Source organism: Oreochromis aureus, linkage group 7 (genome assembly GCF_013358895.1).
Source record: "Oreochromis aureus strain Israel breed Guangdong linkage group 7, ZZ_aureus, whole genome shotgun sequence".
In the NCBI taxonomy this organism is placed as follows: Eukaryota; Metazoa; Chordata; class Actinopteri; order Cichliformes; family Cichlidae; genus Oreochromis; species Oreochromis aureus.
The window spans coordinates 13,749,894-13,814,479 of record NC_052948.1 but is presented as its reverse complement, the minus strand read 5'-3'; the positions used below and the strand labels follow the sequence as shown (position 1 = coordinate 13,814,479).

Below are 64,586 nucleotides of genomic sequence, written 5' to 3'. Positions count from 1 at the left end.
AACTCATTTACTTATACAGTATTCCATAAACACAATTTACATGTTTATTGTGAACAATGGCCCATAACAGCATTAGGTTGTTTCAGAGGCTTTGCAAAATATCTCCTCATCCTACATATGAAAAGAATGCAGCACTTGGCCATGATTCATTAACTTCACCTTCAGGCAAAATGGCTTTTGGTTTGGCCTGAATCTCAAGCTCTATGCCCTATATTTATAAAGGGCCTCTCACTTCATGGCAAAAACAACACTTTCATAAATATTACATTGCGTGACAAAGCTAGATAATTAATACTGTTATTTTGTTTGTCCTTTTTTGCATTTGCAACGGAAAATTTCCTCTAACCAACAACTCCAGTGTCACTGTTGTCTCCGAACAGCTTAGAGCTTCTTGTAGCTCAGGCTTTCATCTTTATAGATTCCTACACAAAGCTTGTGGAAATTGTCATTTTCCAAAATCTAGTAAATACACTCTGTCACTCACAGCACCACCAAAACTAATGATTGTGAAATTAGTTTCAGAGCAATCAGGAGCTCCCCTGCTAAGACCCACTGTATCCATATGCATGAAATTGCTTGTGTTAATACATGCTATGAATCGTGGGTAATGCAGTGAATAATTCTGACTGCATGCAATAATGCCATCTTCTATTAGACTGGGGACTGTTGTGAAGCTGGAGCCCTGTGGCAATATGCTTGTAAATGGCCATGTATGGATAATTAAGCATTACTCTTGAACATTAAAACTTGCTTATTTCAGAGAGCTGCAGGCAGTGAAGATCTCTTATTGGACTCATCACTATTTTTGGTGTTTCCTTGTAATGTGTTCTCATTAGTATTAGTATGCGAGCAAATGTGAACTTTTGGATCCCTTTTTACTGTATCCTGAAAATGGCTTTCATTAGTGTCGGTATATGACCAAATGTTAGCTTTGTAAAACATTTTTAAAATCGCACTTTCTAGTTGTAGTTCTGGGAAACCTGCCTGTTTATGAAGTGATATGTAAGTCTGTGTGAAAAATGCTTTGATGTGTAAGAGTTATGGCTTAATATATTGTCTTTAAAAAAATCTATTTTATCTTACAGTGAGTAAAAAAAATATTTAAACATACATGTCTTTTTAAAGGGGAGCTGTTATGCTCATTTCTGAATCCGTAGTTGTATTCATGGACCCTGATAGAGTAGCTTTGCATGATGTTTTAATGTTTTTTAATGTCATGTTTTAATGATAAATTAATCCTTAGAAAGGTTATGCTGGGCCTCGGTGTAGCGCCTCACTTTGTCCACTTTTTTAAATGAGCCGTTTTAGTTTCTCTCCCTTTAATTCAGTTTTCTTTTGATTGGCTCCCCCTGGCAAGCAAAGATTTAAACAGCAGTGTGCTTGACATGACCATTCTAGGAATTTCTGGTCTCACTGACATCAGTGTGAAACTCAGTTGAAGTTTGAGATTTTGGTTCGCAGGGGTAACTTGTACATGTAGTGGCCTTTTATTTGAAACTTTAGCATGTTTATGAGCATTCTCCCCCAATGTAACAGTATATATACTCACGGACCACTTTGTTAGGTACACCTGTGGAGAAGAAAAGTGATTTATGTGATTTTGAATGTGGCATGGTCATTTGTACCAGATAGTCTCGTCTCAATATTTCAAAAACTGCTGATCTACAGGGAATCCAGTAAGCATCACATCTCTGGGTGAAAATACTTTCTTGATGTCAGGGGTCAGAGGAGAATGGCCAGACTCCGTTGAGCTGATAGGAAGGCAACACTGACTCAAATAATAACTTATTAGAATCAAGCGCATGTAGAAAAGCATGTCTGAATTCATAACACGTCATACCTTGAAGCAGATGGGCTAGAGCAGCAGAAGACCACACCGGGCACCATTTCTGTCAGTTTAAAACAAGAAGTGGTACCTGGTACTAGCTACTATTGATATGAACTCACTAAAATTAGACAACAGATGATTGGAAAATGTTGCCTGGTCTGACGTTTCTCAATTTCTGCTGCAACATTGGGGTGATAGGGTCAGAATTTGGTGTAAACAACATGAAAGCACTTATCCATCCTGCCTTGCATTAAAAATTCAGGCAGCTGCTGCTGATATAATGATGTGGGGGATGTTTTCTCTTTAATATTTGCACTCCTTAGTACTAACTGAGCATTATTTGAATGCCACAGCCTACCTGAGTGTTGCTGCTGACCATGTCCAGCCCTGAGTTCATCATTCTTGAATGGCCTCCACAGTAACCAGATCTCTTTCTGATAGAACACTTTTGGGTTGTAGTGCTGAAGGCGAAAAGGGAGTTTATTCTGAGATACAAGATAAAATATTTGGGAAATCATTTTGTACATTTCAAACAACAACAACAACAACAGCACTGCCCTTGTTCTGGGAGGACTGGGTGTATTTGGGTTTCTTCCCCACTGTCAGTATTTTTCATCTACAGATTCTGCATTTGTTTCCTATATCAGATAAGAATTTTTGTGCATCATACCAGGAAGCGTGGCCTCATGTTCAGTTGGTATTTCCCTTTCTCCAGTATGGTGATGTTGGTCTACTGATATGTTGGCTGTTTTCCCAGTGGAAAGCCTTGTGTTGCTTCCTGATCCAGAGAGCTTTCCCAAGGTTAATTGTTTTCATCTAGAGAAATCCATTTCCCCCCCTCTATATGAGACAAGACTTTTTCAGTGGCTTTTTGCTCAGTTTGGGAAGCCTGAATTTCTTTCAGATCAGTGTTTGTCATTTCTTTCTGTTTTAACTAGGGACTGACAACAGGCTGGTGTAGTGCAAATCTTGGGGCAGTTTTATTTTAAAACTTAACATTAAGGGACAGTGTTTTCATGAGTGGAAAGGGCCACAGCGTTGTCTTTTAGCATTATATGTGGTGACACACTCTAACTAAATAAACACAGCTTTTACTGAATATGTGATAGGGTTTGAAAGCTGCAGCTAAGTCAGTGTTTAAATGTTTTAACCTTTTCTTTTTTTGTTTCTTTGTTAGATCTGTGTGTGAACCGCTTCTTCCATTTCAAAGTAGATTCTTAATGAAGGTCACAGATGTTGGGATGAAAGGAGATTAAATCTGAAGTTAATTTTTCCTTAATTTTATGTCACATAAAAATAAGTTTAACATCACCTTTTGCTGTTTTAATTTAGAGCACACAGTGAAGATGTCTACAAACCTGAGAGGCAGCATTATTTGCAACACCAGGAGATGAAGCTGTTTTGCGGCCCATTTTCTCTGTCAGTTTCTTTTGTTTTAAATCTTTTAATTACAATAATATTTGTATCTATTGTTATTATAGTAGTACTTTGACTTCCATAGAAATACTGTTTTTCCTAATCTTCCTCTATTTTACATGTAGATGAAGCAGCTGAATGAACCTGAAAAGTCCTCTTTCAGGAACTACCCATCACTCATTAAAATGACAGTCCTATTAGGTTTGTAATGGGAATGGAGTTTAATGTGGCTTAGAAGATGATTTAATGTGACTTAAGGAAAAGAAAGCAATCAGGCATGTTGTAGTGTTCAGCAACAGTCTGCATTTATCTATTATGCATTATCATTATGCATAGCCTGTGGCCAGCTCATGTGTTTGTTGAACTTGAGGAGAGCGACCGAGTAGATTTCAAATAATTGGTTTTAGTGCTGGTAGCAGAGAAGTGAGATGTTAGACCACAGTTAAACATAAGAGGGTTAAAAAAAGAGAAAATATCAATAAAACATCAAATAGAAAGAATAGTGTTACTTTTGTACTTCTTTTTTAAAGTGTATTTTCATACTGTAAAATGCACAATAGATGAATGTTGTTTGTGTAAATAACATGCTAGATAAAACTGACATGAGTTTGAAAGGAGGAGGAGGAGCTGTAGAGCAGCAGGGGAGAGATGTGTGCACCAGGATTACTTTGCTTCATTGAATACACAACATAGCTGTGATGCCTGTGCTCTTTCAAATCCATATGTAAACCATTTCCCTCCTCCTTTCCTCCCTCTTAAAACCTCCGGCTCATTAGTGTTGCCTTTATGACATGGCTTTACCTAAATGCCGTGGATTTTTCCAGTCTTTTTCTCACCCGTTCTCATGCTCACACTCAGGTCGGTGGCCGTTTCAGCAGCATTTCTCTGCAGAGATAGCTTCTTCATTAGCACAAACCACACACACACACACACACACACACACACACACACACACACACACACACACACACACACAGCAGAGTGATTTAGTTATGGTAGACGCCATAGACCTTTGATCTTTGTTGTAAATGAGCCTCAAAGTTCACACACAATCAGTTATCATGGAAACGCCAGAATACAAGTACTGTAGATACATGTTCAATTTGAAATACCTTAACAGCAAAGTTGTTGAAAGATTATGAAAACAGTGAAGAGACAAATAGCTTCCAGTATTCCTGTTACACCACAGACCTACTTTTCCCTCCCATCAAGAACATTCTTAAGTGACAGAAAATTCATTTACTTAAGTACCCTGTTGAAGTACAACTTTAGTAAGTATTTCAAGATGCCTAATACGTTCTCTTCTTCCAATTTCCTCAACAGTGGAGGTAATTGTTATACTAAAGACAACATAAAACTACTGCTTATGCACACTAATGCATCCCCATGAGCAATCTAATACGAAAATATGTGATTCTAGTCATTACAGACACCATTTTTCATTTACTCTGATGCACTTTGCTAATAACACATCTGTGTTTTATGTAGGATTTTCACTGTGAGGCATGCTACCCCCAAGTCCACACATGTATAAAGAAGACACACAAAGGCCGTACACACACAGAGCACTCTTGCCTTTCACTGTATGTTTGCTTGTTCCAAAGTTTTAGCGTTATAAATGTTTTATTTTGAAAGTGCAATCTAATGCCTTCTAAACAATAAAAAGAGAGTCCACAAGGGGGCAATGTAGCTACTGATAAAGTGCCTGTCCAAACAGGACATTTAAAGTAATAATGTCATCAGTACATGCCTTCACCTGTGTCACATATAAACACTGATATGATGGGCCAAGTTCAAGTTGTTGCGTTTCATTTTATGCATTTGTATGTATCTGCAATTATCCCCGATCATCTAAAATAAATATATACAATTTAATAAATTGAATTAATGTCATGTTTCTCATTGTATAATATGCCAAACACATACGGGATGCGTCATTTAGCCCGAGAAGGCAGGAGAATCACACATAGACTAAAATCTTGAAGAGTAATGGCTGAACGCTGTGATGGGGTGGGGTGGTGGGGGGTGATGCTTTCAGTCTTCCAACTGGCTCCTGCATTTTACAGAGAGTGCTTTAGGGTGGGAAGTTTTTCCTGTTTATCCGTTCAGTGGAAAATAATATCCTGCAAAAAAACCCAATAAGATTCTGTCTTTGAACTCACTAAGAGTTTTTCTTCCTCACTGGCTCGGGCTCTTTGGGAGGAATGAGGGTGAGCAGCTTGACGAAGGACTTCCCATCAGCCGCCTCCAAACCTCCACACATGTTTCTGATAGACCTCCACAAACCCCAGTAATCTGAGGGCAGCTCATTCAGAGAAAGAGGGAGTGATAAAAGGGGGGAGAGAGAAGGAGATATAAGAGGGAAAGATGGACCTAAAAGCAAAGTGGGAGCAGGCCAAAGGGGAGGGAGGATGAAAGGAAACGTTTGAGTATGTAGTGGTTATTTCTCTAGAGGCGGCATTGTAGGCTTCTCAATTTAAAATGGCAGGCTTGTTTTTTTTCCTTCTGAGCCAAATCCTTTGAGTTAACTTCATCCAGTCTACGCAGTATTTTGTGTATCTAATATTGACGTTATTAGACTCCTGTGTTGCTTCATGTATTATCCCCAGCTGTTTTTGCTTTAAGGAAAATGAAGGATAAGGGATGGGTAGCCCAAAAAAATCAAAATGAGTTTGACAAATCCGGACCACTCAATTAAACGCAGCCCTTTTTTTCAGCGTGTGAATCTTGATATTAAAAATCAACAAAACGTGCTGGTAAAAGTATATCTCTTCGTTTTTATGAATGCCTCTCTGTGTTCATACATCTGTGAAAAATGGTTCATAGTTGTTAAAGCTGTCTATCAGAGACACCACATTTGCAGACCTACAGTCTCTTGGGAGGAACACCACACAGGCAGGTCTTGCCGGTGTCTTAAACACAATGTAATCCTTCACACCTATTTTCTTCTTGTCCCTCATAAATCAACCTGAAACCTGTGGAGACAGACAGGCAAGTGTAAACACCTGTTGTGGTGCTTGTTGCTGTTTTCCCGTGAGATGAGTGAGTAGCAGTGTATAGTATAGGGGTGGCAATAGGGGTAGGAGGAGGTGTTTTGAGATTCTCGCTGGGAGAGAGGAGCAGGAACAGACTGTGAAATCAAAAGCAGCGGGCTACCAAGGAAGCCTCAGCTGGAATGAGTCACTCACAAAAAGTTACTCTCCTGAGCGTAGACAGGTTGGTGCATCCCCAACGCAGGAGACCGGAGTCGCTCACCAGGCCTCCTCTAACCTCTGTCTATCCCTTCACAAAGGAGACTAAGACTGCCATAAAATAGCTGCAACAGATTTGCCTTTTTTTCCCTTTTAACTGACACTGACAAAAACTCAGCTTGCATAAATGCCACAAACACACACAACGTTTTTTTTCAGCAAAGTGAAGACAGAATACCCAAGAATTTCAGAACGTGAATGTTAAAATTCTTGTCTAAAGCACGTAGATTGTGTCAGTTTGATAAAATCCGATAAAAATTGTGGAGTCCTGTGTTCAAATATTTGCCTCTAAATGAAATCACTGTATAATGTCAAAAAAGAGCTGCAGAAAACTAATTAAAAGTAACAGTTACAGGTCAAGGAAACAAAGGAACGTAACTATGTTAGGAAATATGACAGTAGGATAAAACATAAAGGATTAGTAGCTGACGTTTTAATATTTCAGTGTGCATTGAGCAACTTGTGGCTCTGAATAGGGTTACCTAATGGAAACAGCTGATTTCTTTGTGGTTGAATATATTTTTGCGTCAGTCTTTTAAAGGCTCTTCATAATGCCAGCTATTTAATTTACATGATTAGACACACATTCCTAAAACACAAATCTGGTTACTTTATTCAAATTCATCCTAACTGATCTTCCAGAAAAAGAAATATTTCAAGATACACTCTGTTCCTCATAAACTCACATTCGGCACATGAGGTTAAGAACAGGAGACAGAGGATGAAATTTGCACAGGCATTTTAGAGAGGTGAGTTTCTATCATTGTATATAATATTCTATACACGGTGGAGAATTATTACAGATGCATTCCTCTGTACAGGTTTAGTTAAACTGCAGTATCACACCATCACATCACATCATCACAGATTAACTGGTAAATATTCCAACTTTCTGGTGACACAGTGTTAACTACACAAGAGTAATAATGTATAGTCATGCTGTTGTTAAAGAGTTATGGCATCCAAAGTATGCTAAAGTTGGCACGGAGCGCAGGTCAGCTGGCTACCCGTCTTCTGAGTTTGAGAAGGAAAGTGAGGTCAACTAGCTGCAGGACAGAGTGACACTGCAAACACAGACACAGACAACATAAACAGGAGACTGACAGTTTTGCCTAAGGTAGGGGGAAAAAGTAAGTCTGAGTGTGTTCAGATGCGCTTTGTTTCTGAGGATGGAGGAATATGTGTGCACATGGCTGTGTTTAGGGCCTTGAGGCTTGTTTAGCTGACCTCAGTGAAAGCAAACCTCATGACAGAAGGTCTGGCATTGTCTGTGTGCCCGGGCTGCGCTGGAGCCAGACGGTCTGCCGGCCGCCAGCTTTGCTTGCTTATAACGGCTGAGAACATCCGATCCCCTTGGGGAGGACAGGAGGGGAGGAGGGAGAGGAGGAGGAGGAGGTGGTGGTGGTGGTGGAGGTGGGGGGGTCTACTGCACCACTCGCCACTTCCCTCTCTGTCTTTATCTTTGCTCTTTAGACAAGGAACAAGCATTAGCCAGGTCCTCAACTAGTATGTTTATTATGCATGTGCGTGAGTGTGTGTGCGTGCGTGCGCGCATGTGTGTGCGAGAAAAAGAAAACAGCTAGGGATGTAGAGTGAAAGGAGGAGAAGTTGGGATACATGGAATGGAAAATTGTGTCCATGAGAACAGCACGCATCGACAGAAAAACAGGCTGAATTTTCTTAAACTTGATTTGGCCTTTCGTAGAAAAAACTTTCCAACACAGGCAATCACATAAAGTCTCAGTGTCAAAGTATTTAACTGATGAGAGTGTGTGTATGTGTGTGTCCCCTTTTATCCTGTCCAATTCACTTCCATTAATTCATCAATCACACACAGAGAAGGCTGGAGCCTTGTTCCCTGACAGAAACAAATGGTCTCTAATCACCTCCAGACGCCCATGTCCAACCATGACAGAACACTTCCACTCCTCCTGAGCTGCGTATTCGCAGTGCCCATCCAGCAAACCTTTTTAACGGACTCCCCACGTGGACCTTGAGGAGCGCTGGCTGTTCTTGAAAAGCCCATGAAATAAATATGGAACATTTTTAATGTTTATAGATTGCATAACTTCTGGGTGGAGTATTTTCCCCTCTTAAGTGTCTCAAAATAGTAAGATGTCATTCTCCGTGTGCGCGGCACGGTCAAAAGCAAACATTTTGGTGGAAGGGTAGACGAATGTTACCTCTGCTGCTTCAACTTTCTGTTCATAAGTCAGCGTGGGAACAGGCAGCCAGCTCAGTGACTCCATGGAAAACTGAGGCAAGAGGAGGACATACTCTTCCAGAGCACAGATCCGTGTGGTGGGAAACGCCAACCTGAAAATAATGAAGGAGGAGATGTATAAAGCAGAAAGGCTTTGGCTCAGTGTAATAGATATATATATCACCTATACACCCACAATCACAGTTGATGCAGTGAGGATTTTTATAATAATGTGTTCTTAATGAGTTGGGTGGATATACAAAAAAAGAACAAGCATAACAATGACTACAAACGTATTACACAATTAGAGATTAATTTCTTTTTGATGAGAACAGAATGTGAAAGGTCTACAGTCTGTTGGTTATTTGGAAAACTGCAGACAAGCATATCAGTGTTGGTTGCATACTCAAAATCCTTTACTCTGAAAAGACCTACGCAAACTGATACAAACACAATATCAGGAAATATGCTTTGCAAAGTAGTGCATACTTTTTTTAAGTCGCTGGATTTACTTTCACTTGGTTATGTTTTCAAATGGGAAATATTTCCTCATTCCTCTGGTTCTTTTGTTGTAACAAACATTTTTTTAAACCCCTGAAACCTTTAGAGCATTTCCCCATTGCCCTAAATCGTTGCAGCATGGTGGAACATATCCAATAATATTACAGTGTCTGTGCCCACATAAAAAGAGGAAAGTTGTTACATTGTTGAGCTATTGTTTTTTCAGGGTGATAATAAATGTCTGTGAGCTCTACTTCAGCTGTTAAGCAAACACCTGCGAGATAAGCGCGGCAAGCTCCACCACACTGAGGCCCATCGAGGAGGAGAATGACCTTGATGCTGCAGCTCTGAAGCAGCAGTCATCGGCTTTTTGCTAAAGCTATCACTCCAAAAGAATAACTAGCTTGTTGCTGGTTATTTCTGGAGGAAATTCTACTAGTATCTACATATTTTACAATTAGGTAATGTAAGCATATTTAAATGTAAATGCAGATGAGGCAGATCCAAATATTGCTAACCAAATAATGCTGGTACTGCTATCAAATCAATACTAATATACGCGATAGGACTGATACTTTGTTTTTATCCTTAAAGGTCAATATGTAGCTCACTGAATTATGTTATAAATATTTCTTGTTTGTTCTTGTATGAACCTTTTTGTGTTCTCTGTTGCGTCTATTTTATTTAAAGCCTATAGCATGTTTAAACAACAGAAGCTGACCCCAAAGTGCTTTAGAGACAGACACATTTACCTTCCAGGTCTCCAGAAACACCAGTGCTTTCCTGTCTTAACTAATCACAGTAATTCAGCTGTCATTAAAATGGGTCCAGATCTTGCAAATTGATGATGATTCATCTCGTAAATCAAAACACACTGCTCTCCCATAGATAAGCTACCTTTATAAGTTAAAAGTATGGATGTCAGTATTGACATTGGCAGTACTGACCCTGTAGTTACTTGGTATGGGATTGATACCAAAATTTGCAGTATTGACTGTCACAAATTTCTCCAACTCTTGTTGTTGTGTTACTTCTTTCCGTGTCACTAACTGAAGATTTCTCTTTCATATTGTTTTTGTTCTAAACCCTAAATACCCTACAGCTTATCTGCACTGGAAACAGCGAGCAGTCATCTGCTGCCCAGATCTCAGTGTGTGTGTGTCCGGTAGCCGGCTCCTCACTACACAATTACACCACAGAACAAGGCCCAAACAACTGCACATCTGGGGCCCAACCTGGCTCCCAGCCACGAGTTCTCTTTTCTCCCTCTCCCCCATGTGTACATTACAGCTCGCTGTAAACGAACATTTTCATACTAGCAGCCTGAAATGCTGCTTATAAGGACATTCTTTGTAGACAGAGGTCAAACAAAGTTTAGCATGTTGGAGCATTTTTCTCCGGGGCAAATGCTGGGTTTTTTGTTTGTCTTTTTTTGGGGGGAGTGTGCTTTAAGCAAGAAAAGCAAGAATATCCAGCACATCTCTACTGTCACAGCTACCGTGTTGCTTACATGAACACGTCCCTCACAGAAAGTCAACTCAGGGCATTTCTGGTGTGGCGTTACTGACATCGTTGACCTGGCATTTTCCAGGTCAGTGATGCATAAATGCATCACAGATATTTTTCTTAAAGTTCCAGATCTAATGCTTGCCCTTTCATCTGTGACTGCCATTTAAAACTGTTGAAACAAACTGAATATTGTGTCTCCAATCAGCATGACAATCTTTGTGATCTCTGATCTCACATCAACGGTACAATTGTAAGCAGACAAGTACTGTGGTTTGTCACGAGAGATGAGGGCATGACGTCTTTTCTTTTTTCCAGTGACGTTTTCAAGTGAATTCCTAACATTTATGATGATAGTGGCTGACTTTATCACTCCAACATTACATCTGTAGGGATGCGGTGAAGATGACTATTTTGTGATTATATCGGACTGTAGTAGAGTAGCTTTGCATGATTTAAAATTACTTATTAATTAATTATTTTACCTTTTACTTATATTAAACTTAATATCATTTACTGGGCCCACTGTTCAGCCTGTATATGAAAATAAGTCGTTCTAGCTCACTACCCCCTTCCTTAAAGCCAGCTTTTTTCTGATTAGCTGTCCTTTGCAAACAGATAGTTTGAACAGTCAGATTTAGCTTTTGTGCTATACACTGTGCACCTGAAATGATAATATTTGCATACCAGCTCCCACTGACATCACAAAGATTCAAGAGCAGAAAAACACTGACCTCATTGTCTTACATTTTAGCCATGTTTAATATGTGCAACTATCATTGTAACAGTATGTATTTAATGGAATGAGTGTAGATAAAAGGCAAACTGTACGTGTGTTATTTTTTTCCCTGGCTGTGGTCGTGTTTCTATTTTCTGGCAAAGTCATAACAGTCTTCCCATTCTCCCACAGACAGAAACAGAGACACTGTTGTCCCTGTTATATGATGATATTAAATATACGGGGAATCTGAAAAATGAATAGTGTTTTCATATCTACACTATGTCTGTGCCTTCATAAACTGAAATTAAGTTATTTAGTTTCATACCCACTGCCAGACACCTAAATAATCTCTTTTGTATGTTGCAGAAGAGCCAATTCTGTCCCGGCCCCTTTCCCCCCGTCTCTTCATCTTCCTTTCGTACTGAACAAGGGTTGACAAGTTGTTGTCGTTCCTGGCCGGTTGGAGGGAGCCCCCAACAAAAGAGCCCTTGTTTGAGACTTACCCCTGTCAGACTGCACACTTTGATATTAAAAACTCTGCTGGGGGGGGGGGCAGTGAAGGGAAGATGAAAAGGATGAAAACAAACTCCTACTGCCTCCTCAGCCCGTGTCTGTAGGTGTAACCTCATAATGGACTCACAAATATTTGTCCAGTCAAAACAAAATAAAACGGCTCTTTGACTTTTCGTGTAGTAAGCCTGATCACCCTCCACCAGCGTGTCTCTAGCTGTAACAACCGACTGCCTATTCTGGTCTATTCTCACACAGTGATCACACTGACACAGGGGGCCTCTCTTTAGATCTGAACAGGCCTCTTAGGCTGGAGTGGAGCCATCGCCAGAGGGAAGAAATCCCCTGATACTGTACCTCACTGACTGAGGCTGTGCCAGGGACCTGAAGTGCAGGACCAGCAGTTGCCTGGTTGTGCCCAAAAATGAGCACGTGCCAGCAAAAATAAACCAACGCCGTGGACCAAAGTTACCTTGCTCTCAGTTTAAACCTACACTCTGGACTGAACGCTTGGCAGAAGAGCTCATGACTGAAGCTTGGATTCCTGGAGAAGAACTGAACTTTCACACCACAGCACCGTGGGACATTTCATTACATCAATCTCACACACATAACGTAGCCAGATTCAAGCCTCCTCTTTCGATTTAGAGCCCATTCAGGAATAAGGGGCAGTGATATAGATAAGTCTGTACACTTTGCGAGCTGAAATGGCAAGCCGCAGCATGTCGTCCGTTCAGGAAGAATGCAGGAGCAAGTGTAATGAGGATTTTCTTTTTCTTTCTGCTTGCGAGGCGCCTGCTATTATCATGATTTTGAGTAGCCCCGAGGGCAGTTATTATAGCATTTATATTAATTCCCCTGGATTGCTTCATTTCGTTCATACAGGCCAAAGAAAAAAAGACTCAAGCAATTAGAGGAATGCAGATGAGACAGGCTCAGTGATGGCGCAGGGACTGCACTGATTCTGTGCTGCCTTATGCTAAGCATTGTTATCCTCCTAGCGACAGTCCCTGGTTGTCTGTTGCATGAGATTCCAATGTACTGAAGATGACCCTGCCTGTGTAGCTGGAGGCTCATTCCTGTTAGCAATCGCTTGCTGTGTTAATAGCTGTAAGAACATCATCAGGCCCCTAGGCTCTGACAGGCTGCCGCCACTTGTACCTGCTGCCACAGGTGAGGGGATGGGCGTTCACATAAATCTGCCATGGAATCTGTGAGAACTACAACACCTTGCACAGCAACAAGCTGACAAGAGCGGCACAGATAGAGTAATTGTACCTAACTCGCTTTGCCTTAACAGGCACAAGTCAGGGAGATGACGGCACAGAGGGAAGAGTTATCAGAAAATGAGCGCATGCCATACACTCAGGTATTTGATATATACGATAAAGTGCGAAGAAAGAGAAGAAATATCCAAAAAAGGGGAGATGGAGGGGTAGCCACTGCAGCGATGACTACAGAGAAAGATGCACTGTTTGCAAAAAGGCCAAGACTTCAGTTTGTTACATTTGCTTTTAATTATTTCTTTCTTCATTTGTTTTTAGATTTAAATCTTATCTGCTATTTAGTCTAAATGTAGATGGGAGGTACTAAATAAGATGGACTGGACATATTTAATCCTAAATCTCAAAATCTCAATATGAAAAAAAAAAAACCTACTCAAGTCTTTGGATGAAAAAAAACTTCAGGGGAAAGCTAAAAAGTGGTTTAACCTGCCATACAGCCCACAATTCTCTCCCTATAAGTGCCTTATTGTTTTATTTATGTATTCATTTTTACCCAGAAATAGGAAAATCCTGAACCCTTTTACCATATAACTCAACCTACCAGACGCCAGGAACACAAATGTGTGCGGAAAAGTCTCATGGTAGTAAAACCTTGGCCTGAATAGCAAGAGGTTGAGGGTTGTGCTGATGGACATTTGGTAATTAGAAGCTTCCCTGCTCTCTGTGCTGTCACACACAAACACTCGAGGAGGCCACGTGATTGCTATACTGTATTGAAAACACATACAGAACACACAGATTTATACATACTTCATTCATAAGTTAAGATCCATTCACATAGTCATTTTAAGATCACCTCAGAAGAAAAATGCATGGGCTTACATCATTTCCTGCAAGAGCAAGTAGTAGTTATATTTCAGACTAAGATTTCATTTAATCTTATTTAATTTAATTATTTGGCATTCTTTTTAGATTCATTTTTAAACTCCTGTTTTGGAAAATAGCAGCCAAATTGCCTTCATACAACAGTATTCAGCATCTGTACTGAGACTGTAATCACAGAATTAAACTCAGAGGAAGCACATTATCGTAGAATGAGGCGCTTTTAAGAAGCGAGTAAGTAAGAAAATAGAAATTGTGTCTGAATACTTGCTCCACCACTGAGCAAATATTTTCTGCACTCCACTCTGCTTTTCTAAATCTTCCTTGTCTCTCTTCTGTCTACTCCTCTGCCTCCCTCCTCCTCTGCCCCCCTCTCTCTTACAGCAAGGTGCTGACAGAAGTTAGCATTCACAATCTTTCTGTTAAGGCTTTAACAGGAGCCAGATGAAAGACAGCAGCAGATTAAGATGTTAAACAGCCTCATATGGGATGGCACGGGACGAGTGAAGCAGTTGGGGCTGGAAATGGAGGCAAACAAAAGCCCAGGAATGTCAGATGGAGATCATGTTGCACAGCCCTGGAGGAATAAGACACGTTATTAACAGGGGCTGCTCTCGCTGGCAGGAAAGTCCTCAGGGGATGGGGACACTTATGTTCTCAAGGGACCCCACAAAGCAGAGAGCTTGAGGACTGGACACCCATCTTCTGGTTTAGGTATTTATCTTTCGGGGAAGCTTTATGCAAGCTAAAATGCGTTTACCATGAAAAGATAGATAAATCACTGCTTGGAGGCGTTGTGTTGCTAATCTATAGTATTGAGCAGCAGAGCCAACAATTCCCAGCCAGAGGCATCCCTGTCTACTCTAGCTGGATTGGCAAGGAGGAGAGTATTGAATGTAAAGTGTACTCTAGTGGGGTTGCCAAGTCTGACATAAATTTAAAGCAGTACAGTCATCATGAGTACTGCTTTTAACATCCAAGACAATGTCATAGCCCATAAAACTTTTACACAAGGAGGTAAAGTTTAGGGCACTTTAGCAGTTTTATTGTAGAAAAAAAAAGTGTCTCAGTGTTTAAAAGTCCAGGAATCCAGAAACAACATCATCCAGTGGATACTGAATTTGTCTTGCAACTATATTTGCAACAAAGAAGGCATCACTTAAATCTAATTAGTGATTTACTTCCCCCTCATGTTACTCATACTGGCCCAGTTCAAAGACAGTGAAATAAACACTATTGTTAAAATAATGAAAACCATTGTGTGCGGCTGGGCTGGTATTCATATCCCTCCTCCCATGAAAATCACAACAGAATGACTGAACAATTACAAAGACGAGTCAGTTTTGTTTAGCGAGGCTTTTACGTTAAAATAAAATGCTGCAGCGCAGCAGCCCAGTAGGCACCACGGGCAGTTAAAAGCTCCAGCGGTTTCTCCTCTCTGGATTCCCCTGTGCTTCAAGTGCACAGCTCGTCTGAAATGAGACGAGACTCCTCCTCCTTGAGCTGAGCTGATTGTGAATGGCGTGTGTGGAGTAATGAGTGCTCGGCTTTGAATGGGTGGGCCAAATCCTCTCGACATCTGTGTGTTTTTACCCCGTATGAAAGATGAGAGAGAGAATAAAGTGGCTGTGTGGTTTGATGACTTTCTGTGTTCATGTTGGATGATGTTTATTAGAATGTAATATGTCCAATTCAACGCATGTTCGAAAAACCTATCACATGTACGTACACTCACACACATACACAGATAACATGCACACACATTCCTGGGCCCTTGCTGGTACTCAAACACTCAGCAGGTATGTCAGTATGGAGACAGGAGGTGGTGTGTGCCCCAGGAATGCGAAATCTGACCTCTGGGCTGGAATTTGAACCTCCTCACTCATCTTCACTCTTCTCAGAGATACGCTCTCGGAGCTGGCCCCACACTGCCCAGCAGAGGACTTTAACAGTTACAGAAAGTCAAACAGCTAAAGGGTGCTTTAGCTGTGGCTTTAATAGAAATCTCACAATACTTTGGGGGCAAATGCAGATCAAGAAGTCTTGCCGTCTGCCGTGTTACTGCTGCTGGAAAAAAAAAGTTATTTTTACACATATATTCTGTATAAATTAAACAAAAAAGATCTAACAGGTTAAATTAATTGGCTTCAGCGTTCTTTTCCCTTGTTTGGTGAGAGCACACTGTATATGAAGGATGAAAACAAAGACTTTGAGATCCTCTAGTTGTTTTTGATCTACCATTCTGGAAACTCGGCTTTTGACATTTTGTCCAGGAAACCAGGCATCAGTAGCAAGGTGTGGATCTGACTGAAAAATTGAGGGACGCTACACGCCCATATGGGTGCAGCTTGTCAATCACAATTATAGCCACACCTTAAACCCACTTTATTGTCAGTTTTAATGTCAAGAGGACCATAATTTACAGAATAGATTTCATGCTGCATCAAGCAAGACTTGAAGCTAGCATTTGAGAGCATAAACTTATGAACAAAATCTTTACTGAGGTGTTAAATTGAGTAGCAACTGGTGTCATTTTTAAAAACATTCCTGGACAATGCTTTTTAGCAACCAGATGAGTCGTCACCTGCTAGTCATTAGAGAGACAGACAGTTTAAAGTTAAAATCATGGTAGTACATTTGCGTCTATGCAGAGTGATCTGTGGTAAGCAACCTAAGAAAATGTCCTCATGTGAAGCCCTCCAAAGTCCAACAGCCTGATGGTGATGTGTCGTTAGAATGCTAATTGGTGGAAAAGTGGGCTTAAACAGGAAAAGGAGTGACAGTGGAAGTAAGCTGCAGGAAAGCGCCGACAGAACTCTGTTAACATTCTGTTTCACTTCACTACAAAAAAATTCTTTGTCTATTATCCTGTTTTCCTTGCTTTTCCGACTTCAAATCCATTCAACGACATCCAATTTCTAAGGTTACCTGAATGCATTATAAGTTAAGGGACAAACAACAGCACACATCCAAACAAAAGTAGCCCACAGACCAGTTGTTCCACATATTTTTGACACTGGTCTCTGGTGTTGGTACACATCTGCAGAATGTAGACAAAGCACAAAATTGCTGGTCTATTAAGGTACTTCCGCAGTGGGTTTACTTTTCAGATCCAGGGTTACTTCCGTCATTACCTTACAGTTTTTAGGAGAGATATCCAAACCAGTTGTTTTTGTTGTTTCCAACTTTCAACCTATGCTTAGCTAAACAGCTGCCGACTGTAGCTTTACCTTGCAGTGATATCAGTCTTTTTTTTATAGCTAACTCTCACACGTCAAAACTATTCCTTTGAGCATTTCTGCACAATAAACTAGGATGATTAAGCTTGGAGAAAGTTGCAGCTGGTAAACAGAACGCAAGTGTTAGTCATTAGTGTTCAGTGTGTACATGAAATGGGGTTTCTCTGCAGACAGAGTAACATAACAAAACAGAATCAGCAACGTGGACATCTTGGCTCCTGAGGAGAGGAGGAAGAAAGCCCACATGGCTGAGCCTAACCACTTCGGCAGCTCCAGCCACCCAATCAGCCCTGGTCCACACAACCACCACCACTGCAGGCCAAACCTCAGACTGGAAGCTTGGAAGGTAAAGCAGTGTGACTGCATTTCCTGAGTCCACCCCATTTAAACTCACAATATGGAACATATTAGGAGGCCTGGAGAAAGAAAGAAAAGGGGGGGCTGCGTTCCTAGATCTTCTCTTTTACAGCCCCTTGGAAAAAAAACAACAACCCTCAGTCAGACTTCTAAAAGGACAAAATGGGCCTATGGAAAAAGTTGTTGAGCTCTTGGTGAGATCAATGAGCATGACATACTGTAATATATAGGATTACTCCTCCAAACAAGTGAGACTCAGAGTTAAGTGAATATATTTTGCATTTCTTAGAAAAAAAAGGTGCAAAGTGCTTTGTGACTGCTTCTCTCAAAGAGTCACATTTCCAAAAAAGCCCACAGGCAGGCACAACCACAACCATGCAGGCATAAAAATATGTATCTCAGCACTGCCTCAGCGCACTCATGTGTTATTGCCTCACAATTTAGGTAGAGGGGTCTGGAGAGATTTGATTATAGCCCATAAAGTAACTCTATTAAAGGCTGTTATTGCCTAAATTATAGAGGTTTCTGACATTATGTCACACAAAACGCAGCAAACATTTTTTTTCTCTGCTCATCAGTGAAACTTCCTGTGCAGACAGAGACAAAACTTTTGAAGAAAAGTGAAATATTAAAGAAGGTAAACCCTGTAGTTTCTGTAGTGTTAGGGGGGTTAAATGAAAGAGGAATTCTGATTTAAAGGGGGAAAGAAATAGCAGTTTGCAGTGGAGAAAGCCCAGCAGTGTCACAGCTGAGCGCAAGTAAGAAAGAAGCGCCTGTATCCAGTCAGGTTGAATGTGTTGCAGTAAAGATCCAGTGTGACATCATTCAGTTTGAATTCAAAGAAGTGACAAAAGGATTTGCAGATGTCATGAAGTTATGTGCTTAGATGTTAAACATTCTAATTCATGCTTAAAACATTAAAATATATCTTAAAAAGATATTTAATATACCTAAATGCCACAATGAGGGCCATAGCTTTTATGATCTAAGTAGGACAGGCGGTTAATAAATGCTGTCGAAATTGAGTCCAGGGTGTGTGTTCATGTGCATGTCCGTGTGTGTGTGCTCACACTGTGGCATTCTTTTAACCTCTGTGGAAACTCACTAAAATAAATCCTTTTTCGTACGTCAGAGAGGCCCCTGTGCACCCTGTAATTACCGAAGGGAGGGTGGGTTCAGCAGAATAGCATCAGGACCGAGCTGCCTTTGGCTTCTGAAAAAAACCCGCCTAAATGCTTACTCAATGGTCTATTCCAGGCTCAGCTAGGGGCCCGCAGCACAGTAGCAGAATCATGGTTTGTCTTTCGGGGGATGCAAACCATAAATGCCACTTTGGATGCGAGATTTAACAACGGCGCATATAGGAAGTATTAAAAAAATATTCTTGCGATGGTGGTGGGGCAGGAATGCAAGCACCAGCCAGATAGTGCAGATATATTCAGGTGGAAAGGTACCAAAAGAAGAAAGAAGTCTTCCTTTTGCATCTTGCTCTGCGTGCTAGCCCATAATCCCCTCTGAGAGCGTGGATCCCCTGTGCGCTTGCATGTATCAGCACGCCCAGGAAGTGGCGAGCATGGCAGCTGCGAGGAGCCGTAATTAACACCCTCAGCCAAGGTGAGAAGGCTTTCCGTGGGCCGCCGTTCATGAGAGACAGAGAGCAGGAAGTGTTTCAGGCACTCTGTGTAATCTCTCTTTGTTTCAAAAGGTGCTATTACCTCACTGAGCTTTTACTGGGGCCAGATGTGCTGAACAGGGTCATCACTAGTAGCAAGCTGCTTTACCCCCCCCCTCCCCGATCTTCCTGGCTCAAATGACCTAACTTCTTAAAACTGACTTTTATGTCTGTTCTAAGTCTCTAATCTATTTTGAGAACAGCTAGAGATTAATCCTCTTTAACTCCGACTCAGTTTTTGAAGGTTTTTGAAGGTGAGTCGATTGCAGTTACCTTGCAATTCCTTTTGCTTCCATCTGCGAACAGGGAGAAAGCAACCTTAGGAGTCTTACAGACAAAAATCTACAGTTCAAGGAATGTACTGAGGCTTTGGCAGCATAGAAGCCATAATAACAGGGTTTCAAAATTCAGGGCTTTAAAAAGCAGCTTGTGCAGAAACACGAATGCACACATATGTAGCACTTCTGCATCGAATACACAGTTCTGTGTCTTTGGGCTGACGTGAAAGGTAGCTACCAGGTTGCCTTCGTTCGAACAGCCGTTTACAATCAATGCAGAGCTGCAACTACGGCTCAGTGTATCATAACCAGTGGAACAAAATGGCTGCCCTTTTTTTGGGGGGGGGGGCAGAGCGATTGAGGGCTGCGGCCTGCTAATCAATACCATTCCTGAGCCCGTGGAGCACACAAAGCTGCTTACATGGCTTTTCCCGTTCTCTCCTCCATCTTGCCCAGAGTTACAGTCCTCCTGCCACAACTATTCAAGCTCTGGAGTAGAGTAGAGCAGGCGCCTTCCCAGAGATGCAGTCACAGTAGATGTGTATTGTCGCTTGGCCTCTCCCCAGCCCTGTCTAATTAGGCCCCCTCTCATACGCTCTGTGGCGGCTTGTGTAATCTGCTCACTATGAGTCTTAGCTCCTCGCCACCCCATATAATTGTCTGCCAGTTCCTCTCCAGTGGTGATGTGGGCCCTTTTCCCATAACAGAGACACAAAGGAGCGGGATAATGGCCCCCAGTTGTAGGGAAGAGAGCGGAGGCAGAGACAGAGGCGGAGTGGAGCCACTCCTCTCCGCTGTTTGAACTCTACACAGTCTTGGCTCCAGACAGACAGCAATCCTGGAGGAGGCTGTCTGAGCCTTTATGGAGGAGTGTGAAGGACAGAGATGCTGCACACGCAGTCGGGAAGAAGTATTTTTAAGAAAAAAATGATAACCCTTCATAAAAAATAACATCTCTGGTTGTCACTGTTTAAAGCATGTTGTTCACAAACTTCAAAAATTCGGAGGTCTGGAAAACACACATATCCTTGTAACTGCACATTTCAGTGCTCATTAAACCAGAATCAGTGTCAGTGAATGTCTCTATTGCTGAATGCTGGCAGAGACCTCTGCAGCCCCCCCACCCCCCTCGCTACCATCACCGCCAACCTGACAACCCAATACCAGCAATTATGAAGGAAGCCAGCTAAACCACATCCAGCTTGGCTGCAGTTTTTAAGATTCCAGCAGGCTTGTAAAACTTCTTGGTTTCTCTGCATACATTCCAGTATCACTGTGGTGGTTTTCAGGGTGCTCCATCCCTGGTCACTTATAACAACGGCCATTGTGAGACAAGCTGGCTGCAGAGATGTGAGACCATCAGCCAACGATGATGTGCTGCAGTAGAAACACCTCTGAAAGGACGACCTAGCGGCTACCGAGCAGTTTCCTCATTTCCTCCTACACTGTCCTCTATGAAACCATCTCCTCCCAGTTCCCATTACCGGGGCTCCTTAGGACCTCAAGGACATCTGGTTCACTTGAGCTGGCTTGTCTAAAAATCCAGTGATGTACGTGGTACTGGAGACGCTACTGAAATATAAACATCATTTATCTGCTGAGATATTTAAATAACCCACAGTCAGAATAAACAGTGAATTGACAGCTTATTTTCTGCTTCTAAAAGCTGAGCACAACAGAGATGTTTCTTCTTTTATATTAAGTGCTCCCAGACTGACTGCGAAATGTGTTTCTCAGCCTTCGGCCCATAAGGCTAATGCCAAACAAAACCTTACACTACATCTTGGTATAAGGTATAATATTATCCATTACTTTATTATGATTCCTATTTTCTAAAAAAATAAGACTGAGAAATCTCAAGTGGTAATGGTATCAGTGTGCTTTTTAAAGAGGACCTATTATTCCCATTTCCAGCTCCAGTTTCAGTCTTGAACTCTGCTAGAGTAGCTTTGCTTGATTCACAGTTCATAAAAATTCATAATTTTTCCTTATATTCATCTTTGGTCCAGTCCCTTACTTCCTCTCTCTGAAACAACCTTGTGTACATGCTGGCGTCTTTTTTTGAAATATAAGCCACGCTTAATATGAGTATCAACCAGTTTAACTATATATATATATATGTATATATATAAATATATGTGTGTGTCTGTGTGTGTGTGTCCAAAAATAAAGAAAAGCTGGATAGGTCCTCTTTAGGATACAGTAAAAAATACATTATAGAGAATTAGTGATTATAAAGATCTAACAGACCAAGCACAGAGAATCATTATGCGAATACTTTATTATCAATGTGTGAATGGTGTTAGCTTTTTGTCTGGATATTAATAGTATATGAAAACTATACACCAAATCCAGGCTGCTGATCCTAATTTTGCTGTATAATTTCTCAAGTTGGTATTGAAAGATTTTTTATATAAATATATATATATATACATATATATATAGATATACACATATATATATATATATATATGCCAAAGTGCATTTTCCGTTTTTTTCCTCTTGTCCATATACACATTGCACCATACATAAATAGTTACATTGTAAAAATGACTCCGTATTTACAAGTATAATATATATTTCATATAATATATAAAACTTTATATTAAATCTAGGTAGATGATATTTGGGATAGTTTGTGGGGTCCATCTGTGTTATCTGTGGTTGTTGAGGAGGATCTCCAGCCAGCAGGGGCAGGAGGTGATGAACTGTCTTGAGTAGCAGGGGCCCCAGCCCTTAGCAAAGCTGATGCGCACACTGTTAGGGTCATAGGGTCCATCCAGGAGGTCAGCCTCTGTCGTGTGCCTCAGAAGGAACGAGCGCTCATAGTCAAACACCTTGATGGAGTAGCCTGGCATCACCTTCCGCACCACCAGAGTTCTGCTGTTGGGCACATCCAGAGTTGGGGAGTTGACAAATATAGGGTGCTCGCTGCGGTTATACGCCCAAACGCCATCAGGCTCTTTGCTGAGGAGTATGCCGTAGCCGATTTTGCCTCTTGTACGCTGAACAGTGCTGCTGCGATGTTCCAGGTTGAGCTGGCCCAGGCAGAAGCCGGTGCCCTGAGGTAGATCATAGAAGATGCTGACGGAGTGCTCGTACACTGTGTAGAGGCGACCCACACGTGTCCGGTGCTCCCAGTATGCCACGTTACACCAGTGGCTCTGCTTAGGGGCATCAGGTGACATACTGGCATCTAGAAGAGACAGAGAAATGTCCATTACACAAAACATAAACAAATGTAAACAGGGCTAATAAAAAGGAAGGGTTGAGTTTTAAGGGATTAACTATCCCTTTTTATTGTTCAGAGCAGATGGCCACACTATAAATACTGAAGCAGGCACTGTATTGAAATTTAAGCCTTGTATAAATACCGCTGCATGGACTTCTGTCCAACACACACACACATACACACAAACACACACACACCAGCGCAACTATACATATCCTGGGGGTGGAGGGTGTAGCGAGGTCAGTGCAGCTGAAGACCTGCACTTCCACCCTGTACCTCGAGAGGGCACTGTAGGGATTAAACACTGACCATACTACAGAGCTGCTGGTCACACATGAACTTCCAAAACAAATTCTGTTTACTTAAATGAAATCCAGATTACACTCAAGTGTTCCCCTCTGAAAGCCTTAAAACTATAGTGTCTAGAGAGTGGAATAGAGGACACGGTTATAACTTAAAAAAAATGTTTTGCACATTTTAATAACTTTTTAAAATTTCTTTTTAGCAACGGAAGCAAACCTGGCATCTTAAGACTAAACATCTCCGTCCACTAAATCAGCTTCTTAATTCAGTTTTCATGGCTGCAGTCTGTGAAATCTTTTCAGTGACAGACCTCAGCACTCCAAAGTGAATTACTGCTCCCAAGGTAGACTTCGATCTTCACCATACCGAAGAGAGACACACATACTCACACACACACACACACACACACACACACACACACACACACACACACACACACACACACACACACACTGCTGACTACTTTCAGAAGCTGCTCAAAGCTGTCTTATATTTATATTACTCATAAAATCTGTGGTACAAGGAGAGGACAGGGCTCGATGGATGAGAAAGAAAAAGAATGGAAGACAAACAGTTCCAGTTTTTCACATCCTGGAGACTTACTGTTCTCTTTGTCATAGCTAAAGCGAGTCAAAGGTGACGTTATTAGTGCCATGCACTTTGGTTTCATTCTGACTGAAACTTTATTTTTTGTCGTATCCATTTTTGTCACCTGCTACAAGCTGTGGCTGAGCTTGAGGCATGAATCTGTGCAGGTCCCTCTCTACATATACACAGCCATTATGTGACGGCAGAGAGTAACACCTGGTTTATGGTTGCAGTTGTCACCCTCACAAACAACAGCGCAGATGTTGCTCTTTGGTGTTGTTTTGGCTTGTCGTGCCCATGCGATTTTTGTAACCTGGCGGACGAGGCTGGGTTGAACACCCAACTGTGCTTCACTTCCATTTCAATGATATATCAGTCGAGGAGTTCAGAGATTCCCAGATTACAGAGAACAAGATGCTGCAACAGCTTGAAAAAGATGAGACTCTGGGAAAAAAAATCTAGACTGAATCAAGTCTGGTGCACCTCAAGCCGCAGTTAAAACAGTGACAGGGTGACATCATAGTTGTCATGCAACATAATCAATGCGGTTTTAGACTGCTGCAACAGCTGGAGAAGATAGGACTTTCTGTAGAAAGCTAACCTCTCTGATCAATGTTGACATACTCATTCCTATTTTCGTAAAGCGGCAGTGCATCTGAAGTGTAGGACAAGATTATAGCGAGCCAAGTGCACCTCAAGCACAAGTATGAACGTTTCTACATCTGTCCTGACGTCACAGTACGTGCAAGCAATGACCAATGTGTCAACCATAACCGTGGTTTTAAGGAGCTTCTTTTTCCTCTTCCCTCGTCTTCCTCACATTCCACAAGAGTGGGGGTGACGGTAGAGGGCCAGGCAGGGGGTCCCCCTCCCCCTCCAGCCAGCTCTTCCCCCTGCTGTGGGCCCAGGGACAGCATTCAGCTCCCTGACAACTTAGCACAAGCCCGTGACCCGCTGACCCCCCAGCCTTCATGCTATCAGCTCCCATTAACTCACACACAGAGTGATGCCATTATTTTGCTTCAGAGAGTCTATTGGCACAGAGGATTTAAAGCCTGGGCCTGTGGCCCCATTCCTTTCAGTCTCTCTGCTCTCAGGGCTTAATGACCGCCCGCCCCATTAACAAACGCCTTTAAGGTGGAGCATCACAGATCCACACAGCAACAAAATGCCTTGTTCACCTCCCACCCAACTAAATCTTTCTGCTGAGTGACCCACACTAGTAAAGTTTATACAAAGATTAGCAAAAACGTTGACCAGACTTGCACAGAGAAAACGCCTGCTGGTTTGAGGCTCTCTGTGTTATGGAGGGGGAAGAAAAGAGCGAGTGAGTGGCGAAGTGTGGAGATGGGGGGGAAGCTGCAGACAGGCTCTCTGTGTGTTTGCGCACACACTGATGGCTGAAATGACCCCCTCTCTTCAGGGGCCCCAACATGCATGTGCCATTAGTAAATTCCACACTCCAGCTCCTCCACTCTGAGCTCAGCTTTTACTGCAGCACCGCTCGGCCACACAAAGAACTCAGCCCCAACTCGTTTACGGCCCTCCATTGTCTCAAATCAAATGGAACCCAGACATCAAGGTAAACTCACTTTGAAACTGTGCACAGAAACACGAAAGACCAAATGGCTAGTGTCTCCTTCTCTTTGGATGGAAAGAACAAAGCAAAAACAATCTGGTCAATGATATCTAGTTTTCACACATAGCGTGGCGCAAAGATAGTCAGTTGGACTATGAGGACCAGGAAGAGGAATAAGCAGGACAAAGGTTAAAAATGTATTTAATGCTAAGCTTGAGCCTGACGGAAGACAGCGAGCACAGAAAGAGCTGTGCTTTTTCCTGTTGCTCTGTTGTGTTTAGTGTCTACGTGTGCTTTTGCGCACATGCCTGTTTGGAGTGGGGGAGAAAAAACAGCATACATGCTTATGTTTTTGTCCTAAATTTGCTTGTTACGGATAAACGAGCACATCTGCCATAACCTGATTAAATTTTACGGGGCTTTTCTTGTGCAGAAACACTACTAGCCTGTTCTATCACACCCGTGCGATTTATTGAGTGTCATGACATTTTTACAAAGCTCCATTTTCCTCAAAACATGCTACAATGTCAAGACTGCATTTTCAGATTTACATGTTTGGATGTTCTGCAAATGTTTTTCTATAAAACTGATATAAGAGTAAGAAGGAGGATTTAATTAGTAGTAGCTGGTCATAAAATTATGTAGAAACACGCCAGACCAAGACTCAGACCAAACCTTAAAAGTTCAGACATCAGAGAGGCAGTTCAGAGGAGGTGAAATGAATGGTTGTGTCTCCCTCCCTTTTAGCCACAGCATGGACACCCAACTCTCTTAGGCTCCATGTTGGCCTGCATGAGGTTCTGCTCTGGGTGGAGCCATGATGGCTGGGAGCAATTACAAGTGCTCTGCATCCATTTAACCCTGCCACCTTTTAACAGCTCCGTTTACCCATTAGAATAGTAGCGCATGTTATTATTGTTATTTTATTCTCAAAAGCCTCTCCTCTTAGTGTCAGTCTCAGAGTCAATGGACGCCGCCACAGCATGGACGCCACACTTCCTGTTCCTGCAGCCAGAGGCAATGAGCTAAGCATATGATGGAGCTGATCAAGTTTAAAGTCTTACATAACCAGGCTCACATCAAAAAAAGTAGAGATCCATAAATCTGTGGTATTTGATCTCTAAATGTTTCCATGGCCAACAGGAAACACAGTATGTCTAATAAAGCATCTAGTCTGGTATTGTAGAAATATGATAAGAACAGGCTGTGTTTGGTTTTCCTTTAGGCAAACAGATTTGAAATGTAGCAAGCCAACTATCACATTTTAGGGAATTAAGTGTAGCTGAGGACACCTGTATCCACATATACTTCACTTAGAGGTACAGTGACACACAGTAAACAGAGCTATCTAACAACTGCTACTCCCACAGCCAGAATTCAGTGTGTTTGATTTCCATAACAAGATGTGCTCTCCATGGAGACGGTGAGGAAAATGTTGATTTTTCTGTTTCCCTGTGGCCTCTCCGATTGGACAAATTCCGAGTGTCAAATGCAGGGCATCAGATCTGTCAATAAACACGGACTTATATCAGTTCTTTTGAAGTTAGGAGGCTAAAAGTTACGCATGCTCATTGGAACGCAAAATGAAGTGAAGTGTCAGCTACATGTTGTCCAAGCAAAATGGGAGAAGTAGTCAAACTGAAAAAATAAAAATACTACATTACAGTACCCCTGTTAAAAGTAAAACTTGAACAAAAGTACAAATGTATTAGCAAAATGTGCTTCCAAGCATAAAAGGCAACAAAACTCCTGTGGTTGTAACAATGCAGGTGACTGTGATGGTGATAAGCAAACACAGCAAAAATGGATGACATATTTATTATGTTATAACATAAGACAAACATGCCATTGAAAAAGCCCTTAAGTACACCTGTGTTGAACATAATTTGCCCAAGCCTCTTCTACAGATTTACATCTGGAAAAAAAGTGTGTGGGGGGGGGAAGCAGATCACCCTGCTTGCTATGAGTTCCCTGCACTCCAGGGCGAGTCTGGATAATTACTGTTAAGTACACAAAAATGAGGGCTTGAAAGTTTCAATGGCAATCCTTGATGATCATCCAGTAATGCTTTTAAAGACAGCATGAAAAGGGAAGGGAGAAAAAAAAGGGCAGAGGGAGCAGCAGAAAAGAGCTGCCCTGGGGTAAACACTGCTCCGCAGCCTTGGAGTGAGATGAATGGGAGGCCGAGTGTCAGGGACAGGCAGACAAACAACAGCTTCCCCTCCGCGCTAACATCTCCCCACCAAGCTCCAGGGCCACCCCCATTATACTTCATCTGTCCTAATCCGGAGCGGCTAGCAGGGATGCACTCATTCCTCCGCAACTTTGCTGAACAGGAAAAGAAAAACACTGTTGCCAGACTTTTTATGCAGCGCAGTTGAAGGGAGGAGAGGAGCAAGCTCTTATTCTGTGCCAAGGATTAGATTCCCCTCCAGCTATTAAACTCTAGTGGTGAACTGATAGACTCTAGACTTGTGGTGGAAAGCAAGGATTGAGGACTGTGTGTGCATGTGTGAAAATTTACAATTCTTTGTTATTGTGCTTTCCTGCCCCATCACCCCACACATTTGTCTGATTTCTTTTATAACTAAACAACAAATTCATGGCTTTAATTCTGTGGGCAATAGCTTCCACAGGCTGACTATAACCCCAGAGCAGGCCACATTTAGGCTGGCGTCTGGGCTATCACTGCCATCAAAGTCGGCTTTATCAGACAGATATGCTAACTGGAGCTGCTCTTACATGTCTATGGATTTTTCTCCCTGAGGTCTGGCCTTTCTCTGCTGAGAGAGAACAAGTGATATAGACATAGAGATATATATGCTGCAGGGGGTGAACACACGCCGTGGGAGCCCAGGAAACTGAATCCAATCACCAAGCCTTTCTGGTCACAACGGGAATGCTTTACATTGTCATCCGCTTCCTCCTCACTTTCCCTCTGTTTCTGTTTTGGGATGACCCCACGAGGGAGGAAGAGTGCTGCACCCTTGATAGCAGATAACTAACAGAATCCATAAATTAAATCAATAAACAACAGTGGGTGTAGGAAGCTAAGGAGGCTAATACGAAGGAGCCATCTGGGCGCGTCAGTGAGGCTGCTGGTTTGAGAGAAAAAGGCTCCTTTTTTTTTTTTCAAGGGAAGAAAATGTGCTGCTCATTTCCTCCAAGTTTCCTCCAAAGCTCTGCAATGTGTCAGAGACATAGAGCACAAGCGATGGTGGTGATCCAAGTGAGGCCTACAAGAGCCTTTCAGGGCACGTAAAAGCTCTGTAAAAACTGTGGGGGATATTTGCGAATATGTCATATCTACAGGCAGCCTTAAAGGCCAGCCGAGTCCGAGTGAGCATCGAAAGCAAAGCGCTCAGCCAACATCCTGCTGGGTGGCTGTGCTCTTTCACCTCCCCAAACAACCTATCTTTTTGTGTGTGTGTCTTGTTTGTGTGTGCACAAGTGTGAATGTGTTTGTTTGCTAGTGTGCGAGGGAGGTTCGAGCCAAGTAGGCTGGAGCGACTGAGTGGAGAAGACCCTGCACATTCCTCAACCCCTCCCCTCGTTGTGCCTCCTAACTTCCTACTCTGGTTAGGAGTGAGGGGGGTGAGGAGCAGTGAGAAGGTTACGTGACATCACGTGTGAAGTCAAAAATTTTCGGGTGCGTGGCTTGAAACGTACACAAACTTTCTTCTGGGAAAACCGAGATTCCATATGGGAGTGAAGTGACTTTAGCTAGGCTATGGAGTCAAGCTATGATGAAGGCCTGGTTTCAAATGAGCAGTAACAAGGAGCTCTATTATTTCGAGTTATGTTAGTCTGACTAATTTAAGACGAAAGGTAGGTATTTGGTTTCCACCGGGCCGGGAGGTGGAGCAGCTATGATGGACACGCTTGCCGTTCAAACAATGGTTTTCTATTGATTGGCCCAGTGGATCAGAGTCTGTGAGGAGAATGTGTTCTGTCAGGATAATGTGGCACCAGAGTTTCTGTTTCAATCACAACACTTGCTTGGGTGTAACCCACACTGCTCCACCGCGGGCATCCAGACACCGGCTCCCCAAACAAAGACAACTGCCCCCCCTCCCACCCAACCTCATCTCCGATAAGTCAGCCCGTTCACAACAAGCAAGACATTCATTAAAAATGCAGGAGTGAACATTTCCAATAATTCACAAAGTCCTTCCCTGTCAACATCTGCAAAAAATCTTGAAGCTAAAGGGAATGGCAGGATTTCATTAAGTAAATTATGTGTTGGCAGTCACAGAGAGGGGAAGAGGGGGAAGCTACAGCCAGACCTCTAATCTAAACCGTACCCTGAAATGCGACAGGCTGACTGCACGTACTGAGCCACACCGCCAAGGCTTTAGAAATGCACACAAATAAAAGATAAGTTAAACACACGACAAAAGTAAATACAGTTTTCCCCGGGGAACATAATAAATGAGAGTTTTCACATAAGCCTGTTTACAACTTGTAACAACTACTACTTGCAAAAACTTGATCTCACAGTACAATCTACTTTGTCAAGTTGTACTCAACAATAAAGGTTTTCTTGTCAGATATAAAACGGCATCAGTTTTCAGGAACAAGATGAAAGGCTCCAAATTATGTCTATCATACTTGGCTGTATGTTAAGACAAGGTAATGGAATGAAGATATAGCTCCAGTAGACCACGTTCAAGATAAGGAAAGAGGCCAAAAAAACACAAACATCCAAGCGCTCTATCTCAGTTTACATGCAGAGAGGAAATTAACCAGTTCCTTGAAGCACTAGGAGTTTACTGTTCACCAATCCACAATAAGCTATCTTTTCCCTCCAGCAGTAAGAGTCTCGTGTAGAGATGTCAACTGACATGGGCCCCTAGAGTTAATCCACAGAGCATTCTCAAAGCTCAAAGAATGCGCTGGCTATTCTGAGTTTTAAAAATACTGACGGCTATAGGTTTAGGCACAACTGTCAATGCTCCCCTGGGGAGGATTTTGGGGGGGGGGTTAAATCTATTTTTGCTTGCAATCAGGCCACAGGCTGGCCTAAATCATGGCCGGCCTTGGCCAGTGTCTGGATTTATAATTGTGGGTGAAATGGTCAGAAAATAAAAACAGCATCCACAACTGGCACCTCCTTCGCTACTCTATGCCAGTTGTGGATGCAAGACTAGCACATTTACAGACCCCAGCTCGAATGGAAGTATTGTTCCCCCTCTCAGCTTTGAGGGGAGGCACACTAAAATGCTAAACTAACAGTTGGGCATTCCATACATTTTTAATGGCATTGCACGCTCTTTATTTGTTGCTCTAACCCTTTGCCCCAAGCTGAATGAATGGCCCTATTGGTGGAGAGTGGTGCTACGCGGCAGTGTGAAGGGAGTGAGGATGGCAACGGCGGGCCTCCCTGTGCACATGTCAAGATTAGCTCACTCACTTTATTTGCTAAGGTAGAATATGGGGCAAAAAAAAAAAAAAAAAAAAATAGCACACCGAGCAAACCTCCTGTTATTTCTACTGACTGTACTTTCTGTGTGGCAAGGCCTAAAAAGAAACACAGTCCACTCTGTAAATCAAATGACAAGTACAGCACTGTGAGCCTAGAGGCTTGGTCAGGTACGAGGATATAGATTTATCTGGGAGTCCTTTAGTTAAGTTAATCAAACACCCAGCAGCAATGGCACCACACTGGCTTGCCAAACCGAGACAGTTAAATACTAAGCTCAGCAGGCTAGTTTCTGTTGACATGTAAGGGGTTTCAGGCCTCTCCAAGGACTGCTTTAGATTAGCAGGGCTTTCACTTTGCACGTAGAGGTCACATTACCTCACTGCATCCAGGGCCTGTGTTGGTAATACTAACTGAAAATCAGCTCTCAAAACAAATGAGTATTTTAACAAAAGCTCAACAAAGGGTAAACTAGCTGCGATAACTGAAGAAGATAAAAAGGTGCTTACTTCCAACTCCTATTTCTGCTGCAAAACACATGCAGCCTACACATGGAAAATTTCCTCCCTATAAACTGAAGTCTTCCTTTAAATTCCTCAAATAAGGTCAAAAAAGGTCAAAAAGCTGTAAACAAAAAGGTAGAAACATTAGTATACAATGGCCAAAACAGTTTCTTTTGCACATAAGAGAAACAAAAATATCATATGCACAACGACCCCTCTGCAAATGGCAAAAACGTCTGTTGGACTCTACTGAGAATCCTCGGTGTCATGACTCAAGCCAGAAAAAGTTGAAAGCAAATTTCTGACACACCATGGTCTAACAATGCTGAGAAAGGGAAAATGAAAAATGGCCTTATCGCTCTTATCAATGGCTCTTTTTTTTCTGTGTGTATGAGTGTTACGTAAGGGGAAACGGAAGCCAGCTTCCCAGGACAGGAACGGATACTTGAGACGAGGACTGTGGGTACAGGCCCTACACCGCTGCACAGAGAATAGAGCACCAGACCCTTCAGGATGTATAGCTGTAACCCTGCTCCACCTCCCCCAAGCCTAAAATGGGACTCTGCAAACTGGACAAGACAAACGGGTGAGGAGAGCCCCCTCACGTCCCCTGAGATGCTGGCCTTCTCTTCAACATTCCTCAGTCTCTCCCCACTGTCAAAGGGGCAATTCACCGCCCTGCAGTGCTACAAAACCCAGGCAGCTTTTTAAAACAGGATGTTTGTCTGAGGCCTCCTTCCCCTCAAATAAACAATCCGCAAAACCTGATTTCGGGAGGCAGGGTGGAAGCACTCGAGTCACATTATTTCCACATCCCGTATCCTGGAGCATTCGGGCTCCTGAGGGAGTGTGGGCGGCCAGGCGCTGGGAAGGCTCTGGGCTGCGGTGGAAACCTGAGGCCATGAGCCAGGCTGCAAGGGGAGATGAGCCGGAGCTGTATCAGTCTGGGGTCTTTAGGATGGAGGAAGGGGCTCATGCCTCGACGAGGGAGGGGGACATCGCTAACATGCTGATGCAGCTCTGCCAGACCATACCTCTGTCAGGGTCCTGCTGCTACACCAAGAAAGCCAGATGTCTGCACAGCGACAATTATATACAGGGTATGCAAATGATAGAGATGCAAGATGACAGTTATTTATATTCAAAAATAATAAGCCTATATGATGGCACTAGGGGTTACAATTAGGCTAGAGAGAAAAATAAGCCAATTCAAATTTAACTGTGGGGACAAAATGGTTTGTGTCCTGTTAATTACCTCTTTTAACTTTGTTTGCACTTTGTTTTCATTTTTTACTTTCACTCGTCGGCTCGCTTTAGGCACCAAATCTCTTTGGTTATGTTTTTCGCATAGTTGACGAATTTTATACGATGGTGAGTTTGGAGTAAGAAACTTGTCTAAATACTGCCATAAGCCCAGAGTGTCACAGGGCAGACACCAAAGGATGCCAGCGGCTTTGACAAAATGGCAGTTTCCGACACCCTCTGATAAGAGCGGGCTGGTACAGTAGACATGCCTTTTAATTTATTTAATTTCTGTTTAATTAGATCCTAGCACAAGGGGAATCACATGCCTTCGAAGTCAGATCAACAGGAATGTGTCCAGTCTAATCTGCTCTAATCAAGAGATGCATCACATGCCTTGATTAGACTGTCTAATTATTCCATGCATTTCCACTGTCTGACACAGACAGAGTGACTGGTTTGATGTTTAGCGCTCGCCTTCTCGAGCAAGCTCCGATAAGAACAATTTAATGCGCTTAGCTTATACATGTGAATGCAAAATAGATCTGTTACCTCATATCAGTGAGACAAAAGATATCTATCTACCAACTGCTTCGTTCCGCCAGAAAGAAATAGCAGAGTGGACCTGAGACAGCGATTGTCTGCAGACAAGACATCTAGACAGCACTGGTCTTTCCACCAGAGACAGGCTGGCAGACACAGAGGAGCAATCTATGATTATTGTGTGGGAACCGTGACTACTTGCTGATGCCCTCTTTCCTCCAGCAGCAACTTTCAGTCATTGCTTCCCTCCTCCTACTTCCCTTCATTCAAAGGGGAAGAAAAGAGAAAAATCTTTTTTTTTTTTTAAAAAGGACCCTTCTCACTACTCGTCTTCTGGTCACTTAACCACTATAATCTGAGAGAGCCCACCCAGTCACACCAGTGACGTCGGCTCACAGCAACATGACCCTTTATAAATTGTCTTACATGGATAAATCCTGGTGGTTTAATTGAGAACACCCCTCCAGTGGCTGATAAATATAGGCAGACTGGAGCCATTGTCTATAAACAGGCTCAAACAAAGGAAAGTTCTGCATCACTCATTGTACATAAATAGTATAAATACTGTTATAACTACATGCAGTCACAATTACTCAAAAAAAAGCCAACAACCAAAATTTAAAAAAAGTATCCATGGTGACTGAAATAAGTACCAGTGCAAAAATATCTTTGCTTGCCACCTCACATTTATGGCTGCTCAGAACAGCAATATAATGAAGCAGTGACAAGCATAAAGAGCCCCCAATGTCAGAGACAATGTGACTGACATAATAAAGTCGATGTGTAGAAACACCCCCTCAGACAGTCATACAGGAAGCAATGAGATCTGCATCAAAGGGCTGTGTACTGATGTCCACACAACGAGGTCCAGGCAGTGAGGAAGCATGTGCAGGCAGAATGTGAGGGCAGCACTACACACTCACACACACTCACAAAGCATTAAGCTACATTATCTACTAAAAAGCTGGACCCAGTCATGATGTGAACTGACATCACCGCCACTTTTAAATAAATCCTACGAACAGTACAAATGTCTGTCCGCATATAGGATCAGGAGGTATGAATATTACACACATTCTTCCTCCCCCCCAACCGATCATGGCAGTAGGCTGCCTCTTCCTGAGCCTAGTTCTGCTGGAGGTTTCTTCCTGTTAAAAGTGAGTTTTTCCTTCCCGCTGTCGCCAAAGTGCTTGCTCATAGGGGGGCTCATACGATTGTTAGGCTTTTCCCTGTTTCTCTGTATCATTGTAGTGTCTTTACCTTACAATATAAAGTGCCTTGAGGCAACTGTTGTTGTGATTTGGTGCTATATGAGTAAAACTGACCTTGAATACAACATTTGCACATGGAGAAGCTTTTGAAAAACATTTTAGCATAGTGCACAACTGCACAAACTAACCAAAGGGATCAGGTGAATAATATCTGAACTGTAACTGTAACTCTGTAACAGGAACTTTACGATATAGATCGTACTGATTTAATGGAATATTAACAAGGCACTAAATAATCTGAAGTAGAAGGAGTATACCTATTCAAATTGATCTGAATATGTTCTGTAAAGTAGTAGAACAAGCTTATCTACCACACCAACCAGTTCCGATCTGTTTCTGTGCCATTGTGTGACGCAAAAGAATGCTCGGCGGGTATTTCTGTAGCCAGGGCTGCAAACTCTAGTTGACTATTTGATGACACCCCACCCAGGCAGTGCCCCCCAGACATGCTTTTAAGAGGTTTACTTGTTCCTGTGTGAGGGGTGGAGTCTGGATCCCACACAACTCTGGTTACACACAGACACTCTCTCTACCCAAGCTGGCGGGGGATTCACAAGGAAAGTCATCTCCAGGTCAGCAGCATGTTACACAGAGGATAACATGACAACATGCATTGCAGGTTTTTATGTTAAATCAGAGCTACTGTATGCAGGCTTTATATGGAGGCCTTCAAGTGGTGTTACGATGAAATAGAGCTTATACATGATGGAGTTTCTATATCGTTGACAAGATGCTGATGTTTACTCTACATGGAAATGCTTTTGTATCTGAAACCTTTTAGTATAGAAAAACACCCTGCTGGGCCCTGTTTTTTTTTTTTTTGCAAAGTTTATCACAGTCATTGCTGAATGATCTGGCCTGGCCTGCAAAAACAGTTGGAAGAAACCAAAGCCTAGCATGTCTAGATCCTCCCTCACCAGAGTCTCTGAGGAATTGTGGTGCGCGCTCTGACAAGCCCCTCATTTGTTGACTCAGGGAGTGTCGCCAGGCCATGCTGAGGTGGTGACAGCCTGTGCGCTGGGGAGGAGGGGGCCTTTGCTGACTGAATGCTTCAGTGCCAGGTAGCCATGTCAACTTCTCAGTGTCCTGGCCTCTGAGCCATGGCAGACCCCTTAACAGGAAATGCAATTCCCTGCAAGCCCCCCAAATCAGGGGTCTGACTCCCTGTCCACATGACACTGCGCATGCTGGCTAGGACCCTAGTACGAAAGGGGGAGGCATGCTCACTGTGGGCCATGAGAAAGGAGTGTTTCATTTCACATCAGAGGACAGGGCAGTTTCTGCTCGCCTCCTTTGGTGTGGCCCCATTCACAGGAGCAACTCCATTTCCGTGAACCCACCCCTCCCTGCAGCCCATTTACAGCCAGGCTGGAGGTTGGATAGGGTTGTATGTGTGTCTGTGCACATGCATGTGGACAACTACGTGTGCTTGTGTGTGTTTCTGAGCAAGCTTGGATCTTATTACAGTTTGATCCCACTCAAATATTTCTGAAAGAAAAACAGAGGAGGGTAGGCCAGCTCTGAAGCCAATGCACACGCCCCACTGAACCGCTGCACTGCTCACAATGAAACCTTTATCTTTAAAGCTTGGACTGTTTGAAATGGTCCTTAATGAGAAAGAATAAAATACACCATCAAAATGAAACCTCCCCCTCACACACTCAATTCTGTGCAGAGAACAGCACTGAATTGTCGTTAAAGTACACTCCAGACACATTTTTTCCAGCTAGACTCAATTTAACCATTTCAAAGCCATAAAAACAGGATGATGCCACACTCAAAGCTCCCCTGATTTATTACAGTGGAAATATTACAGTTCAACAATGCAAGTGTTCGCCTTTAGCTTCATATATTCAGACACAGACAACTGTGCAAAAAACATGGGCAACCACAGGCAAACGCATCAGCGTGAAAGACGCTCTTGTTTACAACTAAATGATGATCTTTATTACTCAAACTACCAATTTCAAATATAATTCGGGGAAGAAAGCAAAGCGCCTAATCTATTTATAATTGATCTTTACCACACGGATCACTTCATCTAACAGAAAGTGTTAGAATCAATCAGAGTAATAAGTGCTAGTGAGAGCTGATGTGCCACTACTTCAAACAGCTGCTCACACATATATTAAGAAGTAAGTCAGGAAGGAAATATAGCTGAAATTACAACCTAAATCCACGTATGCACAAACATCCAGACAGCTTTTGACCAAACATAATCAGTAACCGTATTTAACATCACACCAGTATTTACACACTGGCCCTTCAGGCATTTTAACCCTCTACTAATTAATTTGTGAAATTGGTAAAAAAAAAAAAAAAAACATGTCAAAACTGCTTATTTGTCCACTGTAGGTAAAACAAAGACACGTACCTGAAAATTCCCCTGGTGTGATGTTTGGTGAGCTGGCTGCCTCAGTTTCAGTGTAAGACAATGTGGAGTCTGACAGATCTGTGGGGAATAAGGCAGAAATCAACCCCTGATCTACTAACAACTCAGGCAAGTAATCCATATTCTTACTTATCATCAGCCAGAGACACTCAGTGGTGTAGTCTCAGTGTAGTACATACAGTACAGCTGCAAACAGCATTGTTCAAACGTTCATTTAGTAATACAAAAAAGAATTCTGAGAAGTCTTTCTTTTTAAATCTTGTTCATAATTAGCTAATAAGCTAATACAACAGCAGAAACCCTGCATTGGTAGACAGTCAGTTTCTCTGTATTACAGCATATTTGACTGATATTGAGGACAGCGTTGAGATTAACAGTAAAAAGCTCAGGACCGAAATTAGTCAGACCCCAAAGTCAGTGATTAGTAACATTATCCTTTGGCCTTTGTGCCCTCCAATAAGCATTAAAGGTAGTCTAACAGTCTCCTGACAACTCTCTTTATGAATTTTATCCTGCATCTCATGTGCAAATGCTTCCAGCTCACTAATATTTGTTTTTCATGCTGCCACCGCTTTCTTTAAATCCCGCACAAAGCTTGATTTATAGGCCGGCGTGGAGCCTAAGACACAGTGGGCGATGTCATTGTTTGCATTTGTACTTGTGTGCTGGTATGTCTGCACTGTTCTGCCACTCACAGATAATAAATATTTAACAACAATTACTTTAACTGAAATGAAGGTAAGAGAGAAGACATTCAAACTGACCAAGTTTATACACAGTTTGTCCGAGCTATGAAAATGGCGAAACAGCACATGTAAACACTGGAAGAGAACTAGCTGTTGCATTAGTATTGTGAGCTGGATACAATTACAGCCTAGTACACTTTGTGTAACAGTTATTAACCATGTGCTAATCAATACACTGTGTTTACATGGCGTATTACTACTACGGGGCCTGCATCACCATGACACATAGTTATTTCTGTGGTAGGCTGTGGCGTAGGGTCTTATGACACTGAATGCAGTATTATAAATGAAATTTAAAACTGTGAATCAGATTTAAACTTAAAGACACATAAAAAACATTCAAGCTTCAATTCCTTGGAAGTCCACTGCACTGAGTGAGGGACTCATCTCCATGTTGTATTTTCTCTGTGTTGCCCTTCATACACCGAACATGGTACAGCCCCAGGTTAGTCTTCTGTTAAACCACTGTTTGCTTTAATAAAATGAAATGATTTCTTCTTTCTCTTCCCTGCTCTGATTGCTACTGAGCTAAAGCACCTACATAGATACATTTGTGTCTGCTAATGAAACACTATGAGCGCGTTAAAATTGAATTACCAAAAGATTAACTGCATTTTGAACCAATTCAGTGGCCTTAAGGATTTGTTAATTGATTCAAAAACAGCAATATTAGAGATGGGTGGAATCATTTTGACATGACCGTACTAAATAAGGCCAATGCGATTATATCATTCAATTCAATCAACTCATTCAAAGGAATTTGAAGCAATTCTCGATCATCAATAAAAACAAACAAACAAAAAAAAACCCATGCAAAACACACTGAGCAGGGTTGAATAATATGGGCCGGCCACACCACTATCTTCTACACCATACTATCTTGCCTGGCTCTAGCTGGTATGCTGACATTATGCCACAAGCTGGCACAGGTCTCATCTCAAAGCTACCATGTAAATTGCCAGTCATGGTGCCCTGTTACAGCCATTACAATTCTCCGCATTACTCTATTTGTGCTTCTTCCTGTTAAAACAGCGACTGACCGTGCTATTTCCAATTTACAGGCTCAGATGGTCTTTAATTAGTATTATTATTATTATTATTTTTATTAATACAAAAATCATTACACATCAGTCATAACGATTCTTCAGCACTCCCAAACAGAGAAAGTGCAAGTGCTGATAGCAGGATTCAAATGAAGATGAGGAACTGAGGCGCAACAGAGTTCAACTGTGTGTTTGTCACTCACCCAGTGGCTTGTGTTCTTCATTAGGGGAAAGCCTTGAATAAGGAGGTGGGGGTGACTCTGTAACACAAAACAGTAATGTCAATAACCTTATAAAGGGAAAAAAAGGAAGGTAAAACATAAGGTTAAGTCAGTCGTGAGAAAATATGGACTTATGGGCCTAGGTTTCAGAAGATCTAACATTTGCGACACAGCGTTTGGATTTTAAGGACTAATTTGATGTAAGGAAGATGTTTTAGGAGGTGAAAGCCTCTGACACTGGTGAAAATGTTTAGAGGCTGGTAACTGTAAGGTTTTGCATACACTATACTTTACACAGGCATACACATATAATGATCTAGTATTTAGATAATGTTCTAGTATCAAAGATCTATCCAGACGTTATATTCTGTGTGAAGTCATGCTGCGTTTTTTGTTTTCAGTAAAAGCAAGAAACATAGCTCACATACACAGCTCAAGTCAAGCCACAAGAGAAGCTTCAACACACAACATTTCAGAGGAAACGGCAGATTGCACCTTGACTCTTACAGCTCTGTGTCTGCGCTACAAAATTAATTCATTTTCTTCAAACGCTGGTTAAAAAGCAAATAAACCAATGCGAAACACTCCCTTCATTTGTCTCTGTTACTTGAGGACATATTATTAAAGCTGAGCAGTCTTTAATATGACCACAGACTAACCCTAACTTTTAGTTATTGTTTTAATAAATACGAGTAAATCTCTTTTGAACTTAATTCTGTTCAAAGCCTTGACTTTTTTTTCCAATAAAAAGGAGAAACGAAGAAAGTAACTTGCACAAGAAGAAGGAAAGCACAAAGGAAAGAAAACTTTGCGAGCACACAGTGACCTCGCCTACAGGGAAAATGGGAAGGAGAAAAGCATAATAGCAGTGGGTCCTTTAAGAGTGGCGGCAGTAATTGCCAGGATCTGAACTCAGTCACTCAGATACACAGCTAGTCAGTCTGGCGCCAGTAGTATGCAAACTGTATATTATCACCACTCCTTCACCTAAATAGCATGAGGGGACCTCCTCAGGACAAAAGGGCTTTTAAAGCGCAACTTGAAACTGATCTCATTCGAAAAGTATAATGCCTGGCAAAATAAAAGGGAAAAGTTTTTTGTCCACTTCAATGTCAGCTCACTGCTTCACATTTTATAAAGTTTTATTCCTTAAAATCCCGTGTGTAAAACTTGGAACAGTATTATAGTTTTAGATGGATCTTAAGTAGGCTGAGCTACAGTTATGGTTTTAGTTTAGTTTTTACAAAAGGGCTGACTTCTTTTACACTAAAACCTGTTTGATTTACTGAGTTTCATTCCTGTAAAAATCCTGTTTTTTACATTCCCGTCTACAAACACTGTCAAAACCCGGTGATTAAGGTCTTGATTCAAAGCCCCCCCCTTGTGAATAGTGTGAAAGAAATACCAGCTCTATTGGGCCACGCATGAGCGCATGTGAGCTATGTCTACTACAAGCCTTAGTCCCAATTTGGGGTATGTGCCTCTTTCCCTCTTCTTATAATTAATTTTGGTAGTTTCAGTGGGGGCAAAAAAAAAAAAAAAAAAAATCCCACAGCACAGGCTCACGGTTCAGCAGATGGAACAAATATCACACTCTTGTCTATCAAACTGATCTTATTCAAACCAATAAACAGCAAGGTTTGTCAGCACACTTGAGGTTACATATAATCGGTTCTGATCGATTTGGACAGCGTGTTAGGACACCAGAGCCAAAATCCACATCAGTTTCCCTCATTTGCTCAATATGAATTCTGATATTGTTAAACTTGTGACTTTGAAGTGCTTGTCACAGCCAGCTGGCTCTAGTAAACATGGATGTTATGGAAAATCCTCCTCCTGTGCCAGTGAAGGGACAGAAATACTAACGCTTGCATCTTTACACATGATACCAGGCGTTGTCACTGGGTCAGCGGGGTCGAGTGGCCCTGCGTTTAAGGTTTTTCAAATCGTAGACCCCGTCCACTGCCAAAATCTAATCTGTTTAATAGAGGTCAGGGAGGTTCTGCCATAGATAACTGATTGATTGTGGAAATAAAGCTTAATCTCCAGCACACGCCACTTAAAGTGACATACAGCAGCGAGGCTGTACCTCTGAGTAACTCTAAACAGCCACATACATGTCATACACAAAAAGTCAAAACAGAGGTACTGGCAATCACTCTGAAGGCACCGACTTGCTCAGACACACTACACAGTACACACAGTACTGTATACATGAACAGCGGAACAAACAAACAAACTCCCCTTTATTGGAAACTTGATGTCACAGGCCACTGAAGTGAGCTCTGCAACAACACAGAGCTGTTCAAATTCGACTTTCTGGGTCAAAACTGACAGGCACAATAAACCGCTGAAAAATGTGTGCAAATCCTGGCTTGTTTTCAACACACGCTCTGAACAAATATAATAAAATTACCCAAGGTATCATCTAAGTAATCTGCCCCACATTTATGCTTTGTCAAATCTTCATGCATGTCCCTTTGCTCGCACTTATTATTATTGCTCACCTTGCAGTAAAGATGGCTTCGGTAATCATTAACTGTTTAATCAAATGGTCAACCTTTCTCTATCACAGGGTATGAAACCAAGCCAAACAACACAGGACAAATAAAGCAGTGTGACAGAAAAATTTCCAAGGCCCTTTACTCCCCACCCCTAAATAATGCTGGTTTCTGCCTTGTAACTCTAGCACGATCTGCCTTTAAATCAAATGGAAAATGTTTGAAAGTTATATGAAATTGTTGCATTTAAAGAAAAGATGCAATATTCTGCAGTAAAGATGTGTCAAAGTGAAAATACAGAGACAACTTTGAGGAATCTTTTTCATGCAAAACAAGTGCAGATGCCCAAATGCTTAGTGCTTTGTTGTCATTTAAGCTACATTGCAGGCCTTTGTGGTACAACATGCATGCACTTTGTGTGGCAGACTCTTTTACCTGGCCCACAGAGTCGACTATAGTGATAGGGGTTGCAGCATACTGTTGGACTGTCCGGGGCCCCAAAGCTCCTACACTCACAGAGCGGTTTGAGCTGGGCAGAGTGCTGGAGGTCAGACCAGCGGTACAGTTTACACACAAGCAGCTGTGGGGATGCCACATGGCCGCCGAATCTCAGCTCTGTCCGTGAAATCATAACACAGTCGCTCGGCATCCCTCCTCTGGACTCCACCGCTTCTAGTAAGGTATCCAGCGCTTTTTCCTTGAGCCGTTTTAAAAGAGCGTATGTGGCTGATTTCAGTTCTTGCTCTAATACCGTGCGTGGCATCGCCTCCTGCGCCTCCGGAGAGTCGCTGTCTCCTGGTCCAAGGTTCCTCAGCCCGAAGTGACACGACCCCGGATCCCTGGTGCCCTGAGCCGTCTCTGCACCCCTAAGCTCGGAGTGGTCCCGGTCTTTAAATAAGCAGCACGTCACCGTCCTGCATTCGCTGTCCTGTAGCGAGCGGGGGCTGCCCTGCTCCTGGGCACACGCGGCACCCCCATCCTGGTCCGACGTGACCCTCGAGTCGCTGCTCTCCACGGGGCAGACACCCCCTATGTCCACGACAAGAGACCCGCTAGGGGTCATCGGTCTGAACTCCGTTTTGGGAATTTTCTCTGGGTTGTAGCTGAACAGATCGTCCCTACAGCCCTCACCAGTTTTGCCAATTCCATCTTCCCCTTCTTTATCTGGGATCAAACGGCTTCTCCAGAGTCGCCGCACAAGACCTGAGCGTTTCGTCCTGAACATACGACAACTTGAAAATCTATAAGGATTTTTTTTATTATTACTCTTGTACGGATATCCTAATATTAAAGACACTTCTCCGGTCGTTGCAAAACATTAATGACGCTGAAATGCCGTGCAGTGCATGCACAGCCAAGTGACGAGCATTGGTGGCAAAACCGCAACATTAGAATTAAGGAGATTTGGTTGCATCTACAACAGCAAAACCGAGCAACAAATGCACTGCACCATTCCGATCAAAAGGCATGAATTCAGCCGATTATAATGTAAATAAACAAGCTATGAAACTGTGGCTTATTCTCCAGGATCGCTGTGGAATGGACTGTTTACAGCCTTTTTTTTCTTACAAGCAAATAAAAAAATAATCTGAACACATGAAAACATATAGTAATATATTCTATAACATAATCCAAAGCCAACAGCCTCCAAAGCAAGACGACAACTCGCTGCCTCAAACAGTTCCCGACTTTTAGCGACCCCAGTTCTACTTTCTACACCGGCACGTAGAGCATGAGGTACTTCGATGCGTTTTAATCCAAAGTAAATGCACCGCAAAGTCAGGATCCTTGCCGTCTTCTCGAGATGTCAGTGCACTTCTTCTCTTTTTAAAATCCAAACAAAACGTCCATGCGTGCTGAAATGAGCTTTACGAAGCCGATCGATCCGGGGCTGAGTAGAGCTCCTGCTTCTCTGCTCAGATCTAAACCAAACTGCAGCCCAGGTCCCTTACTTTCTCCGTTTCTCGCTCTTTTTCTTTCTGACCCCCTCCTCTCTCTTCCTCACACACACACTCACACACACACATACACACACACATACACGGGGCCCCCGAGGAGAGCGGTGGAGCCATTGGCTGACTACCATCATGTGCTAGTCTAGACACTTTGGCGGCTGAGCTGCACTGATTGTTGCGCAAACAAGGTTTCAAGTTTCTTAACTCTTAAAGGCGAAACACCCATCTCTCTTTTTAAGTTAAAGTTACAAAAACTTATTTACACCCACTGCACTTAGTATGTAAAGTTTTTACAGAAAGCGAAAACAAACAAACAATTGAGAAGCTCATATGCACCAATATGTGCTTTTATTTCTCCGCTGAAAAGTCTGATTATTTTCGTTATTTATTTTGTTTTCTACTTCATTTTTTTTATTGAGCCACAAACATGGAATTTAACTAGAAATTTTTAGAAAATAATCTAATAAAGTTTATGAGATTATGAAGAGTGAAGACAAAGCATCAACATAGCATAAAAGAAATAAGACAAAAATAATGATGCTGACACTCATCTTTCAGTCTGTCTTCACCTAAACAGGCATGAATAAATAATAAAACTACATGAACATGGAAACCCTGCAATTGCATTTACATAGGATGACGGACAGGACGATCGATCTTGCATTAGACCTAATCTTTGACCCATTGACCTCATTAGGAATTTTTTCTTACTGAAAATACAGTTTTTCTGCAGTTTTGTGATGACATCGCATGCATTGCCTTGCTGGGTGGAAATAAAAGCAGTGCTGATCACAGTAAATTCACACATGATGAAGTTTTAGCTTTGATTCAAAGCACCAAAATGCTCCCAATTTAAACTCGTAGTTTAAGTATTTAAATATGTAAGAATTATATTAAGTTAGAAACATTCTTATATATAGAACTTACACATTATACTGGGCTCAGGGCCATGTAGCTGGTTTTCTGGCTGCTTTGGGTGTTCAGATCAACACAACTTTACTTTTGGATATTTTGGTCTTTAAGTATGCCTGAAGTCTAGAACCCACGGACCTCACCAAACGCTGTGTGTCATGTCTTGAGATGCTCTGCCAGGACTTGATTGTGGGTCTTTATGCATTCAGTTTTGTCCCCAGTAAATGACAAAGACCAGGTGACTGAATTGGCCATTGAAGAGTATCCCATTTCTTTGCCTCAAGAAACTCTTGGGTTGCATTTGCAGTATGGTTTGGGTTATTATCTACTTGGTCTGTGGAATGTAGTCCAATCAGTTTTGACTGAATCTGAGCAGAGAGTATAGCCCTGGAAATGTTAGTATTCATTCTGCTACTTCTATCAACAGTCTCATCATCCATAAACACTAGTGACTCACTTCCGCTAACAGCCATAAATTCACATGGGTTCACCATGTTTGACAGATGATGTGGTACGCTTCACATCGCGATCTGTTTATCTCCTTTTCCACGCTCTTCTCTTCCCATCATTCTGGTACAAGTTAATCTTGGTTTCATCTGTCCAAAGATTTATTTTAGAGCTGTACAGGCTCTTTTAGATGTTTTCTAATTAAGTCTGATCTAGTCTTCTTGATCTTTAGTGTAACCAGTGGTTTGCACCTTGGTGTAAAAACTCTGGATATCCATTTATGAAGTTGTCTCTTGATTGTAGACTTTGACAGTGATACTCTCAACTCCTCAAGAGTGTGCTCGCCTTAGATGTGTTAGATGTTGTGAAGTTGTTTTACTTAAGCAAGAACATGGACACAACAACAGGTTTTCGGTGTAGCCGAGATGGACACTGCATGCATTCTTTTGAATACCTTACCAAATTGTTGATTTGGACACTCCTAGAGATTTTTCTGAGTCGCTGATGAACTTATTTCAGTTTTCAGAGCTCATTATCTTGCATTGGCATCTCTTTGGGCCTCATATTGAGAATTCCAGTGAAAAGCTACCAATTCCAGTTTCAGCACTTGGAATCAACTCGAGATCTTTTTATCTGCTTAATGTGTCATAGAATGAGGGTGCAGGCCTCACCGGTCTATGAAACTGCTTGTAGGTAAATTGTCCAGCTACTTTTGACAGTCTTTTGAAACCATGTAAAATGGTGTAATTCCTAAACAGTATAGGAACACTTTTGCAATATTTTAACTAAGCATTTGAACTATACACTGGTATCAGTATGGGAAAATGGGACTGCAATACCATACTGTGGGTGCTTGGATGTCAGTTTCAGAAACCCTTGCTATTTATGTACTAGTGAAGCAACACGTACTAATATGTTTTCGTAGTTATTTTAGAAAACCCTCTCTGCTTTTTAGAACTTGCAAAGCTGCTATAGCAGCTTGTTTTAGTAAACAGAAATTACATGTGTAGAGGCAGTGGCCTTCACATTGGCTGGAGACACAACAGGCGAACCCTTACGCACTGACCTCCCCACGATTCGGCACCTCCTAATCTCAAGTTTCTTGTCTTGTCAAGACAGGCTGCAAATAACATGGATTTCCTGTTTCAATGTAGAGTTCTACCAACTACTTACCCTACTACCCATTTTGACTGAAGTCAGGCATAATGTTACACTAATATACCCAGTATTCCCTAATTGCCCTTAACCATCTGTTATCAATTACTGGCGCAAGTTTAATTTAAGTGAGTTATTACTTTGATTTGGCTTTGTAAGAATAAAAAAAAACATAATTCAAGACTTAAAAGTTTAGTAGTAAACACTGCTGATTGGCAATAGAAAGCTTAGTAACTAAAGTTTAAACCCAATATTAAACTTGTCATGGAAATTAAATTATACCATGCTCAAGTCAACCATTGGTAATGTGCTAAAATGTTAAACAAGACAAATTTTTAACTCATATTAAGTGTACTTTAACCTGATAACTATCTTAGTAATGTTTGAATGGAACATATGTAATCTAAGGCTTAAATATAAAACTGTATCTCTTATATAAAGAGTTTCTTTATTCCAGTATTATAACAGGAACTATGGACACATTGACTTTTAAAAAAACTTCATAATAAACACATGCAGCTTTCACTTGAACACCTCTGAAGCTCTCCGGGTTGCTCCAGTGGAGACTCCAGGCTTTGGCTGCAGCAGCATACTGTGCCAGTGTCTGAACTGGAATCAGATTTCCCTGGCAGGATCAGGGCTTTGGGGCAGGGGGAGGTTACTGAGGGTAGACGTGGAGGCCCTCATGCCTGCACTGTGTTAGAGGCACCTGTTGCAAATGCATTCCCTTTTGTAACTCAATCACATGTCAGACAAGGAAAAGAAAACTGTTATTACAGAGTACTGCTTCATTTGAATCATGCAATTTTCAGTCAAGACAAAAGAAGACCCAGCTGGCTCATAAGTCAGTGAGGCTGTCTGCTCTGCCATGCTCGCTGCTGGAACAGATTCATGTGAAGCAAACCTCTGAAAGCATCAGGAGCATGCAGACATATTAGATGCTTTAAATTTGGTACAGCGTAAGTTACATACCGATGATCCAGTGACCCTGGGAGAGGGTCTTGACTCGGTCACTGTTACAGCGAGTTAACTAATGAACCTGTGTGAATATCTTTAAATCAACAGGACACTGGGATATCATCAAGGCAGAGGTTGGATTTTCACGCTGAAATAATTTTTTGTATTTGTGTTAAAAAATGCGTACCAAAGCAACCAGTTTGTGGATTTCAGTTTTTTATATATTTGTATGATTTGTTTATATGATGGCATGCATTTTTGAAAACAATTGTTTACTTTGTGTTCACCAAAGAAGACAGCGAACACTTTTGGAATAAGAAATGCCAGTAATGATTTCAAAACAACTTGACAATCTGTTTTATTCAAGTGTATTATATATCAATGCTGTTTCATTTCTGTTTATTTTATTCTATTTATGCACCGACATTTACTCTTGCAGTCATTGAGTATCATCATGCATTTGTCAATGTATAATTCTGGATCAATGGCAGACATCGAAAGCTACCAGCAGTGACTCTTCATTAATAAATTAGACTGCCCATCTGTTTAAACACCGGTCGGTTGAAATGCCCCTGAACTTTGTAGTTTTACACTTCAATGCCAGTAAAATCAGTTTGCAAACTGCACACTTAATTCAGTTCACGTATGGAGGACATATTTAATTTCAAAAGGAACAAAGAGAAGTTCTTCTTAAACATGTATTAAGAATGAAAAAGCTCATAGCAGCACATATCATGCCAATGTGATACCAACAAGAGTAGGCCAATGCAAAAATGGTATTTACAGCTCCACGATGGACTGTAAGAGGTTCCTACATGAGAAACTGTGATTATCAGGCAGAGCGGATGTTTTTTCTTTTTTCTTTTAAGTGACTTTTGTTGTGCATTTGATAAAATAGGACTTGTTGCGATATGCATGTCCTCTTATAATGGCAAAGTGCTACAGTAGAACAATGACTATATGATACATGCTGCCTGAAACAACCTGTGGCTTTTCATGTTTTTAAACATTCATAGGCAATATGCCTTATTAATTGTTTTTTATTGAAACAACAGATTATTTAAAGTGCTATCTTAAAGCTACAAAAAACCAAACAAAACAACAACAAAAAACCCCAAGCAAACATGGACCTTACTTTAATTGAGAAATCAAAGTTCTGGCATTTGAACTTTTCATTGTGCAGTTGTGTCTGAGCCCTGCTCCACTAATGCATGCTGCATGTGTGAAAGTGTGTAAGGGAAGACTTCTTCAAAGAGTAAGAGGTAACTGAGTACGAGGATCTAAAACAGGGCACAGCTGTTCACACAGGCCTGTCCCCTGGCCTTCCCCTCTCCCTGTGAAGGCCCAGTCCCATGCACCCCTGGAGACCCCTGGGTAATACTGCAGTGGTCACACCAGCTCAACTCTGACTGCATTTCAGACAAAGTGGGCAAGCGACTCATACACGGCAGAAAGATAGATTATACAAGTGATGCATCTGATGCAAGACAAATTTGTCAACTGAAGCATACTCACAATGACCCCATATGTCATTGATAATTCATATGATGTTTAAGAAGCTTTATATCAACCACACAGAGTATCTCCTTGATGTGGTTGGAGAGTTGTTTGCGATCAAATATGGGACTGATTCATTTGCAGTTTTACTTGAAGGTGAGCTCAGCTCAGTGGTTTCTTAACTGATCAAAGGTGTTAATGTATGCTTTGGCGAACACACCGGTGTTAGACTGACTGACAACATTAGGTGGATCTTACTGTAACACAGTTTACCTGAAATAGGAAAAATCGTAATAATGATGTGACATTATTAAATATGGTGCTCAAAACCAGTTTAGCACAGGAAACTGTCAACTGAATATTTAAATATCGTTCATGTTATTTCAAATGTCAGTAGAAAGGCACGTATGACACTGCGTCAGAATAAATGGACAGTAAAACTGCAGATTCTAATTAAGCTAATGTGTTTATGTTTTTTTATGCATGTGAGTGTGATCTATAATTTGTATGTATTGATTTTAACTCATCATGGAAATAAATAGTAAATCTTCCTTCAGAAAGAAGGTAACAAGTAGGAATTATTTATGGATATATATCATTACAGAAAAATGAAAAACAAAAGTGAATCCTGACAAACAGCAGTTAGGGATCATGGCCGTGATTGCAACACCATCATAATTTACAAGAATTGAAGACAGTTAGGAAAGGTACAGTGGAAAAATAGCTATCTTGCTTCATATTGTACATAGAAACCAGAAAAACTGGTGGGTTATGAGCTTATACTTACATAATTCTTTTGCCTATTTGTTACAGAACAAGGCTGCATTTTTAAAACACACAAAGATTTTGTTCCCCTTTCCTCATATAATTATCCAAGTTATATAACCATTTCTTTGCACAAAAATCAGGTAAACAGTTCCAAACATCACAAAGCTTACCTAGACTCTGTTTTTTTAATTCAGCGATGCCGTGAAAAGTGCTTTTGTTTCATGAAACTGGAGGGAGAAAAAATAAAACAGCCGAGGGCAAAGAAGTATAGTTAAATCTTTAATTTGAGGCAATTTGATTCATTTAGCCGTAGTGGAGACAAGGAGTCCGGGGAGACAGTGCCGGAGGTTTTGTTTTTGTCATCTTCTTTAGTATCAGTCTCAGTAATTCTTGTCCCCAGGGTCCGGCTGTCAGTAGCAAGGCTCCATGAACACATTCCTTCTGATCCAGGCCATTATCGGCCCATTCAGCAGCACTGGAGCCTGCTTACGTGGGCCTCTCTGTGGGTTGACCTTCTCGGCCCTCGCATGGGCCTGACTCAACAGTCAAACTAATCCACACCTCAAAGGCTACAAACACAAACTTAAAGTCTGGGAAAAGAGTCACAACTATAAAACATGATCGGCACACAACTCCGTCATCCCTGCCCACACGCAAACACACACATACACATGCACTATCAAAAATAAAATAAATAAACAAAGTCTTCAGCTGTTTACAGCCAGGAAGTTGCGAGTTGGGAGTATCTTCTTTTTGGCGTGGTCTTAATAGTCATGGAACAAACATAAAATAATATGTATGGTGTGGATTGTTACCTCATTTAAAGGAAACCAAAAGGAAAAATCCAGCAGATCTTTAAAACACGCGGGAGACAAACATGAAGAATATTTTTGACAATGAGATCTTTCATTTTTATTACTTTTTTCTAATAATTTCTGTGGAGAAAGACCACATTTTATACACCAGATTAAATCTTCTTAGTGAGATTTTCTTTTAAATGCCAGATTCCTCATGGTTGGTAATAAAAAGCTTCTTTCAGAGCAAAGGTAACAAGCCCTTTGGTGTTGAAGCTGTAGCCTTTCTTGGCTCAACACACGCCCTCTCTTCTTCCCCTTCTCTGTTTGATTGCACTTTTTTAAACATCAACATGCAACATAATTATTGACTGTCATATCCACATGGTACCACAGGTTTTCTTGTGTGGGCGCCATCTTGCCCCAGGGCCCCAAGCTATCCACAGGGGACTTTCCTGTTGCAAACTGCCTCCATCAAGCCCACACTTAACAGCACACTCACTGAAATGTATTAAACCATAACTGATGCCATGTATTTTTAATATGTTTCTATAGTTTGCCTACAGTATAAGTTGACTGCAATTACAAAATTAAACTACTACAGACGCATAATTATCTGCATATTTGCACTCGGTTAATTTGAAACGTTTAAATGTTTCTTCAAAAATTTTGCACTGGACCGCCCGTGGCCATCCATACCAGCAACGTAAAAATGAAAACACTGTTCCACAGGATGAGGATTCGAGCCAAAAACTACTGGCAGTAAGTGGATTTTCACACTTCAGGAAGAAATCATAAACTCACACTAGCATAGCATTCACATGCAAATGGTCTCTGTCCACCTTACTTATAATTCAGTATTCCATATTTAAACACGAAATAAGTAAGCACGCTGCTTCGAGAACAACAAACTCCAGTCCTGCCTAAATGCACTGTTTAATGGTTTGAGTTTATACTCTCTTTAAGGTTTTCTTTTATCTCTTTTCAGTGCTGCGCACCAACAGTAGGAGTTTACAGCATGAAGTCGGGAGGGGGTGAGATGGGAAACACTACAGAGAGCACAGGCAGTTAGTGTGAACCACTGTACTTTTTAATGTTTCCCCAATGCTGGTAAATCTAACCCTTCTAAAATCCATGATAAAATATTATGCCAAGTATGACATCACCTGGCTACAGACACATTTTATTATTTTTAACCAGAACAGGGCTGGGCAGGCCACAAAGTCCAGCTTAAAGCTCAGCTGCCACACTGAACGGCAGAGACTAGTTTAGTGAGTTGAGTCATTTACTTCAGATCTATGTGGAAAACTCAGAGAACCCCAGATGTGGGAGGGAACAGCTGCCGTTTTTCGCAGTGTAATTTGTTGATTACTGTCATTAATTTCATCAAAGAATGTAACAAAACCCTTATATCATATCTGTGTTTTGCTCAAACCATCCATCCATTTTCCTTATCCAGCTTGGGGTCACTGGGGTGTTTGAGCAGATCGCAGCAATCTGGGTGAGAGGCGGGGTACACACACACACACACACACACACACACACACACACACACACACACACACACACACACACACACACACACACACACACACACACACACACACACATACACAAACAAGATCTGGAAAGCTCAAAAAATGTTTTCTATTCACACTTAATAAATGAGTTGAATTTGTTTTCTAAATTAATGTTAAGTCAATATACTGATAGATAAATGCAAATGTCCAAACATTTCAAATACATTCAGTCCAGGTCTTTACAGAATTATAAAGAACTATGAATCCTGAATCTGAAAAGTACTGCAACTTCTTCTGTGGTAGTTCACAGACTGTGAGGAAAGTTGTTTGAATCCCAAAGGTCCCTGTTCATCTTTGAACTTGACAAATGAATGACATTTTCTTCTAGATTGTGCACTTTACATAGTATTTCCTGTTCTGTCAGGACCATGGATAATAGTGTTATTATTGTGTTCCCCCTCCATTTCCCCGTTCAAGGATGCTCATTAGAAGACCAACCAGCTAATCTCGTGCCGGGGTCCTGATAACTGCCTCGCATGGCGTCACTCTAGTAAATTGCCGTGACTCCCTGTTAAAAGCCGGCAGTTGATAGCAGTATCAGGAGACAGGCTGCTTTGGGGAGACAAAGTGTCCGGCTCCAAATGACCTCCCAAAATAGACAAGTGCCTCAAGACCACGGGCCATGGGCATCTCCAGCTGAAGCAAAGGAGCTCAGACGGGGCCAGTTCAGGAAGAACATGTCATCAGAGCCATTGCTGTTAATGGCATGCAGATATTCAACGGAGGCGGCAGACACTGCCTGACCCCTACCCTCTGAGCAGAGCCTTGTCACACCACAGACAGGTCAGACACGGAGCCGCCTGTACAGAGTGGGAGCCACTCACTACCACAGAGCTGATAATGATTATAGCCATTTCACTATCATGAAACAGTGTAAGGCCTGCTCTGTCTCTCCGAGGGTGGTCGGAGGACTAGCATACCATGTAGACTTAATTGGAAAACCTTGGCCTTATATCTTCACAGTTCCAAAGGCATTAGGTTATCCACATGGAACTGAAGTTTGGTGGGCTTGTTAAAGAAAAACAGGCAACATTAAAGCAACAGCCATGTTCAAAGAGACAAAGTTTTTTTTAGGAAGCCTGTATTGTCTCTCTTTACCCAGGGATAGTTTGATTTAAGGCCTGCTGGTACAGCGGTCAGCTCTGTGACCCTGTCTTTTCCTGCTGGTGCACAGAGGGCACTCTTTCTGCTCAATTCATCCGCTACTCCGACTCACAGTCGTCCTGTAAAATCACATTCAAGATTTACTTGTTTGGACGTAAACCTCCGGTTTTATGCAGAAAGGCCACCGATTGTGTCCTGGCCTCATTAAGACTGAACCAATATTTTATTCACCTTAGAACATGGAAACATATTAAATGTATATGTTCATGTTGAAATAGATCTCAGCAACATATGTGCAACATATTTAATAGTAAAGTGGTAAAAAGATACTGCTGGCAACAGGTATGTAACGTGACTGGGTATAAAAAGAGCATCTTGGAAACAGAGTTTATCAAAAGTTAAGATTGACAGACATTCATAAATGTGCAAAAAACTACGTCTACAAATTATCAAGATAGAATTGCAAAGACTTTGAATATCTCATCTACAGTATTTTATCAAAAGATTCAGAGAATCTGGAGAAATCTCTGTGCGCAAGTGACAAGGCTGAACATCAGTACTGGATGTGCATGATCGTTTGGCCTTTAGACAGCACTGCATTAAAAACAGACATGATTCTGTCATGGAAATCACTGTGTGGGCTTAAGAACACTTCCATAAATGACTGTCTGTGAATACAGGTTGTCGTGCAATCCACAAATGCAGGTTAAACTTCTGTCTCATAAAGAAGAAGCGATGAATATGATTCAGAAACGCCACTATTATAAGTCAAATGTCATTTCAAATGGAATGAGACAAAGTGGAAAACTGTTCTGTGTTCAGATGATTACAATTTAAAATTATCTTTGGAAAACATGGAGGGTGCGCCCTCTGAACTACAGATCCAACTTGCTATCAGCACTTCAAGTTCAAAAACCTGCATGTCTGGTGGTTAGGGGGTGCATTAGTGCTGATAAAATTGGCAGCTTACGAATCTGGGAAGACACTATCAATGCTGAAAGGTATATACAGGTTTTAGTGCAGCATATGCTCCCAGTCAGATGACGACTTTTTGACCGGGGGCCTTGCATATTTCAGCAAGACAATACTTAATTGCATACTGCACCCATTCCAGCAGCATGGCTTCGTAGTACAGGAGTCCATGTACTGAAATGGTCTGCCTTCAGTCCAGACCTTTCAACAGGTGAAGAAGACCCAGGGCTTTTGAGCTATAATCCAATATCAGGCAGAACAGCTTCCTTCAAAGGTCTGGCAACTGGTCTTCTTAGTTTCCAGTGTGAACACTGTGTGGCACACAGTGGCAAACGTTTTAAAAACTTCTATCAACATGAGCTAATATTTTCTCTTAAAATTATGCATTTTTTCATTTTAATATTTGACATGTTTTGTACGATCTACTTGAATAAACTATGGGTTTCTGGGAAAATCATTACATTCTGTTTTCATTATTTTACACAGTGTTGTAATACTTTTGGGACTGGGGTTGTAAAAGTAAAGTGGCTCTGTTGTATCTTTGTTGAACCTGTGCAGGTGTCAGAGTAAAACAGGGAGAGAGGAGGTCAGTGAACACTTTTTGAGTCCTTTAAGCCTGAGGAGAAATACAATGAGTAGCAACACTGAGTACTCTAAAAATGTAAAAATCCTGACTTACCAGGAGCTCAGCTACACATTACAGATAAGTTATATTTAATATTCCATAACAAATGAGTAACTCGGCAGATCCACTAAGATTATACTGAGGACTTATTCCAACATATTAAATCCAGCAACATAACATATGGAAATCATTCTTTCAGCTGTGGTCCTCTGATGAAAGAAAAAAGATTTATACCTAAACTCTGTCTCGTTTGATGAAATGTACACAACAGAAGACATTAGCCTGGATTTTAGAGTTCAAAACCATTCTTCAAGATTCTAAAGAAAGATGCCATCTGTACAGCTTGATCAAAATCTTGGTCTTTGCACCTGTCGCTGACAGTCAGGTAACATCATACGTGCACAAATCCTGTGGTAAATAAGGCTAAAATTCATGTAAGTGATGATGCACTGCACAGATTTTGATCACATTTTCAAACGAGTGCAATGAAATGCATGTAATCATGCAACAAGGATAGTTTGTTTGGTAATAGCACACCACTGGAATCTGGACTTAATGGGTTTAGTGAGTGACACCTGAGTTCCAGCACGCTTGCTCTTAAGTGGTTACTTGGAAGAAAGGCAAATTCCTTTTTGTTACCCTGACTGAACCATGACTATTGATTTTTAAGAGTGTGGGGAATCTGCTCAGCATATGATGCAGCCTGTAAGTCAAATAAGTTGTTGTGATCAAATATTTGAGATTATCTATCTTAAGAAATTTAGATCTGCAGATCTGAGGGTGATTCTGTAGTTTGTGCTGATCAGTGGCACACATCTATAAGGAGATGGCTACAATGTGCAAATGAGAATAATAAATGTCAAGTGGGGTTTTAAAAGGTGTCCTAACTTGTTTATTTTTTTAAATGTAGGTGTAATGCTCAACAACTTGCACAACATCAAAGATGTTTCTGTTGTTCGAGCAACAGCAAATCGGTCTCGATCAGCTAGTTGTCATTATAGTCTTGTCATTACTAGTGCTTAGGGAGATGAATCTCCATGTGTCCATTCAAACAGGCTCCCCTGACACTGCCAACGAATTAAAATCAATTGGTTTGTCTCTTGTCTTTATAGCCCACGGCAGCCTGTGAAAAATGGATCCTCTTAAGAGGTAACACAGTATCCATGTGGGGCAAAAGTCCAGGGCATGACTAATGGAGCTCCAGTCTATATGCTAATGCTACATAACACAACACTAATACTGGCTGCATTAAGTTAGCCATGATACCAGGATGATATCATGTTTGCTGAAAGGAGAGCCAGTCGATGAAAAATGGATGATAGCACAAAATACCATCCTCATAATGCTCCACATCGCAGACATAGCCGCGTGGTGGGGGGAAGGAGCAGTGGTCATTAGGACTCTTAAAGGGTAACGGCTCCTAACTCTGATTTACTTGATCTCCTATCTTGGAGGAAACCATGGATCGCCTGCCAGTCTGGCGCTCACAGGCTCCCTGTGTGACCTCAGCAAGTGAGCCAGCTCACAATAGGTGGCCCACTGTGGCCCATGTCCCTGGTGCTTCAGTAGATTTGGGCCTGGACATGGGAAGGAAATCCTGGTAGAGAGTATGGCCGGAAATAGGGTGGTCGTTTCAGTTTGCAGGTCTGTCCTTAGAGGTCAAACAGAGCCTTTTCCCTCCATGGGCCTCCATCCCCTGCACCCCCCACACACCCCCAAAGAAATTCCTTTCTCTAAACTTTTCCTCTACAATGATCCATCAAATCCATCAACATCTCTATGTGTGGCCTTTTACTTAGTTATTTAGTTATCACGGAGCTAGGATATGCGTGATAGCCAGTGTTTTTGCCAAAAACTGAGACAAACAGGAAGAAAAACTGTTGTTTGAGCTCTCCCAAGATGAATATTCCCTGAGAGGATGTCCTTTGAGAGAAGCATGAAAATAAATTTGCTATGGTGAAAATATATGTTTCCAGTCACAGTCCGGCACACAAATATTTTGTGGAAAGCCAAGGATCGGAAGCCAAGCTGGTGTAACTAGAGCAAGGCGAAAAGGCCAGGGCAAAAAATTGGGCACGGTGAATTATCATCAGGATATACGTGCAAGGCAGGACACTGTAAGACACTTTTCAGCAAGGAGAAGCAACAAACTTCTCCTTGCAATGTTCTCCTTGAGGCCAATGCTGGAGCCACAAACCAAGGGATTTCCCAATGTGTCACCCACTCTAGGGGTATTAGTGTTTGTGTTACAGTGTCTCTCTGTCCTATAAACAATGTGTCTCTTGTGACAGTGAATCAGACACGGCCTGTCGGCTAGCCTCTCCGGCATCAGGCCTGCTTGCCAGAGATTGGTCGGGGGACTGCTGCAGAGCCATGCCATTTGTCATGCTGTATATTTACAGGCTGTGTCAGCACAGGGCGGGTGGAGCGAGACGTCTCCACTCAGTGCCTGACTCCATGGACGCCAGGCTCAGAACCTCCCCTCATTCATCTGTTTACTTTCTAAATAGGCCTCTGTTTGGACTTACATCAGGGGGAGAGAATATCTAAGAAAACGAGGAAGGAAATCTGTGGAAAACAAAGGAAAGGGAAAGAAACTCTCTGTGATAGAGACTGCCCCTCACTGTTCCTGATTACAGCAGAGTTGCAGAGTGCTTGGCGCCATCAAAATCAGCCATCCAGGCAGCCGGGTAGGCCAGACAAGGGAGAGGAAGACTGGTAGTGACGCTTGAAAATACCAAGCAGAGGACTGTTAGGCAGCTCTTTCAGTGTTTATGTATTTTAGATGGCTGTTTTTGATTTTGTAAAGCAGGAGATGAAAAATAGACACTTCCCACACTTACTAAACCGGTTTGTGCACAATTTGTGCAATATCATTTTTTATGTAATGCATGGATTTAAAATGCATATATTTTCTTAATGTATACAATGTTTTCGTTTAAAGAGTCACACCAAGCAAGAGGTTGCTCCACATACCAGTGTTTTTCCAGGATATGAACATGTTTTGCGGCTCCACCAAAGAGACTTTTGTCTTCCTTTCACATATCCAGGATTATAATAAGAACATCTTTAACCACTTTTATTAAGTGGTATTTTTTTTTTTACCAGCTTAAGTCTAAAATACAGTTTTAATTGTCAAGTTTATTATTTATTTATCCAGCTTACACTTCTGTTAAGTAAGGTAACATTGCCAACTACATAGATTATTTGTATCAATACAATTTTCAGTTTGTGAAACTAACACATGTAGCATTCCAGCCTGGTTTATACCCACATTCACTAATGGTCACTATATAACTCATACATGTATACAGCCAGAACTGTCAGCTGCATCCTGCATACTTTTCAGATCTCCTCTTAGAGGATGCAGTAAATGTCAACTAAACTGTTTTTATTATTTAAGTCCAGAGATCCAGAGATCATTCACAATTTTCTCAGAGTGGTTGCAATTTATGCGTCACTGATAGCTATAAATTTGCACAAGACTTCAGGTTTAGCACAACACTTAAAGCCTGAGAAGAGCTGTAATGTGAGGATGTAAAGTGGCCTAAAACACCCATAAAATCCTTTATTCCAGTCATGTATTTGTGTGTGCGTGTGCATGTTTCTGTTTGCATGCACTTTCGTTTTTCTAGTCTGCTGTGTCCTGTAAACCCCTAAAATTATGCAATTTGTCTGAGTATAGTCTGTTTATTGAAAGTAACTAATTACAGCACTAACAAGGAAATATGGCAGCCAATACTACATTGAAAGAGAAGAACCTCAAAACCAAGAAGCTATCACAAACCATCTTGGTTTTGTGTTGATGCACCAAACCAAAGAAGCATATATTAAGCTTTACCATAGCTGTTTATAAGGTATGCATTTAAAAGAGGCAAAAATAAGAAGGGATCAATTAACAAATCTGATACTGAAGAGGTCTGTTTAAAGGTGAGTCCTAATATTACAAAGTAAACTTGGCTACTTGGAATTGCTGCTCCCTTACTCACAAGAGGTCACCACAGCGGGTAGCTCCACATGTTTGATTTGGCAGATTTTTCACTCTGGATGCCTTTCCTGACACAACCCCCCAAAAGTGATTTGTGTAAATATTATGAACTAAACTATCCATTATAATTACCTTTTATTCCATATGCTGGAGAGACTTTTCATGATGAATCGAGACCAACTTTATGTATTTTAGTCGGGTGTGTAAAACAGTTTTACAGTGTAACAGAAAACTGTAATGAACATTTATTGTCATTTCCAAAAATAACAAAGTCAAACTGAAGACGTTTAACCCCTCGAATGTGATACACCACGGACTATACTTAAGGAGTCAAAATAAGCAAAGCAGCAGATTCATGACTAAAATGATAAAAAAGCCTTTATGAAGTTGATTGGTTGTTTAACAGCAAATGGATTGTTTTAATTATTAATGTTGAGTCTCTGAGTACTGATATTGGATTATAGGTTTTAGAAATGGCTGACAAGTATCTGAAGAGGTTGGATATGAACTATGTGCTTCATGCCATATTTAACTAATGATATCTTGTATATACATATATATATATATGAATGGATGGATGGATCTCTGATTTTACTATCTCTGCACATACTTATGTAAAAATCATAACTGGTATGGAGGGCCTTTACTCTCACAATACTTCACAAATATATGTCCGAAGAGTCAGAACAGAAAGAGGAAAAAGATATGCTGTCCCTTATTCCTGGATTTATAGAAAGTGCTGAAATTGTCAGAAATAGTTACCATAGAAGAGTTTATGTCAGTTTTAATGGGTTGAGAAAATAATTTCTTGGTCAGTGGAATTGCTCCTGAAGTTGTACTGAAATCAATTTGCACCTGTACAATAAACCTATAATCTGGAGGTTTTACTGTATGTCAGTTGCATTTGTGTCATTGTTACAACTTCACTTCAAGCACCTTCAGAAAAAAGCAGGAAATTGCATGTAACTTGTTTTCTAAGACTTCTTTTTTCCACTGTGGAGTCTTATGCAACGCAGCAGGCATCTCTAAAGCAGAACACACACTTTGTTTGGGTCAAATTTTAACATGTAATTTAATCACAGACAATTTAGGATTAAGCACAATTAGGACATTCTTTAAAAGCCCCGAACAGGCTATTATTTCGTGATAAGCACAAAATATTAGCTCACATCCAAACCAGCTATGCTTCTGTCTCTTATGTCGCCAGAGCAGCTCTATCTAATCTCCACTGAAAAGAACAAGAACACCAAAAAACAACAGGACTGGCTGGGGCCGAGGCAAGAGTGAAGAGAAAATCAGCAGTAAAGATTTGAAACAGGAAGAGTGTGGCGTCAGTACAGGCGGGAGATAAGAGCACTGCGCTCCATACACAAACACAGGGTTTCTGTGGCTGAGTGACTCCCGGCTCTCCGGGCGCCCTCACAGTAGCTGTCCTCTTCCCCCTGGCTGGCTCCGGACTAGAGCCCGTCACCCAGCCCTGCACAGAGCAGATCCAGGGGCCTGATACATCCTCAGTGACTCCAGTGGGTTTTAAGGGGATTTGTGACTGACGGGCCCCTTCAAACAGGCAACCCTAGCAAAAACAAAAAACAAAAAACAGAGGAGACTCAGATCCCATGCTGGATTTCAAAAAGCCCCCTCGATTAAATATCATTATAGCTCAGCTGCCAGGTAAATAATTAACAACAAAGCTTTTCTATGTCTTTCATTATGATCTCCTACTGTGTCAAGCTGACATAGGATTTCTTTTCTTTTTTTTTTAATGATTACACGTCCAGGTTGTTCTGTGAAACTTTTAATTTCTTCATGAAAGAGTCCAAACTCAAACAAGTCAATTCCAGCTTGGTTTGCTGTTCAAACCATAAAAAAGAATGAAATCATCTCAATAGCAGTGACAGGAATACAGTTTAACACTGCTGTCGTAAACGGCTGCTGTATTTACATACAGAAGCAGGATCACGTATTCCTTCCCTTCACCACAAAACCACTATCTGTTGCAAGCATGCTTCAAATCCTATTATCGGAAAATCCTGAGTCAAATATCCTCCCCTGTGAATCTCGCAGGGCCATCATTCAGCGGGCTTGTGCGTGTTATGACAGAGAGGTAGAGAGAGAAAAGACAAACAGCAAGAGCAGCCGACGGAGCTTCTGCATGAGACAGAAAGTGCCAGGAGTGTAGCGCTAAAACCCGATCTTGTGCAACAGTATCGTTCTCAATTAACTGTGCTTGTGAAAAGCTCTTTGCTAATTTTCTCACAGTCAGGAGACAGGGGAGAGTCTCCAGTGCCTACAGAGCTACGCTCAAACTGGTAAAGGTTCCAGGCTCGATATGACGAAGACTTTAGGAACAGGGTTAAAGGCTGGGAACACTAGCTTGGTTAATAAAAGTAGCCCGTGGGGCACTGTTTTTCCAGGCGCTCTCTGTGATGTTTGAATGTGAACTCAAACAAGCCTTCATTATGTGGCCACAGCCCTGGAGCCCCCGGTGCTGGGAGAGAGGCCCTGCCACTGACAGCCACGGCCTGCTGGCAGATGCAGACTCCTTCCCTTCTGCTATGTCTCTTTTTCTCTTTTCACTCCCCCGCCTCTGATCCCTTTCTTCACACTGCTCTTAGCCTCTAATCCTGCACTCCCCCTCTCTTTCTTCCCCGGATAAATCCTTCCACCTCAATCCCTTTACCTCTCCCCCTCGCCACCCCACTCGTTTTCCTCCTTCACCGCTGATTCTCTGATTTTTCCCTTTCCACCCTTTTCCCCCCCAGTCATCCTCCATGCAGGAGAGCTTTTAACCAGATCCTTGTAGGACCTGGAAGCCTCTAATCCGCCATCTTTGTCTGTGGGTTTAGTTTGGTATGAATGTAACTTTTTTACCATACAGTTACAGCTGTCAGACATGTGTGGGTATATGCCGCTGGAGGCACTTTGACATATCTGGTGGTCCACACAATGCTGACCATCACTTGAACAACAGCAACTTATTTTTCATAACATACACTCAGCTATCACAGTTAACAACGGTACATCGCAATCACAGATTGACACTTATAAAAACAGACATTATCGCTTAAACACAACATTATTATTGGCCTGGTGTGCTGCTGCAGATGTTGTTTCATGAGAGCTGCACAGGACCCGCCATCCTCTTTACTTCTGTTATTCAGTTTTCCAAGCACTAATGTAAGGCTCAACACCCTTTAAAAGTTTCTCTTTTGCTCTATACTTAAAAATATGCCATGCAAAAATTTAAACGGAGACCACTCCAGCTTATTGATTAGGGGGGTGGATGAAAATACAGAAAGCAGAATGGTAGAATGAGAGGGGAAGAAAGAGAGAGATGCAGAGACAGAGAGGGAGAGGGAATAAAAGAGATCTGTAATTAGAACCATCTTTTCTCCCAGTGATTGCAACCCAATGTTTCCCAAAGCAGCGGTAAAAATAAGCCCTCCTCCTCTCTTTAGCCCGATCCAGAGACACCCACTGTGTCACTCAGGCAACATCCACACAGAGATGATTGAGAGCACTGACAATATTAAACTTCTGTGGAAAAAACTTCAGAAAACCCCCGAAAACAGATATGAGTCGGCACAATTTGGAGAAGACAGCACAGCATGGTGCTGGAGAAATACTACCAGACTGGACTGATAAACTGTGGAGTTCAGTTTAGGTGTATGGAGTATGTATACTTTTACAAGAAAATCGGTTATGTCTGTTAATCACAGGCTGTATATAAAAGACGTATCCAGCGTGACATAAAGCATTGGTTTGTGAAGTCCACTTTGAAGTCCAGTTGCCATCTTGATGCGTTGAAACCAGATATGGTTTAGCAAGGGATGGACGTGACTGAGAAACCAAGAAACGCTGCATGTTTGTAGCATAATGACTAATACGTTATATGGTAGGCCTGTCCAAAAGCAATACCTGCTTTATTCTGCCTTTTGAGTTTAGCGGGGAACATAATTTACAAAATAAACATCATGTTGTATCACTAAGACTTGAAACTAGCGACTGAGCCCATCAATTCGTCAATGTTTACTCAGATCATGGAGCAATGACGCCGAGGGGGGTTTTCTGATTGACTTCCATACAGTCTGACTTTATTTTTCCAGCAGATAAGCCATCCTCTGCTGTCCAAGAGAAAGAATTCAGGTTTAAGACACGTCTACACTATTCCCTTTTCAAACCCTGAAACTACATCCATCTTCAACGTGCAACCTATTGATTGTGAACAACATATATCCTCTCACATATTGAGTTACTGATGATTTTGAAAAGGGAAAAGAAAGTTTGCAAAGTAGGAAACAGCAACATTTAGTCTAATAATTTCACAATCTGCAAGCTAAGAGGAGGATTTGGTATGTGCTGGTTCTTGTGGAAACAGTTTAGACACCCACTGTCGAGAACATAAAATGACAGCAACGATAACAACAACAAAGGGTTAAGCACTCTGATGCAATCATAAGTCTCTCGCACAAAGTAAGTGGAAGAATTTGTAGCTTTCAAAAGATGAGCGGTAACCTTTATTTGCTGAAGCTATTTGAGTTTTTGGGATTAAAAAGATACAATGTGGAGGTGGGTTTGTCATTTTTGGCAGCTGTACTTTGCATGATTTTGCTGCTGCAGGAAAACTGGGTAATTAGTAATAATTGAGATGGTTGTAAATCATGTAGACATGCACTTCTTGTAACCTCGCAACCCTTAAAAAAACACAAATAGTAACAGTAACTAGTCATTTTGTGCAGACATTATGCATCATGGTCAGTGTGTATAATTGTCCAAAGACAAGGTGATTGTACCACATTAGCTTGGGCACCATGTTTCCAGTAAACTACATAAAATTACTGCATTTTATCTGACTGTCAGTAAGCTCATCCACTCTAGTATGGTCCTTCAAACTTTTGCCCAAGACACGCTGCTAGTAACTTCCAAGCATGGTCCTAATATTGAACAAACTTCTCGAAGACAAAATGATGCATTACCATAGAAACCGCTAATATGAGTCATTTTTTAAATAAATGATCAAGTATTCATGGAATAAAGCGCCCGGACTGTTTTGTCTGCTTTGTAAACACAAACTAAGTAACTTCCCCCTAACTGACTCTGCTCTGCTCTGTGTTTACTCATGGAGTCTGACAAAGACATTAAAATCAGTCAGACAAATTAGGCTCGCTAGAAAAACAATTGCTAAAAACATGTGAAAAGACTGGGAACAAAGTAGTGCTGAACTGCAGAGTTAGAGTGCCGTTATACTTGTGTTCAGGTCAGAATTAGAGACTGGTGTGATACATATACCATGACCTTGCTACTAATGCTATAAAACTGTAAAGCTACAAATAGCACAGCCTAGAGTTTCCTCACCCAAATGTATCGTCTCTGGACTTGCAGAACGGCTGTGACCTTATTTACATTTTCCAGAAATTATGAGATGAAGAAGGGGTTTGTAAAGCATGTCAAATTAATGAAAAATTAAGAATCACCATCAACAGTGATGCTCAGTTGGTACAAAGGGTCCCAAAGTGTAAACAATTTGACCATGTTTACATGCCTAAATGTACTGAGTTGCTGCTATGCGATTACCTGATTAGATATTTGCAGTAACAATCAGTTGACAATCAGACTTTCCCAGAATATTTCTTCACTGTTTGGAAACCCAAGTTTTTGTTCTTGGCAAATTCTTATAATTAAAATTGGTCTGAACTGTTTGGAAACGTATTTTTTTTCTTGATTGTAATGAAAATATACAATTATTAGCTTTTCATATATATGAACCACAATAACTAACTCATCTGATAAACACTACATATTGCTTTCTTTATTGTAGCAATAAAAAAAGAAAGAAACACAGAAAAACCCACTAACTAGTACTGGACAAGGCTTCTACTTCCTCCGTTGCACAGACATACAGCTACTTTAGATCTATGCTGACGCCTCCTGCAGTCAAGAAACTGATTGACATGGAAACACCAAACAGTCTCCAAGAATTTCAAATGTGTGTTTCAAGTGGTGTTGATAAGTCAGCATATTCTGCCACCAAGGATCCTGGGAGTATCAGTATCCAAGAACTCCCACTGTGTTGGGTCTCACATTGAGTTTTTACGAGGAGTCTTGCTGATCTTTCCTGCGGTGAGCACTTGGGATAGGTCAGCCAAAAGAGAGGGCAAAAGCCACTCTAGAGTCTGGGCAGTTTTAAGTCAACACCTCTGAACACTTTGTCCTGTTGAGGGGTCAGCCGTCCTAACTTCCCTATGGCTGCTGACCCCCGACATCACTGCCTATCTGTCAGTCTATCCTCAGCACGATCTTTAAAAACAATAAGGAATTAGCATGAGTAAATCCTTGCTAGGATAAAGAATTACTAAAGAATAGCTGATCCAGTCCATCTAATTAAAAGTACGTAATACGAGAAAATGAGAAAGATTTGTCTAAATACTGAAGGACAAAAAAAAAATGTTTTGTTTTTTCAACATGAGCTAGTGTGTGAGACTAGTCTGAATCTGATTTATTCTTTTTAAATTTGTTATTTTTCTCTTTTTTTTCTCATCTCAGGGCCAGGATGTCTGACAGAGATTTCATTTTTTCATGACGAGTGGGTGATTTCCTTTTGTATACAGAGACACAGCCCAGTTATAAAGCAATGTCTGCGCAGAGTCAGTGCTCCT

The 64,586-nt window shown here is 41.5% G+C and overlaps 1 protein-coding gene across 1 annotated transcript; it reads right to left on the bottom strand.

Annotated features, from left to right (window-relative positions):
* Positions 1-21,853: 21,853 nt before the first annotated feature.
* Positions 21,854-43,182, bottom strand: smad6b (SMAD family member 6b). Its single transcript, XM_031747321.2, has 4 exons — positions 41,612-43,182; positions 38,658-38,714; positions 36,648-36,725; positions 21,854-22,786 (listed from the first exon to the last, which is right to left on the bottom strand). The coding sequence occupies exons 1-4, from the start codon at positions 42,399-42,401 to the stop codon at positions 22,245-22,247; spliced, it is 1,467 nt and encodes a 488-aa protein (XP_031603181.1). The 5' UTR covers positions 42,402-43,182; the 3' UTR covers positions 21,854-22,244.
* Positions 43,183-64,586: the final 21,404 nt, after the last annotated feature.

Bases quoted from the DNA above. Each gene is read 5' to 3' on its own strand.
- smad6b (XM_031747321.2), bottom strand. From the start codon at position 42,401: ATGTTCAGGACGAAACGCTCAGGTCTTGTGCGGCGACTCTGGAGAAGC. The intron at 38,715-41,611 runs GTAAAAGAGTCT...TTTGTGTTACAG, and splicing joins TAGTCGACTCTGTGGGCCAG to AGTCACCCCCACCTCCTTAT. The intron at 22,787-36,647 runs GTACGTGTCTTT...TGTCTCTTCTAG, and splicing joins CACACCAGGGGAATTTTCAG to ATGCCAGTATGTCACCTGAT.